The sequence below is a fragment of the Suncus etruscus genome, chromosome 17 (assembly GCF_024139225.1).
Source record: "Suncus etruscus isolate mSunEtr1 chromosome 17, mSunEtr1.pri.cur, whole genome shotgun sequence".
In the NCBI taxonomy this organism is placed as follows: domain Eukaryota; kingdom Metazoa; phylum Chordata; class Mammalia; order Eulipotyphla; family Soricidae; genus Suncus; species Suncus etruscus.
The window spans coordinates 60,651,410-60,721,320 of NC_064864.1; the positions used below are offsets into that span (position 1 = coordinate 60,651,410).

Below are 69,911 nucleotides of genomic sequence, written 5' to 3' on the forward strand. Positions count from 1 at the left end.
CTCCCCGCGCTCCGCCTCCCGGGGCAGCAGCACAGGTGCCCCACGTGGCTCCTGGCGCCCCTCGGGCGGGCCTGCAGCGCCCCCTGGCCCGACCCAAGGCGCGCGACCCGCACTGCTGCCCGGCTGCGGGCCCCTGCGGACGCAGAGCCTCGGAGCTCGTCCCGGGAGTCCGGGCTCCGCGCGGGGTCCGCGTTCCGCACACCGCCCGGCCCGGGGCCCCAGCGGCTCTTCGTCTGCGCCGCCCGCGGACCCTCCGCGTGGCCCCGAGTGCGGCGAGCGTGCGGCCCCGCCGGCTTTGTTCGGCATTGTCCGCGCTTCACCTGGGAACGCGCCTCTCCGGAGAGTCGGGGTACCTACCCGTGGTGGAGCGCCCCCGGCGTGCGCCTCCCTCCCTGGGGCGCCCTCTCCGCTGGCGACGGGGTGAGCGCAGCCCTCACGGGTGCGGCCCATCTCGGGTGGCGGGAGCGCCTTGCTCTGGGGCGCCGAGCGCAGGTAAAGGGACACCCCGGGCGCGGGGGAGGGAACGCGGCTTGGCACCGTCGCGGTGGGCGCAGAAGGAAACTTGAGCCTCTGTGGATCAAGGTTTAACGGGGGACCTGGCCCAAACCCCCTGAGCCGGGTTAAAAACTTACGCAGGTATTCATTCAGGTTACTCGCCTGCAGTTGGCTCCAACGGGTAAGTTCTGGGGTGACTTGCCTTTGGGCTATGGAAGGTCCTGGGATTTGTCCTCCTTGGTGATTTTACATGTTGGGAGCCCCTCTGCCACCCCACCCTACTCTAGCAGGTCTCTGGTCCCTACCCTACGTGTGTGGTGAACTGAAGAGTCCTGCGCTTTGAGCCTTCCCAGGGGGCAACAGTTTAAAAGCACCGCTGGCAGCCAGGACTCCTTGCTACCCTTTTATTTTAAGGAGGGGTGCTACTCCAACCTGGAAGGGCTTTTGCTGGGGCACCGTGTCAGTGTCTTTAAATAGAATCACTAGAACCCCTTACACTCTTCAAATCACTCAAGTGTTTTCTATTGAAACCATCAAAGCCCCTCGAGCCCCAAGATGCCTTTATAAATGTAGGTCCAAAACTTCCAGGTCTGTTTGACTCCCAGTGTATGAAAATATGTTGAAAAAGTTTGAAAAAAAAGAAGGAAGCACAAGGAAGGAAAGAAAGGCCAGCAGGACCTCCTGCTGCAAAGCCTGCAACCCCCCCCCCCCCACACACACACAAAGCCTGCACCCTCAACCTTACTCAGGTCATGAATGCAAAGTGATCATGAATGCAAAGTGGCTGCTTCCAACATGCTACCAATAGCTTCTCTCCACCCAGCCAGCTTCCCAAGGAGTCTGCCCTGCCTCTGTTAGAACAGCTACAGCTGCAAGGTGTGGTGGGCAGACTCACTGGTTCATTGCAGTTGGGACAGGACAGAGTGCAGCAGCTGTGATGGTTAGACAGAGGTGGAGCACTGTCTCTGGATTGGGGTTCATTCTGTGTGCTTTCTCATCAGTCAGTGCTTCCCAGAGTCCCCAGACCATGAAGCTGGGTCTTTTCCAATATCAAAAGTCAGAATTTTTGTTGGAGAACAGGGAGATAGTCCAAGGTCTGGTATGCATAAGGCTGTGGTTTAATCCCCTGCACCACTGAGGCAGCCCTGATGGCTCCTCTCCCTGTCTAAAAGTTGTGTGTGTGCATTTGTGCAAGTGTATGCGTGAAAACACGCACACAATTTCCTTTGGAGAAAAAAATGTTTATTACCTACCCTCAGCCCCACTAGGAGTGATCTGGAGCTTGGAGGCAATGCGGTTTAAGCCTCTCTGCTCTGTTTTTGTCCTAACCTCGCAGGAAGCGAAGGTCACATTGTCCTATCCTGGATGCTGGCCTTTGGTTGTCATATGAAGGGCTGCATGACTTTCTGCAAGCCTTTCTTTTCATCTTAAACAAGCATAACATCCACTTCCCCAAACTCTATTTGAGTGAGGGTCCTGCCAGGTGCTCTGGGAAATGCTTATAGCAGTGGAAGGTGTCTGTCAGGGCCACAGCTCGTGGCTGTCACTCACCGCTGGGGCTCCCGAAGACGATTGCATCTCCTTCCTTATGCAAGACATGCTCTGCTCACCTGTAAGCCCAGGAAAGAACTTCAAGTTTCATTCCCAGCAGGGTGAGGGGACTGCTGAGGGCTTGGCTCACCAGGGAGGTGCAAGTTGTTTTATCCAGTAGTGAGACTTGGAGGAGCTGCTTTGTGCCAAGGCACTTATCTCCTCTCTCATCAGAAAAGATTGGAGGTAAAGTGTTTGCCTTGCATGCAGAAGGACAGTGGTTCGAATCCCAGCATCCCTTATGGTCCCCCGAGCCTGCCAGGAGCGATTTCTGAGCGTGGAGCCAGGAGTAACCCCTGAGCATTGCCGGGTGTGACCCAAAAACAAAAAAAAAAAAGAAAAGAAAAGATTGGGAAGAAAGTGGAAGGGTAGACAGAGGAGCTGAAGTGGCCCTGTGCCCTGCAAACCCGGCTCTTCAGCCAGCCCCCTCTGCTTCAGATAAGCTGCCTTGCTTTGCTCTTGGTATCCGCAAGGGAGATTTTGACTACAGGCCCACTTCTCTTTTGTGGCTGTCCTGCATAAAACCTTCTCAGCCCTTTTCCCAAATGCTGCCACTGGGTGCTGGGTATAGAACCTGGATTTGAAGACAACTGATGGGGCCAGGGGGCATCTGGAGAATCCAGAAGTGATATGCAGGATCAGCATGAATCATGGAACGAAAGGTGCATGCAGGTGGGGATGAGTGAGGTGTTCTGTAATGGAAAGCCAGGCAAACAGTGCAGCTGGAAGAACAGGGGCTGACCACTCCCAGCTACTTTGTACAAGAATGCAGAAGGTTCTGGAAACCTCGGAGTGCATGTGGGTGTTGCTGGCTTGTATGAGCTGGTGGGAAAACTGCCCCAAGGTAGGATTGTGGCCTGGCAGACTTTAGAGATGCTTGTTTTTCTCTTCTTCTCTTTTTGGGGCCTCCACTATCAGGGTGGCTGATTGAACAGAGCACCTGGAGGCTGGCCAGGGTGGAGTGTGCTGTTAGCTGTGAGGCCTGGGGCAAACACCTCATGTTCCCACGCCTCCATTTTCTCCTGTGTAGACTGAGGGTGGTGCTCCCCCTGACTGCTCAGGAACAAACACAAAGAACACGGCCTCCCAGTGAGTACCCAGCTTGCAGTACTCCCAGCAACACTCAAAACAGTACTCCCTCAGTGTCAGGGCAGCCTCTAGCTTCCTGCTGGACGTTGACTCCCCATTTCCACTTGGAGGAGTCATGGAGTATAAACAGGGATCCCTCCCCCACAGCTATTGAGTATGTTGCAGAAGTGGGAGAAGGGACTGCTGGTTCTGAGGAGTCAACTGAACTCCCAATAAGGTCATGGGCTTTACATGAGAGGGGCTCCAGATATCAGGGACTGAAAAGAAGGGGCCCTGAATATTAGGGATTTGATATGAAGGTGCCTGGATCCCCTGATATCAGGATGAGATGCAGCCTAGATATCAGGTATTAATTAGATGAGAAGGGGGCCTGAATATCAGGCAATGGCTAAGATGTGGCCCAGAGAACAGGCATTGGATGAGATGGGGCCTGGTTATGAGGCACTGGGTGAGGGCTCTCTACCACCATGGGACAGGAGTGCTTCTGATGGCCACACTCCTACCCTAAGTCAGTCCTCCCAGTTTCCAAGGAGTTCTCCCTTCACCCCCACCCCACAGCTGATCTCCACTCTGGAAGCAGCATGAGGAAAATGCACAGAGGATTATCCATAGGAATTCTGAAGCCTGAGACCTGGGACCACTCAGCACCATCCCGTTCTGGGCTTCATTTTTCTTCGTCCTTCATTATTGAACTATCACATATTATGGACATTGGTTCCTCAGTTCCTTCTCCAAGGGCAGGAATACACAGGCCCCAAGTTCATTAACTTTTTTGTGTTTTCATGTAAGGTCTGATGATAGTACCTGTTTTTTATTTTGATTCTGGTTTTCTTTTGGGTGGACACATACCCAGTGGTTCCCAAGTGTGGGGTGCTATTCCCAACTCTGTGCTTGGGATCTCTGTGCTCAGAATCAAACCTGGACCTCCCACATGTCAAATGGGTGCATTGGAACATTAAGACTCTAGTCATACATTGATGAGTTGAGTCATTGAGAAATTTTCTGCCACAGGCTTTGCTAGTTTTTATAGCTGCTGTGCTGAAATGTAGTGGGTCCTTTCTCTTCTTGCTCCTGGCAGTGTGTTCGCTTGTTGGCAGAAGAGAAAAATTCTTTTTAGTACAGGTTCAGCGAAAGGAGCACGGTGAGTGGCAAAAGGGGGGCAGGAAGCTCCTGCTCTGGTTTGGAGGACAGGACATTACTTGGGGAGTATAGATATGGCACCTTGTTCTCCAGGTCTGCCCTGCTTCAGGGTGTTATGGGGATGTGTTGAGGTTGAATTTGCTCCATGTGCTGCACCCTGAGATGACTTTGAGTTACTTCCCTCCTATTCTCTGTCCAGGGTCCAGAATCTGGGGTTCAGAAGGATATAGAAGGGGTCTCCCTTCTGTATCTTCTCAGGAATTTGTTTCTCTCGGGGATTCACTCCTGACTGATATCAGGGAGATTTGGTCAGCAGAAGACAATGTTAATGAGATGAGGTGGTAGCTTTGTCCTGCTTGTCCACTTCATGGTTTGCTTGGCTTTGTCATTTGGTTTGCAGTGCTCATGAAGCTTGGGCATGCTCCTAGTGGTATTTAGGGGACCAGGGTTGAACCCAGGTTCCCTGTATGTACTCAGTCTACTGAGTATTCTCTCCAGTACCAATCCTTTGTCTTATCAATGGGGTAGTTGACTGCTGAAATCTGGAATGCTGGGATTCCAAAGGGCAGGGGAAGATTTTCCTGAACTTATGTGGGGAGGTTTTTGAGCTCGTTTTCTGTTAACCTGCCCCAGTTGTTAGGGGTGGGGAAGTGAAGGAGAGTTTAAATTTCATTCCCTGTGACCCGACTGAGTTCCACAGTTCTATTCCTGCATGTACACATGTGACCAACTCTAGACTGTCTGAAATATGGTCTTAGCTTTGTGACTGAGGTGACCAGCTTGCATTAGGGTGGTCTCGGAGACTAGAAACAAATCTCATATGATGCCCTAAGCCTCAGCCTCTAGATTTTTTGTTTTGTTTTGGGACCACGTCTAATGATGCTCAGGGCTCACTGCCTACTCTGTATTCAAGGCTGACTTTTGGTGGGGTCCTGGAGATTAAGCATGGGTTGGTCACATGCAAGGCAAAACCCTACCTCAGGGGTCTCAAACTCAATTTACCTGGGGGCCGCAGGAGGCAAAGTCAAGGTGATCCTTGAGTGCAAAGTCAGTAGTAAGCCTTGAACATTGGGGGGTGTGACCCAAACAACTAAAACAAAACAAAACAAAAAAAGATTCCTCTAGGGCAGGGCCACAAATGTTGTACGAAGGGCCACAAATGGCCTGTGGGCCGCGAGTTTGAGACCCCTGCGTAATATCTCACCACTTCCTAGTCTCTAGATTTTTGCTAAAGAAACATTATGATCCAAGAAATAGCACAGTGGGTAGGGTGTTTGCCTTGCATGCGACTACCCGAGGTTTGATTCCAGGCATCCCATATGGTCTTCCATCACTGCCAGGAGTAATTCCTGAGTGCAGAACTAAGAGTAACCCCAGATCATCATTGGGTCTCTCCCCCTCCCCCCCCCCACCCCCGAGCATCACTAGGTCTCTCTCTCCCTTTCCCTCCCCCCTCTCTCACACACACATACCTACACACAAAGAAGAAAAAGAAACACATATGGTGGAGAAAATCAGTTAACTCCCAAAGTATAAGCATTAACAGTATTGTTTGAGCTTGGTGAATTTGCTAGAAAGGTTCTAGAAAGAGAAGACACTGGCAATCAGATCTGCATCCTGAGAGAAGGACCACAGCCAAGGGCACACACTGGTTAAGATTAGGCCCACGAGTGCTCCACGCCCCCCCCCCATCTCATCTCATTCACAAAGCAGCTCTCTGGGGCAGTCAGTGCCCCCAACTCTTAGCAAGATATTGGTTCACTCTGGTTACTGGGATGAAGCAGACTTTCTGCCCCATTCCAGAAAAGACTGGTGTAGTCTGGTTTGGGGCACAGCGAGGCAAAGCTTCTCACTGATGTGCTTCTGTCCTATAGGGCCGCCAGCATGGCCTGGCTCCATGTGCTGGGAGCTGCGTGCCTGTTCCTGCTGTGCCGAGGTGAGTGATTAGGGGCTGGCTCAGTCCTGCTGATTGTGGGGTCTGGGATTCTCACCCTTCCACTCGCCTCTTTCCACTGCTTCTGCCTTATTGGGATGTCTCCTCAGCATGACCACTTTAAAAACTGGCCTCCTGGGTGCCCTACCTGGATGTACCTGCCCCTTCCACCAGGCAGCCATGTCAAACTCCCTCCACTCTCACTTTCTGCCTGAAACTGTTTGTGTGTGCGTTTGTTGTTTTTTTTTTTGGGGGGGGGGGTCACATCCAGCGGCACTCAGGGGTTACTCCTGGTTCTGCACTCAGAAATCGCTCCTGACAGGCTCGGGAGATCATATGGGATGCCGGATTCGAACCACCTTCCATCTTGGGTCTGCTGCCTGCAAAGCAAATACCCTACCACCGTGCTATCTCTCTGGCCCCATTTGCTTGTTTTTATAGTGCTGGGAACAAACCCAAGGCCTCAAGCATGCTCTACCACTGAGCTATTTGTTTTCTCCCACCCCACAGCCTGAAACTCCAGTGCTGCTCTAGTACTTTTGGGCCACATCCAGTGATGCTTAGGAGTTACTCTTGGCTCTGCACTCAGGAATCACTCCTGGCAGGCTCAGGGAGCCATATGGGATGGCTGGGATCAAACCCTACCCACTGTGCTATTGCTTGAGCCCCTGCCCCACCCCTCTGTGCTCCTCTTAATTGGTACAGCTGACCTGGCTAACATTTCCAAGCTCCCTTTGACCTCACCCTCTCTCCAATTTACTTCATGGTCCTCCTAGGCCTGCCCAGCACATTTGTTCTTCCTCATAGACCCTTCAACCTAGAACACCCCCTCTCATGCTGGTAACCTTCTGTTCTTCCTGCAACTCCAGCACAAATCTCTCCTTGTCCCCTCCCTGGTCACAGATAATCTCGTACTAAAGTCCTTACTTAGCACAGGGAGAACTTGGGGTCAGCCCTCTGTGTGATTGTGGGCTCCATGAGAAGGTGTTACCCATGACTTTTTCACCCACAACTGGGGTGCCCCAGCCTCATAGATCCTCTGCTGTCCATGCTGGCTGGCTATGGATTCTGCCAACCTGGTTTTTTTCTTTTCCATACTGGGCCACATCAGGTGATGCTCAGGGACAATTCCTAGCTTAGTGCCCAGGGCTGTTCCCAATTTAGTGCTTATGGACTGTTCCTGGTCCAGTGCTTGGGGGTCTCTTGTAGTGCATTTTGATCTGGGATGGAAGTTTGGGCTCCCTGATTTCCTGCCCAATTAAGCCTCTTCCCCAACCTCTCCCTGTTACTGATATGGTTCTGAGCAACACTTCTGCTGGGAAGCAGTTAACTGTGTTTGGCCCCTGCCAAAGCTCATCACTTAGAATATCACAGATACTCAGAGTTTACTTTTAATTATTTACTTCAAAGTGCCCAGTTGCTGGAGTAATAGTCCGCTGCTGGGTAGGGCACTTGCCTTGCATGTGGTCAAGCTGGCTTTGATTATCAGCATCCCATATGTTCCTCAAGCACTGCTTGAGGGGCCCATTCCCAGCAGTTCTTGGCCAGCTGGGCTCACAGTTCACAGGTTACTGAACCCATCCTAGGGTGCTGGGGGGCCTCCAGGGTTGCACCTGATGCCACTCGGGGGCCATGTGGAATGGGATGGTCAACGTGGTTTCCAGTTGTATCCTGACCACTGCACTGTCTCGTCACTCCTCCACCTGGTCAAATTTAATGTCGTTATTGTTTGTCTTTGTCTCTGGCCTCATTCATTCCATTACTAAGGCAGGGGGGCCAAGACATCTTCCTGGGCCAAGCAATGAGCTTTTCGGTACTTCTGCTTCTAGTGCACCCCTCGTGGTCTCTTCAAGAACTGCATGTGAGCCGGGAGACCCTGGGGAAGATTGCAGCTGCCAGCAAAAGTGAGTTTCCTGCCACCTTTTCCAATGGGGGACACAGGGTAGGGTTCTAAGGATCCCCTCTCCTCTTCACACCGAGACACTGTGGAGTTATCCCCCTTATGGTCCAGTCGCTGTGTTGGATGAAAACCTGAAGAAGTCTCTTGTGCTGGAGTTCTTGTCTGTCCCCTGTGAGATGCTCCAGGTCTCTTCCCGCCTCCTCCCCACCCCTCCCAGGCACCTGGGGACATGGACAGCCCCTGGCCAGCTGCCTGGTGGGCATCATTTTTTCTTCTGCTGCTCCTGACTTGTACTCTCCTGCTTCTTTGGGGTGAGAGGAGGGTTGCTCTCGGGCCTGGATGTGAGTCCTGCCCCCACATATTGCCAGCTTAGAAATGCCACTGACCTGCCAATACAGTGGGCATAAAGCTCCTAAACCCTGCTGGTACTGAGGCTTTTGGGGGTGAAAGCTGAAGTGCAGGGTTGCTTTCCGTGGTGCTGGAAGGTGTGCCCGAGCTGACTGCTGTGAGGATAGGATGAGGAATGGGCCACAGCTCTGAGTAGATTACCATGGTCACAGTGTAGCAGTGCCTGCTACTTGAGTGAGTGCTTAATAAAGAAAGCTGTTAGACCACCACGGAAGTCTATGTCAGGGCCATTGTGAGAAGCAAATGAATTAGGAACACAAGGTATTGCAGGAAGCACTGGAGAGATGAATCATAAAATAATAGAAGTTGTTTCTGGAACTCTCCAGGAAGGTAACCCTAAGCCCTAGTGTCCCTGTCCTGTGTCCCCACTGACCTCTCATGAGGCTTCCTAGTGGTGTTGAATTAATCAGAACATTAAGCAAAGAACACCCCAGGTTGGGGAGCTGTGTACCAGGGATAGACATTTGCCCTTTCCTGGGGTTCCGGCCCCCGATGTGCTGAGCAGGACCCCAGTGCTGGACCAATACAAGGTCCTTTCTGTCTCCTGGAAGTGATGTGGTTCTCATAGCCCATCTTACTCGCATCCTGTCTCCTCCAGTGATGCGCTGCTCTGCTGCAGCAGACTTTCTCTTCCTGCTGGACGGCTCACACAGTGTCGGGAAGGGGAGCTTCGAGAGGTCCAAGCACTTTGCCATCACAGTGTGTGATGCGCTGGACATCAGCCTGAGGCGGGTAAGTGCAGGTCATTCATGGAGTGTGGGTTGCTTGGAGGCAGGAAGCCCATGGAAAGCTGCAGGGAGACATTCACTGGCTTGTGGAAACTGGGGTGATGAATGGGAGAGTCTTGGATCACTCATTCTGCGTGTTTGTTTTCCTTCCCAGGCAGCTTGCTTCACTCCATATCATCTCTGCAGCTGTAACTAGGGTTGCAGGTGAAAAGAAAGTTCCAGAATCCTGGGGAGGGCACTGGGTGGCCACTATAGCTCAAGTCTCTTGACCAATAAATTACAATGAACAGTCAAATAAATGAGTGGAAGGAAGTGATTGGCCAGAGCTGAGAGTCAGGGGCTCCTCACCAGATTAATGTGGAAATTACATTTGAGGAAAGGAAAGTTAGGAGTAAGGAAAAACAAACAAATAGAATTTCCAAGGGTAAATCTCCTGGGGGCAGGAGAGACCATTGTCTTCTTGTGAGGCTCATATCTGACTATCCTTTGCTGGATAATCATTGCAGATTTTGTGCCTTTTTTTTTTTTTTCCAAAAAAGTAGGACCATAGGTCAGAGCCATAGTACACCTTGGAGGCTGTTTGCTTTGCACATGGCCAACCCAATTTTGCTTCCCAGAACTCATATAGTCCCTGAACCTTACCAGGAGTGACAGCTGAGCAGAAAGCCAGAATTAAGTCCTGAGTACTGCTGGATATGACCCAAAAACCCAGGGGGGAAAAAAAGTTGGGTTGTTACTATTCTGATGTTTTTAAGAATATTACAGATTGGGGACAGAGAGAAAGTACAGTGCTTGCCTTGCATGAGAATGACCTGGACTTAATCCCCCGGACCCCATCTGAACCCTTGAGCTCCACCAGGGGTCAGTCCTGAGTACTGTTGCATGTGCAGCCCCCAAATAAAATAACAACAAAAAACGAAAAGGAAAGTAAAAAAAAATTGTCAAAAGTAAGGAGCAAATGGCAGATATACTGCTTTCTGTGAAAAATGATGGGAGGTGAATAGTTGTATATTTGTGTGTGTGTGTGTGTGTGTGTGTGTGCGCGCGCGCACGCGCGTGCATGTCAGAACTGCAGAGGGATTTTTAAAAAGTAAGAAGGGGGTTTCATGTTGGGGGGGGGCTTTTACAAGGCACAATTTTACACTTCTTAATTTTTCTGAACCTGAAACCAAAGGTTTCATAATACTGGGTCTGGAAAGCTGTACTTACTGACTAGTTGTGCACAGGTTGGAAGGAAGTGGTTTTCCACGCTGACATTCCTGGACTAATCCGAGGCAAAGGTAGCTTTTAAGGAGGGCAGGTTTTCTTCAGATGCCACATCATTCCTGAAGGGTGAGCACAGTGCCCTGCTCTTGAGGAAGGGAATTGTGATGCTTCTCTGAGGACATTGGAGCTACAAGCCACTCCGAAGCTCAGCCCATGATCTCAAACAATCACAATCACAGATCGAAAGAGGGCTCCCCCAAAGGACATGAGGCTTTGGGATGTCTCACTGGAGGTTCCTGGGGGAAGAGCTGACAAGGACAAGCACTGGAGGAGACCTTGGTGTTGATGGAGCCATTGTCCTAGATGCCCCCTAGTGGGTTGAAGTGGGAAAATCTAGGCTGCGTCTGCATTTGAGCTCTACTTTCCCTAACACTAGTTTTCAGGGAGAGCTCAGAGTGAAGGCTTTTGGGGGTTCTCTGGCTTCTGGTGATCCCCGGGTGTTTGAAGGTTTCACCCATTCCAGAGGGAAGCACTTCAGGTGAGGCTCGGGCATCCGTGATTACAGTGTGATGAGGAATCAGGGCGTGTTTGCTTCTCAGCAGACAGTCAACAGAAGATAAAAGGCAACTATTTTGTTCACCAAACCGCCAATTAGATTAAATGCCTTAACTGTTAAGTCAAGCTTCTTTCCTCTGGATTTGTTTGAAGCTGCATCCTTCCTGTTTGCCCCCTAAATAGGCCCAGCTGCTGGTCTCATGGGAGTTCTCTGCTTTGTTTTTTTAAAATAAGGAATTTGTTCACAAGGTTCAATACAACAGTAGTCAGGGGTAGGGAGACAGTTCAGTGGCGGCTAGGATGCATCCCATGTCCCATCCCCTGCACCACCAGGAGGCTCCCTTGAGCATTGAACATCACCCTGTGGCCCTGGAGGTTCCCTTGGGGTGGCCTGGGTGTCCCGAACACTGCAGGGACTGAGCAGCTCCACGTTCTCATGTGCTGAACTGGCCAACTAGGAATTGATGGCCAGGGTGTCCTGAGTACCACTTAGAATGCCCCCTAAAATTAATCAATCAATGCCATCTCAGATGAGAAGCCTCCCTCCTACTTACATTTTCTATTTTCCTAGTTCTTTTATAGACTTCCTTGAGTATTCTTTCAAAATTGTTTCAGGAAAAGATAAAGCAAAAAGGATACATGTATGTATATTTCTCCCTCCTTTCTCATAAGTGCCAGGAATGCTGTTCTATCACTCGCCTTTTCTTTTTCTTTATCTCCTCTTGGAGGTCATTTCTCATCTGTCACAGGTATATATTGTTATTCCCAGCTGATTACATTTCCACCTACATTTGGTTAACGCCCAGTTGATGGGCAATTGCTAGTACAAAGCTTGTGTGAGCCTGTCAATACATGGTCTCACATTTGTGATAGTATCGTTGAAATCCCTTGTGGCTAGAGGCATTTGTCAGTATTGGGAAATTGCACTCCAGTGATGCTGTAACTTTTGTTCTTACCGGCATGGTAGGGGACACTTTGTCCTCTGCAGCATCATCTTTTTATATTAGTGTAAAGCAATTATAGAACAAAATTGAATTTCCAATTCTTGTTCTCTACCATATTCTTTACTCCATTTTCTGGTAGATTGTTGGTCTCCTACAACTTGTTTCTAGACATGTATATTGGAGAAACTACTTTTTGGAGGGCTCTGTTGGCAGTTGAAGATAATGTTTTGTTTGTTTGTTTGGGCCATGTCTCGCAGTGTTCAGGATCTACTATTACTCCAGGTGTGGTGCTCAGGGAGAGTTTGGTAGACCATGTAGGGCCAGACATTGATGCTGGGCCTTCCAAAGGGATAGCTTCTGCTTGTCCAACTCTACCATCCAGTTTGTCCATTTATTTTATTTTATTTTATTTTATTATTTTATTTTATTTTATTTGCTTTTTGGGCCACACCGGTGATGCTCAGGGGTTATTCCTGGATATGTGTCCAGGAATCGCTCCTGGCTTGGGGGACCATATGGGACGCTGGGAGATCGAACTGCAGTCCGTCCGAGGTCAGAATGTGCAAGGCAAATGCCCTACCACTATACCACTGCTCTAGGCCGTTTGTCCATTTTTATTGCTTTATGGGACATTACTTCCAAGTTTTTTTTAGAACTTTTATGGTTACATTTTCTTCTTCTAAATCTTGAGTTGGTTTGTAGTATCATCTTTGTTCTTTGGCAGAGGGCTATTGGGTATCACTTATGCACTTTCCCCCTAAAGGTTATATGTCTTCTTTATCACAGCCTAAATTTGTACTTTTCCCCTAAAGGTTATATGCCTAAATTTAAAGGTAATTTAAAATAGTCAAGTTACCTCAAGTTGCCTCAGAGCCTTTCTAAGCTTCTGTGCTCCTGTCTTTAATACATGAATACACACATGTACACATACAAAGGCACACACACAACTAATCTTCCAATTTAAGATACCCATTAACTCCTCCAGCCAACTTCCAGTGGGAGGCAAGCCCAGTGGGAATGGGGACCATTTGTAGCAAAATCAGCACCCTGGTGAGAAGATGCTTCAGTCAACTCTCAGCACCAGTCTGTGTGGGGAATTTGGGTCACTAGCAAAATGGAGCAACTTGGAAGGGCCAGAGCAATAGCACAGCAGGCAGGGCACTTGCCTTGCATGCGATAGACCAGGCTCAACCCCTGGTATCCCATATGGTCCTCTGAGCCCACCAAGAGTGATTCCTGTGTGTTAGGAGTAAGTCCTAAGTGCCACTGGGTGTGACCCAAAACTAAAAAAAAGTATGACTCAACTTAGATGGGACCCCCCTGACTTTAGTAGGACCCTCCCCACTTTAGGACCCCCCACCTTAGTAGGACCCCCCCCCCACCTTAGTAGGACTCCCCTGGCATTAGAAGGACTTAGTAGGACTTAGTAGGACTCCTCTTATACAGGACTCAAGCCCTCTGGCCATTGTGACTAGCTTTGGGGCTCAGTCATGAGAATGATAAGTGGGGCTCCAGTGTTCTGACATTAGAATATCAGTGTGAGGTCCTGGGCCTGAGCTGGCCATATAGGGGCCTGGCTGTTAGCACCTCACCATGAGGCCCAAGTGAGTCTTTTTTTTTTTTTAATTTTTTTTCCAAGTGAGTCTTAGGCCTCCCTGAATCTCTGTTCTCAGTCCTGTCTCCACTGTGCCTGGCCACTGGATCTCCATGCAGGCCTCCAGCAGATCTTCTTGAATCTCCCTCCCTCCTCTCAGAGGGACTTTCTCAGGTTAGAGTGCCAATGGTTCCCCAATCTGGAGTGTTGGTCTTGTCCTCATTGGGGAACTGTGATCTGGAAGAGCTGTTCCCTACTCCTCAGCCCTGGATGAGCCTGTATGGCTGTTAACTTCTATGGCCCCTTGGCTGGTCAGGAAGTAGAGGCCCATGTTGGCTTCTCAGGGGGCTGAGGGGATACTTGAGAACCAACCCCCTATCCTCCCAGCCCTGGGCCCCTTCTCTGCCCTACATTTCCCTTTTCCTGTGGGTCTCTGGGGATTTGATCGAAGCCCAGAAAACCAGGCTCCACACAGCACAGCACCCAGAGGCATTCCCAAAGTGGGTGCGGGCCAGCCTGGATGGGCTGAGAGAGGGCTTTGGAGTTGAGGTAGGGTCATGAAGCTTGCCCTGAATGATGCTTGTAGAACAAAAGCAGACTTTTGTTGTTATTTGGGGGCCACACCCAGCAATGCTCAGGCTGACTTCTGGCTCTACACTCAGAAATCACTCCTGAGGAGTGATTGGGGGAACATATGGGGTACTGAGGATTGAACCTGGGTTGACTGTGTGCAAGGTAAGTGTCCTACCTGCTATACTATCACTCTGGTCATGAAGAGAAACAGATTTACCTCTCCCTTTCCACCTTGCTACCCTCCACCCTGCTCTTTCAGGGGGACAGGAGAACACTGGGCCTGATGTTCACTGGTGGCTGAGAGCAGACAGGTTGTGCAGTGGTTCTCTCCTCTTAGACACACCATGACCACTCTTAGGCCCTATATGTCTCCGCAGGTTCGAGTGGGAGCACTGCAGTATAGCACTGCACCACGCCTGGAATTCCCTTTGGACTCGTTCTCCAGCCGGCAGCAGGTGAAGGACAGGATCCAGAGGATGGTTTTCAAGTATGTTTGATCAGAAACCACATTGGCAAAAAAAAGATAGTTGAACTCATTCTGTGTGGGGTTCACTTTGCCAGGAAAGAGCCTTATCACTGTACTATGTCTCCCCGACCCCTCCAGTTTCTTCTTTTGCTGAGATGGGAGAATCCTGTGGTTGAGAAGTGGCAAGTGAGGTGTCTTGACCTCTCATCCCCCAGAGAATTGAGCCTCTTCTCTGCTTAGTTGCAAGTCAGAGTTCAGGACTTGAATGCAGTGCTGAGAATGTAGGAAATTCAGAAGCACACAAGGAATGGGCCAGATGAGCCCCTGAAAAGAGAAATAGCCTCTTCCTGTGCTCAAACAGTATCACCTCTGCCTTGGGACCATGTCTGTTTAGCATTAGGGCTCCTAGAACAGGGCTGTGGACCTAGGTCGGAAATGAGAACCAGAGCAGGGAACATCTCTTTCGGGCAGTGACAGGGCCGCTAAAGACCCAAAACCAGAGGGCGCTGTTAGAAATCAGAGTGGCAGGATGTCAGCCAGTAGGAGAGACAGCTTCACTTCCCAGGCTTGTAGAGTTGGAAGTGCTGGCCAGATAGGGACATACTCCTCTCCCCACACGTAGCATAGCTGCTTCTCCAGGCCACAATGATCATCTAATGGTTAAACATCCCTCTGAGAGGAGTTCTGTTGGCCACTGGACTACAAGAAGTTGAGAAATGGTTCAAGTCAGGCTTACCAGTATTAGACCCCTTGACGTTAATGAGAACAGGGTCAACAGGTGGACCCCAGAGACTATTCTGGGTGGTGGCCTGAGCCAGTCACTTATCTCACAGCTACACAGCTCTGCATTCTGTGTGTGGGCTTTATTTTTGTCATAAACTCCATCGACACCTTTTTAGACTTTATTGTCCTTAAAGTAGCTCTAGAAACATCCACATGGCCTCTTGCCCTTGCATACTACTTTTGGTAGCTTCCTCTGGCTGCTTTCAAATTACAGGCACCTTGAGATGTGGCTGTGAGAATAGGCAGCATCACAAAGCATTTGGGCTCTTTTTTCACTTACAGTGACAATTTGGTAGGGACTTTTGTGTGAAGCTATATTTTTATGTTGATCTTTTTATTTTATGGTTTTAGGGTAATTCAATGAATCTAACTATGTTACAAAGTAAGCCCTTGAAGGATCCATACAGGTTGAGAGGTTCAGTTCAGAATTTTTGTCTTTTGCTTTAAACATAAAGTAAATAGCTGAGCTCCGTCAATGGTGCCTGTTCCTGGGGGATAGGATTATCATGGGCATATGAGAGAGGATGGAGTGGGACTTGACCCCTGCTCTGATCTAGCAGCTCTGATTCTGGGAATGACCCTCCTTAGGTGCCCGCTACAGAGTCCTGTGCATATTCTCAAAGATTCTCAGCAACCTCAGTGACCTGGTCACCCCCCACTCCAGGAGATATTGAGCCATAACCAGGTGGGGAAATAGAGAGTGGGTTAGACAGAGTGTAGCCCTGAGCTGTGATCAGAGGAGAGCAAGCTTACAAGTCCACAAGGAACCCCATTCAATAAGGCCTTATTATCATCATCGTGGGGTAGAGGTTGGCTGGTGTCTTCAGAGCTCCAGGTCTGCTTACCCTTGGGGGTGCAGGATCACTGACTGTCTCATTTTCCTCTTTTTTCGGGAGCTCAGAGGTGGGCGCACGGAGACGGGACTGGCCCTGAAGTACCTTCTACACAAAGGCTTTCCCGGGGGCAGAAATGCATCTGTGCCTCAGATCTTGGTTATTGTCACGGATGGGCGTTCTCAAGGGCAGGTGACCCTGCCAGCCAAGCAGCTAAAGGAAAGGGGAGTCTCTGTGTTTGCCGTGGGGGTCCGCTTCCCAAGGTAAGCTTCTGAGTCACAGCCCCAGCACCCAGGGGATCTGGGTAGTGAGTTTGGAGACCAGTCTTTGGCTCACTTCTCTGTATTATTGCTGGAGTCCAGGGTATCCTACATCTTCTGTTTGAAGGTTTGCATTGTTGTTCTTCTATGTTCTTGGTTGCAAGTACCAGAAACTAGACTCAGGTTGAATGTGGGTTTTTTTTGACTATATACCAGGGAGGGGAAATGTATGGGCGGGGGTCCCTCAGAAGGCAGAAACTTCAAGGCTATTGACCATATTACTACCCTAATAAAAAAAAGGATGACCTACAACAAGAACTACAAGACTAAGACAGACAGAAGTTCACATATGTCTGAATTGGCTCAGCAGACAGAAAGGGCTCCACCAGCTTGCTGTGCACATTGGCTGCTGCTTCTGTTTGGCTTTTCAGGGGATAGGGGGAATGGCTTGGGGAGCACACACAGTGCTCAGGGCTTACTCCTGGCTCTGGTCTTAGGAATCACCCTAGCCAGTTCTCACAGGACTGTATGTGATGCAGGGTATCAAACCCAGGATGGCCACATGCAAGGCAAGTGCCTTAACTCCTGTCCTATCTCCAACCCTCTGTGCTGGCTGTCATCTGTGCTCTTGACTGGTTCAGGACTTGTGCTGGACTGGGGCAGGCATGGGAACTGGGCCATAGACTGCTCAGATTGGCAGGGCTGCAGAAGCAGGAATCCTTCACAAGGCTTTCCAGGCTTCTTAACCCCCTTATCTTGTGAAAGGTCAGGGCACTGTGACCAGTGGTTCTGAGTCTCCCCAGCTGCGTCTTTGGGGTGCTGGGTATCAATATCACCCAAATTCACATGAAATTTTGAACTTTGATTTCCTTTAGTGGGTCCCTCCATCATTCTGCTGCTTGCCAGTGTGCAGCTCAATGAAGCTAAGAGCCTTTGTGCTGGTTTTGTTATTTATTGAACCCCCTCTCTGGGGTTCTGAACCTTATCTGAGCCTCAAGGCCCCCAGGGAGCTGTTAAAAAAGGCTTGTAGGGTCAGAAGGGCTCTGAGCAGAGCCTGGAATGGAGTAAAGTCACTGTGTGCTGGACACTGTCCAAAAAAGGCTCCTTGTGAAAGCTTCAGAAGAGAATAGAGAGTTTTATGATAGTGAATCCTAAAAACAAATGGCGTTTTCACCCCATTGCCAAAGTGTGATGCATTTTGATGCATTTTTGGTGGACCATATTTTAAACACATTCCTAATTGGCCTGTCTTAAAATGAGGTTTCTTGGGCTGGAACCATAGCTCAATGGGTTGGAGTGCATGCTAGCAAACAGGAGGCCCAGTTCTGATCCCCCCAAACACTGCAGGCCCTAGACGAAAACAAAGAGGACTCCCAGCTTTATTTAAGTCTTTTTTTTTTATGCCCTAAGGTCAGTATCCCAGACATCTATATTTTGGCTTCTCTCTTAGTGCTGAAAACACCCTGCATGCCCACTAATATTTGGCCAGGCTGCACAGTTCAGTTCTGTGATACCCAGAGGTGCTGCAATGTGATACCCAGAGGTGCTGAGAGCAGGGATGTCGGGAAACATGGTGCCAGGGATCAAACTTGAGCCTTTATGCATGCAATTCAGTCCTTGAGCCACCTGACTTTTTTTTTAGTGGGGGACACACCTAGCAGCATTCAGGCTCTGCAGACATTACTTCTGGCAGGCTTGGAGGACACCTGGGTTGGTGTTCAATGCCCTACCCACTCTCAATGCCCTACCTATCTCTCCCATCACTGTTGACTCCTTTACTTTGTATCCTCTTGACTTGCTTTTGTCTCTGCTTTGGGGTAGTGACTGAACCAGATGGTGCTCTTAGGACCGTGGAGTGTGACAGCAGAGCCACGGGGTTCTAAGTTGAGGGTCTCCTAGGGGGAGTTTTTGGTGTGCATGGGATGGCACATCCTCTTCTCTGACCTGTTTCTCAGAACTGTCCTGCATACTTGGGACAGACAGAGACTGCTGCAGAGAGGCCTCAAGATTTGTGGGGTGGTGCTGAGTGGGCACGGACGGGCGCATGGGCAGACAAGTCCTGTCCTCTCTGTGGGCGGCCACAGGTGGGAGGAGCTGCTCATGCTGGCCAGCGAACCAAAAGAGCGACATGTGCTCATGGCAGAGCAGGCGGCAGATGCCACCAACGGGCTCTTCAGCACCCTCAACAGTGCCGCCGTCTGCACTGTCACCAGTCCAGGTATGTTCCAGTGGACTGGGGGAACAGTGTGGTGTGAGGGCTGGGCTCAGAGGCAAGAGCTCAGGATGCAAGGGTCTCTTTGGGGGTGGTAAGAGGAGTGGGTACCTCTGAACTGGCCCAGGAAGCAGATTGGATATCAGGTCTTTCCCCGCTGGGGGAGAATCAGGCCAGCTGGCCCAAATCAGTCCAGGTCTTCTCTGTTCCCATCCCCTGCCGCCCTGGCCGTATTCTTGGGGACATCACATGGTGTACCCATGCAACCCCATCTGCTCTGCCTCCCCCTGCAGACTGCATCACGCAGCCACACCCCTGTGAGCGCCGGACACTAGAGACAGTCCAGGAGCATACAGGCCATGCCCCATGCTGGCGAGGATCCCGGGGCCCTGGAGGTGGAGTGCTGGCCACACGCTGCCCTGTCTCCAGGTGTGTGCACAGAGGCCTGGGGAGCCTGGCTGGGAGGGTGAGGCTGGAAGGGTGGGTGCTAAGGACCCAAAGGCTTTGGGAATGGAGCCAGGGACAGAGCTTGTTTGGGCTGCTTGGAGTCTCTGATACTCTAAGCAGAACTCAGGATGCCGGAGAGTCTCAAGTTTGACTTTCCAGGAGTTGGAGAATTGCAGTGTCCAGTTTCTTGGAGCAGTTTCCAAGGTGGGGTCCATCGAGCTCTGGCACAGAAGATGGGGTTTGCATCCCACTTTGTTGGGCTCTAATGACCTGGTGCCTTTCGAGCCCAGCTACCCCCTGGAAGATAGAGATCACAGTTTCTCAAGGGAACAGAGTAGACACCAGGCTCATGGAGCCAGTGGGATTGGTCAGCATGTCAGCAAACAACTGGTCTTGGGGCTCATGGCCTAGCTGTTGTTCTGTTGCCCCACCTGTGGGCTCCCATTTACTCCTTTGTTGGTTATTTGTTATTTGTGTATCCTCAAAGGGCTCCCAGAATGAGAAATTGATTCCCGTCCTCTTGTCCCCTTTTGGGGGAGATCTTGGTAATATTTATCTGCAGCAAATAATCCACACAGACAGGAGGGTTAAGGGGTAAAGGTTGGGTGAAGAGAGTCCTTTGTCAGCCTGTTGCTAGCACACCTAGAGCCAGCCAGCCAACTCTGGCAAAAGACCCTGAAAACCTTACTCCCAAACTATTTATTTGGCTTTCAACAGCGTCCCCACCTGGAAGGTCAAGGTGGGACAACAGGCAAAGAATAATTTTATGGAAATGTTTTCATATACAACAGTGTTCAGGCCCATTTGAGCTGCAAAATGAGCTTCATGTGCACACAGGTGATCCAGATCACAGTGACTATATATTTGGAGTTCAGGGGTGAGGCTGGGACCCCTCAGGCTCCTTCCTTTCCTCCAAGGCTTCATCAGAACAGGAGAAAACTCGAGGAGTCGCTGTAGTAAAAAGGTGACCAAAAATGAGGAATAGTCACTTGCTGGGTCACAAAGCTAGTCCGGTGGGCACTGTCCAGGCTCCCTCCCCACTAAAGTGGGCTGGTCTAGAAAGGAAGCTGCATTCATGGTCATGTTTTGAACACATTTATGACTCTTGACCAGAGAGACCACATACCTTATTTCTTATTACTGTATGTTTATTGTCTCTGGGTGATGTGAAACTGTCCCTACAATATATGCAGGACAGATGGGGCCAAGTTCAAGAGGTCCAGTACTACATGACCCTCTGGGCATTGCCAGTGGAGCTCAGGGATTTCCTAAATATAAGGGGTGGCCTCCATTCTTTTAAAGTTAGGGGTAGGGGCTGAGAGATAGTACAGTGGTTAGAGCACATGCATATACCATGCACTCTGCTCTAGTTTAATCCCCAGTACCACATAGTTCCCTGAGAAACTTGATGCAATCCCCATGTACCTCGCATCCCTGGCATTACAGAATCTGAGCAATGTTACATTGAACTAATAGCCGGTGAATGAATATGGGTTCTTGGGTTCTCTAAGCATCAGTGGGGAGGCCTCCCAGAAAGCTAGGTTGGAATCCAAAAGAAAATGAGAATTTATTTCTGAGGGGTTGGGTTGCCCACAAGGCATCTGTGGGATTCGTTTCTGAGTTTGAGGGTTGCTCCTGGCAGCACTGTGATTCTTGGGAAAGAACCTGAAAGGTCTTAGACCATATCCACTGGTGTTCAGGGAGCTACTACAGGCTCTGTGCTTAGAGGACCATAGGTGGTGCCAGGGACCATGCCAGGGTGGGCCACATGCAAGGCAAGTGCCTCAATCCCTGTTGTATCCCATGAATGTGTTTCTGTTTGCTTCTGCACTGGCTCTAGATGTTCTGAATAACCTCCCTGTGTCCCTCTCCTGTTCAACCCTGCCCCTTGTCGCTTGTTTCTATGCTGTGCAGCTGGAAGAAAGTGTTCTTGGCCCACCCCGCCACCTGCTACAGGACCACTTGCCCAGGTACAGTCTGCCATGGGCCTTCTGCCAGTCTGGTCTCTTAGGGTGTTTGCACTTTGGGGGTAAGTGGGTGGACAACAGCTCTAGGGCAGGTAGGATGAGCTGCCAGCACCAGAGATGCATGCCTACCCCCCACATTTGTTCAGGCTTTTTTTGCAGTAAGGTGAGAGCAAAGGTTATGGATGGTGTTATTGGGTCATTGCTTTCTACCGACAGAGCAGGGGCCTTGAGCGGCACAGCTCTGTCCACAGAAAGCCTCCTGCTGGGTGTTGGTGACATCACCCATTCCCTGAATCTCTACTTCCTCCTCTCTGTTTGTCCTCATCCAGAGTTCCACAGGGCACAAACAGACAAATAATTCATTTATTGGGGAGATGCAGAGAGCAGGTGACCTTGTCTGCATTTTGCAGCAACCAAGGAGCTTGCTGAGCTGAGCCATCAAGCAGCAGGGGTCCTGAGCAAGATGCTTCTTTGCAGGCTGTTTGGGCTCATGTGGTGGTTTGCTGCATAAACTTCCTGTTTGAAGCAACCCCCGCCCAGACTTTGCGCCTCACTCCCAAAGTCAACCCTGAGTGTCCCAGTGAAGAACAATTGCTTTCTGCAGAGATTTTGTACAGATCCTTCCCAGGATCCTCAGAGTCAGGGATGATACCAGCCCTGCTCTCAGTTCCCTTTTTACATGGAGACATGAGAGAGGCTTGTGAAAGTGTCCCAGGAGACAGAGCCATAGGATAGGCAATGTTCTGGGCCATTCAAAGTGGGCAGAAGAAACAGTCTGAGCAGCATCCATGGGCTCTCTGAGGCTTTGGGTCTGGTGAAGGCAGTGAGTCCTTCATCCTTGTGATTCTGAGCAGTTGTGCTCTGGCCAAACTCTCCATCTGTTTCCCAGGACCCCAGAAAGCTGAAACCCAAGAATCATTGTTTCTCCCCAGGCTGGAAGCAATGAGTCTTGTAGAGTCTGTGGGAATGGGGTGAGGATGGGGGCTAGTTCTTATTAGGTCTCTGTCCAGCTGCAGGGGTATCTCCTACCTGCCCCCCATCCTAGGCTGGATACCCCTTCAGTTTCACCCTTGTCTCTTCCTCTTGTGACACTGTCTCACTGTGGTCATGTTGGGTGACAACCCAGTGATCCTTCATGTCCTCTCTGAAGATTTTACCTTTAATGGTAAGGAATGGGGGTGTAGGACTTAGACCTATGAATCAGGAGGGGGCCGAGTCAAGCCCATTGCTCAGGGGCCTAGTGCCAGCCTCTCTAACACACCCCATGGAGCCTGACTCTGGCCCAAGGCTTCTCCGACCCATAGCACCAGTCACTCCTATGCCCTGTCCTCTACCCTGACTCTCTGTACTGTGGGGCTGCACTGAGTTTCTCCTGGTTTCTTTGGATAGAGGAGCTGGGTCCCAGGAGGTGAGTGGCCTGCAGGATTCATGCCTCTGGCCCTTGGGGCTGCCATGCCAGGTAGGTGATGGGCACCTCTCTGCCAGGCCCATGCGATTCACAGCCCTGCCTGAATGGAGGCACGTGCGTTCCAGAAGGCCGTGACGGCTACCACTGTCTGTGCCCACCACACTTCGATGGCTCGGCTACCTGTGGTATGTACTGTTGGGGCACGGACACACCACCCCCTTTTTATCCCCATTCTTTGAACTATAAGGCAGAGGTTACAGGGAAGGGCGAGAATCTCTGGATCCCTGTAGAAAGAGGAACCAGGATTGTCAGGCCTGTGTGGCTGTATAGGTGAAAGGGTTTTAGGAGTGTAAGGGATCCAAGATGAAATTCTCAGCATAAAGTGACTTAATACCTTTTGGAGAAGGACCAAGGGGGGTTGGGTTCTGTGCTTGGGGGTCACTCTAGCAGTGCCTTTGGGACTATACGGTGTCGGCACAGAGTACAGGCTTGTTGAGCTCATTCTGGCCTGGGGTTGATAACTTTTATACAGTGTGTTGCAGGGTACATTGGAGATGTGTCTGGAAAAAAATTAATTTTCACCCCCTTCTTGTTCTACATTACTGTATTACCTCAACAGCAGTCCAGCATCAGCCATAAAAGGAGTCCACCCCTTTTAAGAATAAAACCACCCTTTCTTACACATGAACACGAAGCTCAGATCTCTCCTACAGCTCTGTGTCTTAGGATGGACAGTTAAGATTCTGGAATACAACTTTAGGTCTTCACAAACACAAAGGAGTCAGGGATTTCTTCAGACATAGAAAGTCCTGACTATAAAATGAGTAATGTACAAAAAAGACGGTAACTTTTTTGCTTGGAGCTGCCAATACCTGGTTGTGCTCAGGGCTTACTGTGCTCAGGAATCATATGGAGGCAGGAATCAAAATCAGATCAGAAATGAGACACGTACAAGGCAAATGCCCTGCCTATCAGAACTATTTTTCCTGACCCCTTCCCAATTTTATTTTTAATTTAAAAAATTTAAATTTTATTTTAAATTAAAAGTTCATTTGTTTTAATTTTTAACTTTAAAGTTTTATTTTATTTATATTTTAATATTTGTTTTTGGGCCGACACTTTGGCTTTGTGCTCAGAAATTACTCCTGGCAGGGGATAGAATCTGGCTGCGTGCAAGGCAAACAGCCTACCTGCTGTACTATTGCTCCTGCCAGTAAAGGTTTTTTTTTTTAACTCTTTGCAATTTTTATAAAAAGTTACCATGGTGGGGTTGGGCAGAAACTCAAGAGTGCTGGAGCAGTCCTGGCACCACAAAGCCCCCGTCTGATCCCCCACCAAAAAAAATAATAGGTTCTAGAGTGATAAAACAGGGGGTAGGACACTTGCTTTGCCCATAGCCAACCCTGGCTCAGTGAGCTATGCAAGCAAGAGTAAGTCCTGAGCACTGCTGAGTGTGGCCCCAAACCAGAAAGTCTTAGCGTAATCCTTAAGAGGCAGAGTTATATTTTATTAAAATTTTTTTAATTGTCTCACCATGAGATTCATAGTTACAAAGTCCTTCATGATTGAGTTTCAGTCTTACAATGTTCTAAAGCCTTCACCAGTGCACGAATGTCCCCAGCCCTCCTTCCCCCAGCCCCAGGCCTGCCTCCATGGCAGTCATTATTCTGTCTGTCTGTCTGTCTGTCTGTCTATCTGCCTGCCTGCCTGCCTGCCTGCCTGCCTGTCTGTCTGTCTGTCTGTCTGTCTGTCTCTGGGAGAGTTCTGAAGCCACCCTGCTCACTTAGCCCCCCTATGCCTCAGTTTCTCTGCCTCATCCTCCAGAGATCTGTGTCCCCCTGCCCCAGACGGTGCTAGGCACCCCATGCCCACACACCCGGTGATGGTCACTGTAATTCCCTAGCCCCGAAGCTGGGCCTGGACTGCAGAGCCGACATCCTCTTCCTGCTGGCCAGCTCGTCGGGTGCCACACTGGAGGGCTTCCTGCGGGCCAAGGCCTTTGTCAAGAGGTTCGTGCAGGCCACGCTGAGCGAGGAGGCGCAGGCACGCGTGGGTGTGGCCCAGTATAGCCAGGAGTTGGAGCTGGCCGTGCCAGTGGGCGAGTACCCCGACGTGGCCGACCTGCTTCGGAGCCTCGAGGGCATGCAGTTCCGCGGCGGTGCCACCCTGACAGGCAGAGCCCTGCGGGAGGCGACTGAACAAGGCTTCAGGAGCATAGGCCGGCCAGGCTGGGGCCGCCCACGCCGAGTGCTGGTCCTGCTCACTGAGGCACCCTCCCAGGATGAGGTGACCGGGCCCGCACGGCACGCCAGGAACCAGGACCTTCTCTTGCTGGCGCTGGGCAGTGAGACGGTGAGGACGGAGCTTGAGGAGATCACAGGCAGCCCCAAGCAGGTGATGGTCTACATGGGCCCACAAGACCTGTTCCACAAAATCCCGGAGCTGCAGACAAAACTCTGCAGTCGACTGCAGCCAGGTAAGGACTCCGGCCCAGCCTTGGCACCTATTTTGTTTGGAAACCACTTAACCAGAGCCTTGGAGCTCCATCCTTCTGCTGCATGCTAGTTCTGTGCTAAGTAACTAGGCATTATGCTGCTCTATAAAGTGGGTCTGGGGGCTAGAGCCATAACACAGTAGGTAGGGCATTTGCCACACACGTGTCTGACCAGAGTTTTATCTCTGGCATCCCATATGGTCCCCTGAGGGCCACCAGGCCATATGGTCCTCTGAGCACCGGGAATGACCACTGAGTGCAGACAGGAGCAACCCTTTAGAGCTGACAGTTGTGGCCCCAAATTAAAAAAAAAAAGGTTGGAAAAATACTAAAATGTTTGCAAGGTCAGAGAAAGGCGCACTACATGGTAAACTCAGAACAAGAGCTCAGTAAGTAGCATTGCTCCAGATTCTGTTCGCTGTTGTTGATTATATAGATAAGAATCTTTGACTACTGCACAGGCTCCAGAAGAGCATCTTCAGTTCCCACTGTATGTCCAGAAACTGTGTTCCCAGGACACAGGCCTTTGCACAGATTTGCATGCATGTATTTTCTAAACATGAAACCTGTTTCATGGGTTTTCTAAACCCGTCTCTTACCTGTGCTGTGTAAGAGACATTTTTATGTAGCATCATAACCTAGGAAGCTGGTTTCGTAGAGCACCACCAGAGGGCGCTCCAGAACTGTCCCCCATAGAATGGACATGGGGGTGTGGTCCTTAGGATGGTGCTGGGCGCAGGGGCTACTGTGGTGATCATAGAAACATCCTTGAGAGGTACCCCCCGACTCTACAACAAGGGGCCGGGGCCGGGAATAGCATCTGAAATTGCAGCTCAGATATTTGCAGATATGAGAACTGCCTTTCCACAGGGCTCAGCATTGGTCTAGTTTCCCCAGGACCAACGAAGTGGGGCTTTAGAACTGTTTAAGGGCTGGAGAAAGTGGGGTAGGGAGTGACAGAGAGTGCACAGGGCTTAAGATATTGGCCTTGTGTGTGGCCAACCTGATTGGATCCCTAGTACCGCAGTAGTTTATCTGCAAGCACCTCCGGCAGTGAATCCTGGGCACAAAATTGAGAGTGGCCCAGAAACACTGAATCAAAAATTCTTTAAGATTTTCAGAAAAGGGCTGAGAGATAGTATAGAGGTAGGGCGTTTGCCTTGCATGCAGAAGGACAGTGGTTCGAATCCCGGTATCCCAAATGGTCCCCCAAGCCTACCAGGAGCGATTTCTGAGCGTAGAGCCAGGAGTAACTCCTGAGCACTGCTGGGTATGACCAAAAAAATAAAAAGATTTTCAGAAAAGGGACTGGAACGATAGTAGAGTAGATAGGATATCTGCCTTGCAAGCAACCAATATGGGTTTGATCCCCTGCATCGTGCATGGCCCCCTCAAGCCTGTCAGGAGTGATTTCTGAGCGCCGCAAGGTGTGCCCCAAAACACAAAAATTTTCAGAAAAAATGTGACCCTAATAAAGCCCCCCACTTTCTGTGTTTCTTTTATAAAATGCAATTTGCAACTGTACAGTTGGGAGCTGACATTGGTACTTTACATGTCTTTGTTCAGGAGTCACACTAGGGGGCACTCAGGTGTTACTCCGAACAAGGTGTTCTGAGCTCAGTGGTGCTCAGGGGTGGCCTGCAGTGCTGGGGATTGAACCTGGGCCTGACCTCTCACAGAGGATTGCAGCCTGGGCCAGTAGGGAACTTCACCTCTGGGTCAGGTGGCAGGAAAGAAAAAGATGCACCTGGTTTATTAGTTTTTTCCTTCTCCCCTTTATAAATGTTTTGAGTCGCTGTGATTTCCAGCATTGTTAGTGCAGTTTCCCGTGTGCATAATTCCAGCAGCACACTCAGCATTGAACAAAAAGAACTTGGAAGGTGGCCGCCCCACCTAGTTGGTCATGTAGCTGCCCCTCCCAGCCCTGTCTCCTGGGAAGTGGTCCAGCCAGGCGTGCTTTGCAGTGTCTGGTCTGGGAGACTGATCACTCTGCAAACTGCCACCTGCTGTTTGCTCTTCTAGGCTGCCGGGCACAGGCCCTGGACCTGGTCTTCCTGCTGGACGCCTCGGCCGCGGTGGGGCCCGAGCACTTTGCACGGGTGCTGAGCTTCGTGCGGGGTTGCGTGCTCCAGTTTGACGTCAACCCCGACGTGACGCAGGTGGGCCTGGCGGTGTACGGCGGGCACGTACTCACGGCCTTCGGGCTGCCCACCCACGCCACCCGCGCCTCCGTGCTGCGCGCGGTCAGCCAGGCCCCCTACGTGGGGGGCGCGGGCTCGGCGGGCGCCGCCCTGCTGCACGTCCACGACAGGGTGATGACCGTCCAGAGGGGCGCCCGGCCCGGGGTCCCCAAGGCAGTGGTGCTGATCACGGGTGGACGCGCAGCCGAGGACGCCACGGTCCCTGCCCGGAGGTTGCGCAACAACGGCGTCTCTGTGCTGGTGGTGGGCGTGGGGCCCGTGCTGGGGGACGCGCTGCGGAGGCTGGCGGGACCCCGGGATGCCCTGATCCACGCAGCGACCTACTCGGACCTGCGGCAGCACCAGGACGCGCTGGTGGAGTGGCTGTGTGCAGGTGAGTGGGGATCCCCGCTGGCCTGGCCTCAGGTCCATCATTGAAGGATATACCCTCGGTTGAATCCCCCAGGCAGAGCTCTGGTTAGTAACTCAAGGGGCTCCCCTGAAATATTTTGCCATCTCATGTGCAGAAATGGACAGACCATAGATACTGCTTCCCAGATGGCAAGGTTGAATTTTATTTAACCACTCATTTTCATTTGGGTGGGTTTGGCGGTGCTCATGGTAAGATTCTGAGGTTGAAAATGGAACCCCTGTAGGCAGAGCACATGCTCCAGCTTCCCATAGATCTGATATTGCATCTATTTACAGGACACCCTCAGATGCTTAAGGGACTAAGGACCCCAGGATCACATAGGCCTAGAGGTAGTAAAGGGCAGAGCTAGTAGTTTATACAGCCAGGTCAGCCTGGCCCATTTGTCCTCCCCCAGGACACTCTTTCTGTCTCCTAGAAAGTACTCGGGTCACCAGAGAGATAGCACAGTGGATAGAGCATTTGCCTTGCACGCAGTCAATTCTGGACAGCCTGTAAGGTCCTCTACCAGGAGTAAACTCCTAAACACCACTGGGTGTGGCCTCAAAACAAAATTATTGGGGCCAAAGGGCCTGCTAATGACAGGAATGACCACACACACAAAAAAAATGAAGTGAATCAAAGCCCATGGACTTTTGACTCAGGACAGGATCAATAAGAAGTGCTTCCCCCATAGCATGTAAGGACTCCCAATGCACAGAGGTGAGATGGGTGCAGGTGGGGTACTCAGGAAGCACCAACCACTGGCTGCCCAGGTTCAGAGTTCACAGATCCCCTAAAGGATGGCCGTTCCCATAGAGCCCTCACACCCATGCTGTGTGTCCTCGGTGTTGGCTCTTTGGGACTCCCTGGAACATTCTCGCTCTAGAAGCCAAGCGGCCCGTGAGCCTGTGCAGACCCAGCCCCTGCCTGAACGAGGGCTCCTGCGTGCTGCGGCTTGGGAGCTACCGGTGTGAATGCCGCCCAGGCTGGGATGGGCCCCACTGCGAGAACCGTGAGTGAGGCCATGGGGTGCCTGTGATGGGGTGTGTGTGAGCAAGTGTGACGGTGTGTGGCGTGTCCCCCATGGAAGGAATCTCGGGGTAGTGGGCCCTTTCATGCAGGAGATGCATTACGGGTGTGGGACTTACTCTGGGAATCTAACTGAACAATCCTTACTCTGGGGATCAAGCTGTGCCCCAACCCTACATGGGCAAAGGGGGCTTCTCAAAGCTGGGGAGTGCAGGCAGATGGGAGTCAGGAAACCCCTTCAGTGTCCTACTGTGTGGCTGTTTGAGCAAGCGCCTGTCATTGGAGGGGCCTGTGGGCAATTGGTGGGGATGGGACAGTCCTCAAGTTTTCCAATTACACTTCTTTCACAGGGGCCTTGAGAGGTGATGCTCCCCAGGCACTGGGCTCTCTCCCAGACCCAGCAGAAGGGCCACAGCCGGACCCATCAGAGCATCGACCCTGACAGCCTGGGTGTGTGGGTGCTGACAGGACAGCTGCCCTCCTGGGGCCCATCCCCTCTCGCTAATCTTCTGGGGCCACATGAAGGGCAAGCGGAGCTTCTGCTGAGAGGGTTCTGGCAGTCCTGGAACACATGCCAGCTGCTTTCCATGCCTACTGGTTCCCTCTTCACCTCTAGGCCCCTGCCCCTGGGCAAAAGCAAAGGAAGGAGCCGGGAGACTCAGTCTACATCTCCCACTGCTCAGATGGTGTTATCAGGCCCAGGTCACCTCAGTCGCCACCGACTCAGCTTTCTGGACAGCAGCATTCCCAGGTGAAAAATGCAGCCCTTCTTCCAGCTCTCCCCCTGAGATGTGCAAGAGATACTCGCTCTCACCTCATAAGGAGCCCTGAATGGCATTTGTAGATGGGACTTGGAGTTTGGTGGAGTCTGGGAAAGGGCCCCGGATTGGGGTGACACCAGGTTTGCGGCCTGTTGGGACACTGTGGGAGGGCTGAGAGTGCAAATACCTCACCCCCTGCGAGTGGCACAGCGAATGCAGGACCTCCTCTCTGGGCTCCGAGAGGGGAAGAATCCTCAGTCTCCACCCAAATAAAGCGAGTGGGGTTGGCTTTGCTGAATAGGGCCTCTGGCGTCTGGTTCTGTTTCGGATTTCCGCCATATTTCAAAGGGGCCTATGATCTCACAGGAGAGTTTTGTGTCTGTTGGGCAAAGTGAAGTCTGCGACATCTTTTCTGGCAAATGTAGTACTTCCCTGCAGAGTTTAGAAATCCACTCTCCCCTCTGCTATGCTGTGTTTTTTCTTTTTGGGGGGCAGAGGTAGAGGTTCCCTGGGGGAGCTCAGGGAGGGGGACCAAGGGGGACCAAGGACCAAAGGTGTTCTACCCACTCTGGACTGACCATGTTGGCATGTTGGCAGTGAGGGTCCCCAGAGTGAGGACCCTCCCTCGGGTTGTACTGGGGATCAAATCCAGGTTTACACATATATATATATATATATATATATATATGTGGATCTTCACCCCAGTACTAGCTCCTGGCACCAAGTTTTTTTCTTTTCCACACTTTGTAGAACTTTGATCTAACCCAGACACTTTACCAAAGCTTTTAATTAACTGTTTTGTCACCCAATATCCACTTCCTTTGCTTTGAACACCACTTTGCTTTAAGCACTGAAGGGTGTTAATGTATTTAAGGGAATTCGTCAAGGTGTCTTTAAAGGGTGATGAAGGCCCCTGGACTGGGATATGTACCCCCTGTAACGGACAGTTGCCTAAGTATAAAAACATAAAAGCCTGGCAGTTAATACCAGAGCAGAATCTGCTAGCAGCAGAGGACCCAGAGGCCCATGCTCACCCTCACCCCCAGCCAGGCCAGATTTGAAAAATAGCTTCAGCAAGACACTCTCTCTCTCTCTCTCTCTCTCTCTCTCTCTCTCTCTCTCACCCCCAGCCAGGCCAGATTTGAAAAATAGCTTCAGCAAGACTCTCTCTCTCTCTCTCTCTCTCTCTCTCTCTCTCTCTCTCTCTCTCTCTCTCTCTCTCTCTCTCTCTCTCCCCCTCTGTCTCTCTCTCTCCCCACTACACTCCCCACCATTAGGCTAAATTGCAGATTGCTACATTTGGCGGCCCTACGTGGGCTCTGGCATTAGGGGAGTCCCTGAGGGGCTCTCGCCAAGGCCAACAACCCGTTCTCCAAATTAGAAGCCATTTGGTAGGATTGGCAGCTAGAGGGTGGAGAGAAATTCTCATTTCAGCCCTTCATGGTGCTAATGGTCCCAGTCCTCCAGAAACTAGCCCACAGGAGAACTGCTTCCAGATGGGGTGGTGGTGGTACTGCACTGGACACTGGCAGTGAAGGCCCAAGGATCCATGCAGGGTAAACGGACAGTTCTGCATGCTGAGAGGGTCTGTTAGATATCATTGGCAGAGGCAACTCAGAACAGGACCCATGCAGGGGAGAATGTGGCTTGAATCAGTCCCTAAATTAACAGCAATCTCATTGTTTCTATGCCCTAAATGCTTGATCTCCTTCGGAGCTGATACCTGGATGTCCATGTGAATTGTTTGGACAATTGTTTAGGATATGGAGATGGCTTGAAGACATGCCTTCCATGTATACGACCCCAAGTATGATCCCCACCACTTCCTGGTAATGGAGACCTGATATCTCCCAGCACCAAAACATCTGGTCTGGTATGGCAGTATGGCAGGAGTGACCCCAGAATCTGTTGAGCCTCTTAAGAGGTTACCCCCCAAAACAAAACATTACACTCACAAAATTGTAGGCCCTAGGCTTATATATGTGTTTGGGGTTTCCAATTCTGGAAACATAAAACCTTCTGGAGTAAAGCTGTCACTATTTAGTTAGTAGCATCAGAAAGCGTTCCCTTGGGACTACCAACGTTTTTTAGGGAAACTGGCTTTTGCTCATAGAAGTACAAGTAAGTTATTTCTGTCTAAGTGAAAATGGGCAGGAGTTGTTAAATCTTTTCTTGGAATGACCCTGATTTCAGACAGCCCAGGTTCTAATCTAGTTCTAATTCACTGAATGGGATGGAGCTATGTTCTGGCCTTTCTAGAAAGGTCTTACATGTGATGAGGCTTCAGCTCTTCTTTGCTCTCAAACCTCCCAGAGTGTGGTTTTCAATGGGAGTGGTCCACAATGACAGGTAGGTTCTGACCAGAAGCCACTGGCTTCTCCATAGCTCCCATTCCTTCCTTGGAGTCACTCTGTCACACTCGAAGGGCTTTCCCTTCCATTTCTAGATAACAAATGTTTGTCAGTATTGATATTTGGGATACTGCTTGCCTGTGCCCTTTAAAGATGTCCAGTCACACTCATTATGTCCACTTGATGAATGAGCCAGTAGCACTTTTCCAATTTCTACCTTTGATATTTTGAAGACTATTTAGCCATAAGACCCAATTCTTTGAACTCCCTGACTTGCTTTAGCAAATATCAATGCTTTCTATGTACACCCCCAAATGAAGTGTTTTTTTTTTCTTTCAAGCTGCTCAAATTTATAGCATTTTTGTAAATTTTCCTTAAAATATATTTTCAAATTCCAGAGTGGTGTGTGGCTTTCACTTCCTTGATTCTACACTGACCAGCTATCCACTGTTTGTTCTTATATTCAGAACTATAGCGCTTTCAATCCAGCAGTTAAGGCCAAGACAGACAGGATTTGAACAACTAATATGCCTACAATTAACCAAAATGTTGCCCCCTTGAGGTAGTAGATTGCCAGGCCTTGCCCCTATGCTTTTCCATGAACCATAAAGACAACCCAAAACACAATGAATATTTTTATTAAAAAAAATTAACTCACCATTTGGTAAGGAGGCACCCACTATTTGTGACAACAGAAATAAATGTCCTGGGATTAGAAAGACAAGAACATATAGACCTTTAGTTCTCAAGGACCAGTGTCAGAGGGCTCTGAGAACCCTCAGTAATGAGGCAGAGATGAGAGATGAAATGTTTCAACCTGTGTTAAAAATAATAACAATAATAATAACAATAAAGCCGGCAGGAAAGCAGCATGGTTCCAGGAGGGGGCTACTGGGCTGAATTTGCCGCTTGGAGGGCCTTGGACAGGAAACAACTTTAGAAACAGATTCGGAGTGTGGCATGAAATAATTTCTCTAACATGGTCTGGCCACAGGACTGAATCTGTAAACACAGGCAGAGTCCATCCACCCCTACCCCTGGTGATATAAAAAAAAAGTCAAATTTCCAAAAGATTCTTCTTGCCTGTATAATACAGCATCATTGAACATTTGTGTTTTAGATGTCTAGGCCAGTCTATCTGTGTTAAGCTAAAAAGAGTCCGTCTATATTGGGGGCCTGGCCTCAGTTTGATGCTTGCCCTTAGGATGTTTCTCAAAAAGCTCAATGACTACACACAGGAGAGCTCCTGAGGCTGCTGAGAAGCCCAAAAGGCGAAGTGTGACCTGCTTCCTTGTTGGTGAGGAGAAACTTGAAGGCAGGGGCTGTCTGGCCTCCCAGGGGCTGAGTTCCAGAACAGGGGTGAAGGCCAGGGAACTCACAGCATCTCTGACCAGGGTGAAGGGCCATGCTTTCTTGCTCCAAAGTCTCCATGTCAGAAGCTTTTCATACTTAGAAGGGGTTGGTAAAACAATGGGCAACAACGTCCCAGGCAGAACCGAACCCCTGGAATACAGCGCAATTGGGCATAGAGAAGCCCTCTGAACTGTCTGCGCTGGGTAAGAGGTTCATTTCCTTTGGCTCCGAGGTCGAGTCCCCTCTTGGTCGAAGCTTCCCATGCAGAGCGTCCCGGTCCTGGCTCTTTCTTCTTGAAGAACGGACAGATGTGCCTGTCAGAGGTGCTGTGTGGACGAAGACGTGGATGAAGCAAGATTGTCGCTTAGACCCATCTCGACAGCAGTGGCTTTCGGGGAAGTTTCTTTCCTAACTGGCACCTTTCTTCTCCCATTCCTGGGGTAGCATCCAAACATTCCCGCAGCCCCAGAGAGAGAAGAAAGTTAGTTAATCACCCTCTGTCGCATCCTCCCTCTACACAGACAAAAGTCAGCAAACGATGGTCTTAAAGCAAGATGTGCAGAGGAGGGGTGACAGGCTCGTTCCAATGCCCTGGAGAGCCCTGAACTGTGGGGCTGCAGAGAAGGGGCCCAGCAGGAGCAGGTCGGGAGCATGTGGGGTCTAGGAATGTGGGGCCCTGAGTTTGCTCCCCTGAACCTCCAGCACAAAAGTCCAGGAGAAACCTGGACCATCTTTCCAGCATGGATGGGGGGTAGATTCAAGGAGCAGAGTGTGCCAGAAATAAGACACACCTACCATACTTTGTTGGATTTTGGTCTGATTCATGCCTGGTAATGTTCAGGGGGACTATGTGGAGTCCGAAACTCAGTCTGGGCCCCTGTATGCAGAGTCTGTGCCCAACCCTAGTAGTCTCTCTCTGGCCCTGGGCCAAGCTCTAAGGGGCCCAGGACCCCTTTCTTCTAGCCCTCTGAAAGAAACCCAGGCCCAGCACCCCCACTCCTGGCTATTCCTATAACAACCGACCTGGGGTCCCCTTGGCTGCCTGTTGTGTGGGCGCTGCCTGCTTCTTTAATCCTTCAGCACCACCGGGGTCTGGATAAGACACAATCACACATGGCTGATCTCTGCCTGGGGAGCCCATGGGTCCCCATGGAGAATGCAGGGCCCCAACCGCACAAACTAATTTCTCGGGGTTTGTGAGCCAGAGGCACCGAGCGGGAGTGACTGAGCATCAGAGGGGCCATTGGGCACAGGGTGGGGACCGGGCAGTTGCCATGGTGACCACCTACCTTGGCTTTCTGCAGGACAGTGCCTTTTCCTGTGACCATGACAGAGAGGGGTCTGTTCTTGAGTGCTGTGGCTGAGTTGACTGGGGTACTGTCTAGGGCAGGGGTGCAGGGGGTGGCAGGTTTGGGCTGCGGGGACATGAAAGAGGGAAAAAGTCTGAACTCTGGGCAGAAGAAGGACCCTATTTTCCCCCACAGGTCTCCCAGGACGCAGGCACGTAATCAGGAACTTGTGTATGCATACACTCACTCATGCACACAGCAACACATGATAAGAACATGTGTGTGTACACACACATAGAGACTCACCATGCACACAGGGAGGCACGCCACACACAATCATGCATGCACACACAACCACTCATGCACATATACACATGCCACCATGGACACACATACATGCATGGATAGATACCATCACAGGCACACACTACCACACATGCATATATGTACATATACCATCATACATAGATCACTACACATGTAGACACCATCATATGCAGACACATGCCATCACACATGCACACATGGACACGGACTCACTCTGGGGCTGGTGCTCTCCAGGTGGATGGTGTCCACGGTGGTGCCCAGTGTCACAGGCCCCGCCTCAGCCTTCTTAAGGTTGTCCTTCACGTCCACGATGCTGAGCTCCAGGTCCACTCGCCTGCGCTCCTCCTCGCGGCACTCCTCGTCCACCTCGCGCAGCTTCTGCTCCAGGCTGGCCAGGACGCCCTTGTCTGCCAAGAGGGGGAGTGGTTGTGGCTGTAGGGAACAGAGTGGGCAAGGTCCCACCGACAACGGCTCCATCGTACAGAGGCCCCTGGGCATGAAGGTGAAGGCAGTGGCCTCTGGAGCGGCTCCTGCTGAATAGCAGTTGTCCTGATGCCCACTGCGGTGGCATTGAATGGCCTGGCACTGTCCATCATCCCCAATGGCACCCTTTGGCATCAGTGCTTCCTTTGGGGGTTCAGGGTCCCAGGGTCTCAGCTTGCCAGGTGTCCAGTGGGGGATCCCCACTAGAAGGAAGACCCCAGGTCCCACAGTGCTCCCTACAGCATCCAAGGCTGAACAGCTCCGGTGGAGGCTCTGACTCAGCCCACAGTTAAGGAACATTTGCGAGAAAAAGGAGAAAGCCACGGTAGTGAGGCATGGGGCCCAGAGCTCAACGGTCATCCATATTTAGCTGCCATGAGCAATGCTTTGGGGATGGTTTTCCTACCATCCTGTCAGCCCGGGTTCTGCCGTGCTCACTGGCCCTGGGACAATATGGCTGTGTGGGATGTCCAGGCATGGATGTCCCTCATCCTGGGCTAGTCCTGGGCCTCCTTGCCCTTCGCCCCATACCTGCACAGCTGGAGAGACTCTCCTTCAGCTCCCGCTTCTCCCTCCGCAGCTGCGCCAGGTGCGCGCGAATTTCCTCCTTCTTCCTCTCCAGCCGCTCCTTCTCCTCCGTGTAGCGCTTCACCTCAGCTTCTGTCCTGTTCTTGCCAAGTCTGATCTCTGCATACCCAGAGCAGGACACCCAGGTGAGCCCCAGTGCGGTGGAAGGGCCGCCCCCAGGCTTCTGCGCAGTGGATGGTAGAACAAACACCAGGCACCCCAGGCAGAGAAGGGGCCCGGCCCCAGGCCCCTGGCCATGCAGGGAGATCAGGAAGGCGTGAGCTCCTGGCCTCTAGCACCCGACCCTGTTCCTGCCTCTAAAACTGGGAGGAACCAACAAGGCCCGACCTGCCCAGCCCTGCTGCTTGCTGCACAGGTACCTGTGGAGGCCACCTTCAGTCTGTCCCTCACCGCCGGGCTGGTTCCGCCAGGGGCAACAGCGGCCACGTCGGGGCAGCTCAGCGGAAAGGAGATGTTCTGTGGCTCCAGCTGAATCTTCACGGTGGCACTTCTCAGGGGCGGATCTCCGGGCTCGGAGTCCCCAAACTGCACCTTTCATGGAAGGAACACGGCAGGCATGAGCGGGACCAGTCTTGAACTTTTGGTTCAAGTGGGATGGGGGGGGGGGCTGGCCCCTACCTGTGTGTCTCTGCAGGTGGTCTCTAGTGGGGGTCCAGTGGGCTCATCCGAGGTGGGGTCCTGGTCTGCGGGGACAGCCTCAGTGGGGAGTTCTGGGCCTGGTGGCGGTGGCAGGGAGCTGGCCTGGGCCTGAGCACCCCCTGTGCTATGCAGGAAGGACTTTACGGGTGTGAGGTCCAGGTACACACGGTCTGGCTCGCTCTCCACGCAGGCATTTGTGACAGGGGCAGCCGCCTCGGGTGGCTCCACCTGTTGGGGGTGGTCGTGGCTTTCAGCTGCCATCACCTTCACCCTCTGCCACTATGAGGTGCTGGCCTGCTTAGCGCTCCCATCCCTGCCTGTAGCAACCCCCACTCTGCTGGAAGGTTCAAATCTTTGGTTTGTCCCCCTAAATATGAGTGACCAGAGGTTCCATCTGCTGCTTTCCAGTCTGTAAGGAACTCCTAGATATGGCTGAGAGGAATGGGGGGACAGCCCAAACCCCAGCACCTGTAAGAGACCCTCCCAGCCCCACACCCAGCATTGACCAGGGCTGATAACCAGTTATGGGGGAGGGCTCAGTACATGGTCAGGATGGTTCACTGCTTTGACAATCCAAGGACACAGAACTGGAGTACTACAGCCCCTCTGGGGTGGGGGCAGGAAGTCACCCTGGGAGGGTTGCTCAGAGGACCCTCAGATGCTGAGATTTAAACTTCTGTTGTTGTACCCAGGCCCCCAAGATCTCTCATCTAAATAGGCCCCTATGTCACCTCAGCATGGTGACTCAGGAGGGCCTGCTGTCTGCATGGTAACCCTGGAGAAATCCCTCACTCTTGAGGAAAGCCCAGGAGCCCCAGTGCATCTGTCCTCACCACAGTTGACAGCTCTGACACCTCCACGTCATCATACAGCAGCTCGGGGCGGGCCCTGCTGGGCAGACCATCGATGTAGGCATTGGGCTCTGAGAACTTCCGCTGCATCAGCCTGGAAGACCCACAGGTCAGGCTGAGAGACGGGGTGGGTGGGGGCGCCTCCTGGTGAGTGTTGGGGGTTCCGAACACCCAGGGGGACCCTGGAAGTCTCAGGCTGGGCCTCATGAGATGACATGAGACTTCCTCGTTTCAAATGCTCCCATCTGGTTTTTGGTGGGGTAGGCAAGGGGGCCCTCTCCTCTCTCACCAGAATGCTCAGCTCCAAGTTTCTCTTCTAGAATGAACCATAATCCTACTTTGCCCCCAATCTTGCCCCCTTGCCTCCCTTGTCCCCAATCTTAGCCAAAGTTGGGCCTGCTCTCTCCCTTTCATGATCCCTAACAACAAACTGCAGCGACAAAGGCCAGAATAGTAAAGCCACCTTATGCCTCAAGCATAAGGCATAGTCCCCACCAATGCAGATGGGCCTCACTGGGCTCCTTTGGCCCTAGGTAGGAAGTAAAAGTACTCCAGCACCTCCTGCACCAATTCCAGGTGCCTGAGACCCGTGGGAAATGGGGTGTTGAGGAAGGCAGATAGGCACAGAACAAGAGCTAGAGACAGAGCCCAGGGGCTGGGATGCTGCAGGTGTGAGTTCACTGGGACCATGGGGATTCAGCTGCCATCCTGTCCTGACCGCACAGTCTGAGAAGCAAGGGTGGGTGTATGTATGTGTGTGGGTGCAGGGCAGTGGCTACATACTCACAGCAGCGAGGTTTTGGCTGCGCTCACGATACAAGAGACTCGGTCTGCGTCCACATAGTCATAGGTGAACTCTTCGGGGTCGGTCCTGGAGCCTGACTCAGATAGCAAGAGGCCCAGCCAGTGGCCCATCTCCTCAGAGGACTTGGCCTGTGGGGGAAGGAGCTGGGCTGCAGGGTGCACACCTCCCCAATGTTCAGCCAGCAAAACCTCTGAGAGCATCTGCATTGCAGCACCCCAAATAATACATCCCAGCCCCCCACATCTGGCTGTCTGGTTCTTAGCCAAAGCTGAGCATGTACTGGAATTAGTTCCTGTCCTACGGAAGCTCCTGGGAATCCCCAGGTCTGATCTTCTGTCCTGGGTACCTTAGCTCTGCCTCTCCCTTCTTGGGTACCCCAGCTTGTCCTGGGATGATTTTATACACATGAGGTTTCAATGCATTCCCTAATCAGCAGCTGAAGGAAGCATCTCCAAATCTAGTGCCCAAGTTGCTGCCCTCTTTAGTGACTGCTCAGGTTGTAAAGGTGCCTGCGCTCCTTATCATTCCAGCTTCATGCATCCCTTATCTTTCCAGCCTCATCCACCCCTGTCCTCCGGTCTCATGTACCCCTGCCCTCCTGGCCTCATGCACCTCTGTCTTCCCAGCTATCTATCTCTGCTTTCGTTGTCTCACACTCCCCCTGCCCTGCATCCTCATACCCTCTGCCTTCCCAGTCTCTCACACTCTCTCCCTTGTGCCCACCCTCCAGCCCAAGCTCTGCTGCCTCCCAGCAGCTCTAGCCCAGTGTTCAACTAGAATGTGTATCGCCCAAGGATAGGCCACATCATCCCAATATTGAATGGTTTTCCATTATTGGACAGGACACTGGCCTGTCCCTGAGGAGCAACTGGGTTAGACTTTCAGCCACCAGGGGCAAAACTGAGCAGCGTGATGAATTGTCAGCCACCAAGGGAGATATTGAGCAGCATGTTGTGCTTTCAGCCTCCAGGGGACGATACTGAGCAGTGTGTTGAGCTTTCAGCCTTTGGGGGCGGAGGGTGATACTGAGCAGCATGTGGATGAAGACTCATGAGAGGGACTGGACTGGCACCAGGGACCCTGCTGTCCATTTCTGCAAAGCAGCCAGTTTGGGGCCGCCAGTCCACATTCCATCCCCCCTTTCATAATGTAGCATCAATGAGACCCAGGGTGAGGAGCAGTGGGAGAAATGCCTCTCTCACAGAATCAAATTCCTCCCCAGGCTGAAACCCGCCTGCTCACTTTGATGAATGGACTCATCTGGTGAGCCACAGCTAAACCAACTCCACAGTCCATGGAAGGCTCTTCCTGCAGCTGAGCTATAAATGTTCCCTCCCGCCCTGCCGGAAGCTGCTGGTTGTCTGGTCCTATAACTCAACCACCCTGAGGTCAGGAAGGAGATGGAAATTTTTTTGAATGCCAACAATCTTGGGCAAAGGAAGTAAAAATAACACAGAAGCAGCCAGACTGGGCCCAGTGGGATCATGGGGAGCCAAGGGCTGTGACCTTCACCCTACTGTGTCTCCACACCCAGCTTTGTCTCCACATCCCCACTGTATCCCACATCCTGCTGTGTTCCCTTATACCACACTATGTCCCCACACCCCGCTCTCCCCCCACACCCCTATACCTCCAGCTTGGCCATCTCTTCGCCCTTGTGGAGAATTCGAAAGGAATAGAGGTGGTCGGGACTGGGGTCAGGGACCACCTCACAGCCCCCCAGGCTGAGGGGTTGCTGGGCCGCCTTGCTCCGGTTCCGGTCCTGGTAGAAGTGCAGGTGACTATCCCTCACAGAGCACCAGCGCGACCTCCACTGACCATTCACCAGCACGTTCAGGTAACCTGGAAGGAGACTTGCTTCAGGGGCTGGCTGCTGGCCCCAAGTCCCCCCAGTCTCTGTGCCCATGTTACACACAGGGAAAGTGGGTGGTGTCCTCTGAGTCTAGGGAACGTGGTCCATAAGATCCCGCCTGTGTCTTGGACCTCCTAGCATTTAGACCTGTAGCAGCCTCCTGCCTCAGTGGGCCCTATAGGACTATATCTTTGATTTCCTCACTGCACAGGGAACCCTTTATCCCCCAGCTAGTGTCCTCAGCCCCCAGCATCCCTTCCTTCCTGTCACAGGCTGCCCCATTAATTCCATTTACTTTTGGGGTTGGGCATCACCCGGCAGTACCCAAAGCTGACTCTAGGCTCTGAGCTCAGGAGTCACTCCTGGTGGGCTTAGGGGACCCTCTGTAGAGCCAGTGATCAAACCCAGATTGGCTGTGTGCCCGATCCCTGTGCACTCTCCTGACCGCTGCCCCTGGGCGACAGACCTCAGCAGACCCTTTGGGGAGAGCAACAGGACCTGGGACTGTGTGCCTTGGATGGCCTTGTCCCCAGGACCAGAGGAGAGTTGACACCAAGATTTGGGAGTCCAGTGCTCAGGGCAGTTGCCCTGACCAAAGGCCCATGCATGCCAACAATGTGGACACTTCGGTCCGAGGGCCACAGCACGCTGCCAAATGTCCCCAGTCCCATGCTGGACACAGTGCAGATCGGGGGTATTCAGACTCACACATAGTGGGACTTCCACCCCTGTGGAAGGCTGGGAGGATGGGGGCCCAGGCCTCAGAATTGGTATTCACCTAAGATGGACCTGCTTTGACACACCTAAGGTGAGAGTGGGAAGCTGAGTCCCAGGAATGCAGTTGCAAGGGAGGGGGTCAGTGCCAGAGCTGCAGGAACCTCTGGCTCTCAGGTAATGGGTAAGAGGGATCCAGCCCCAAACTGAGCAGGGGGTTGAGGTGCCCCCAAGGCACCCTAAGGCTAAGCTGTACTGTTCTCTGGTGCCCTGACCAAAGAATCTGGAGACCCACTCCGCATTCCCGCTCTGACCCCCTGCCTAGTTCTCTGCCAGGAGGTGCCAGCCCTGAAGCCTTCAGTCTCACAACACAGAGCCCAGTAGGGACTCCGGAGTGGACCCAGGACCCAGACAGGCATTCAGAGACTGGAAGGGAAGCAGGTCCACTCAGTGCTGACCTGTCCTCAGGTTTCGGGAAGGAGTCAGTTTAGACTGTTGAGTGCAAATGTTCATTGTGTTCCTGAGTCTGGTGAGGATGGAGCACTAAAGGGCAGGAAAGTCTGCACAGGCCTGAAGCCATTGGCCCACCCTGGGCTAGGGCACTGGCCTGGCACACCAAGACCAGGTTTAATCCCAGCACCATCACACCAGGTGACCCCTGGGTGCTGACCAGAAACGGCCCTTTAACACTGCAGGTGTAGAGTCACAGTCCTTCGTCCAACATCAGGCCAAAGGACCCCAACTTCCCTTAGCCTGTGAGTATCAAAAAGACCCAACCCAGGTTCTCTCAAGACCACAGGGACCATAATCAATGCCCCTCGGCCTCCCGGGACAGGCCAGCCCGTGTCCTTACTGGCCGTCTCCAGTGAGCGATCCTGCGGTTCCAGAGAAGTGGACTTCTTCCGGCCCAGGTTCATGAGGTTGCTCAGTTTGAGACCAGAAGAACTTTTCTTCTTGACTGTACAGAGAAGGAAAAGGCGTCGTGTCTGTTGGCCCCAGGGAATGAGAAATGCCTTCCATTCTACACATGCAGACACACATGTATACATACAACATATCAGCAGGCAGATACACAGGCATGCCTTTATACAGACACATGGGCACACATTGTGCACACATGCAAAAGACCCAGATGTAACACACAGATGCACACATGCACCATGCAAGCAGGCAAATGCATGTGCACACATGCAGACATGCACGTTATCTATGTGTGCATATAGATACACATGAATTCATGCATTTCCTCACAGAGACACACATATGTGGACATGGACATAGGCACACACATGCAGGCACAGACACATGCACAGCCACGTACACATAGGAGGCACACACAGATGTGTGCATACGTACACAGGGTATGCATGCAAGGCAGTGCACATGTGAATACACATATGCATTTGACACATGCATATGGGCAGGCATGTGCACTGGGGAGTAGCATCCTCTTTAGGAAAGATGCCAGCAGAACATCCCTAGAGTGAGGTCCCAGAGACGGGGCTGAGTGCCAATGGGCAAATCTGAGTCACCCCACCATCCCTGAGCCTTCCTGAGGCCATGGCTCCTTCTGCCCTGAGCAATTCCTCCCCAGAAGTATGTTGGCATCAGCTGGTAAAACCACTTAGGCTCATGCCACAGCATGGTCCTCCCTTCACCCCCCTTCTCCATGCTGAGACTCAGGGTGCTTTTACCATCTTTGGTCTCTGGGACATCAAAGTGGCCGTCAGCGGTGCCTCCGTACTCAGGGCTGGACAGGTACTTCTCTGTGATGTCAGGCTGTGGGCAAGGGCACCGGGTCAGTTTGTCTGGGACAGGTGGTGCCCAGAGCACTTATTGCAAGTAGCAGCCACTTCTGGGAGTGTAGACCAGGGGAGTGGAGCTTGGCTCGGGTTCAGGTCCCAGGAAGGAGAAGGACTTCCCGAAGACTCTGGAGGACCTGCCTTAGTTCATGTTTCTGAAGTTCCTTCCCATGTTCCAGAATATTCCCCCATTTTCTGCCCCCCATTCATGAATGCTCCGAAGTTCCCTGATGGACAAGCATTGGGGTCCGTGGGAAGTCAGGAAGTCAGCTCCTGGGGTCTTGGATGGCATTAAGAACACAGGGACCTATGCGCAGTGGCAGTGAGGATGGCTCTGGAGATCTGGCAGGGAGTTCCCAGCCCATCCATCAGGCAGGGGCCAGACTCTACTAACCTCATAGGAAGCACCTCTGGCCAAGTGAGGTGCAGTAGCAGATCACCCTAGACTTCCGGGCACTGAACCAAGTCTCTGGATCTAGCTAAACTCCTCCTAGCTAAACTCATCCTAGGAAAGCCCAGCTCCAGATCTCCAGGAATCGTGGGGGAGGGTCCCCTGACTTTGAGGGGTCTCCCTGTAGCTAGAAGCCCTTATGTTCTGTCCCCATCCACAATACAGAATGTCAGGGTTGGAGGACAGTACTCTGTCTCCACTCTAGAGAGGCTGATCTGTGCCTGCCCCCACAATAGAGACTCTATTCTGCATAGACATCCCCCTGCCTGAGTCTGGAACCCTGCCATGAGACACTGTTCTGTGGACACACAGGCTGCCAGGTTCTGCCCTGCATGTACTAGGAGTCTCATGACACACCAGAACCAAGAGTTTTACAGTCCCCTGCAGATAAGGCCCTTGTCTGACACCAACAGCCCCAAAACTCCTGGAGAGGAGGCGAGGAAGAGCTTAGAATAAGAAATAGCCTGATGGGGCCAGAGAGAGAGCACACTGGGTAAGGCATTTGTCTTGCATCTGCTTGACCCAGGTTTGATCCCAGGTACTCCATATGGTCCCCCAAGTCTGCTAGGAGTGATTCCTGAGTGCAGAGCTTGAAGTCATCCCTGTGCATAGCTAGCGTGGCTAAAACAAATAAAAAAAATCTAGAAAAACTAATCAAGAAAATCACTTGCCAGAAATGAAAGCAAAATCCCTGTGTCCCAGAAAGTGCCACTCCATGCAGCAAGGACATTCCCCAAGCTGGACCCATTCCACCCGTTGTCCTGCCAAAGTCACACCAATGTCCTCTCCAAGGCTGGCCACTGCTACTGTGGCAGAGCTCCGGGCAGTGGCAGCTGAGTGGAAAGGCAGCTGCTTCCGGGCCGAGAGACCCACCTTCTGGCAATTGAGGCGCGGGGCATCTGGAGTATACTGGTTCCCTTCAGACATGCCCTCAAAGGGCAGGCCGCTAGCCTCCTGAATGACCTGGGGAGAAAAAGGGGCAGTTCAGACGGGCCCTGGAGAGCCTGGAACCACTGAGAGATGAGGCCCCTCCTGCCCTTTATGTGGGGCTCCAGGGCCAGCTGGGCAGACGTGGTGGAGACAGGGCTACAGCTTCTGCCCCCACTTTCCTGCACCCATGCACAGTACATTTAGGATGGGAAGGGAGAGTTAAGAGGTTATAACCAAGCCCAAGATCAGCTAACTCTGAGCATGCCAGGCCCCTTGGGTCTCATCCAGCACCAGGGGTGTCTCTGCTGTTGACATTTCTGGGGTCCTGGGGTGCTGTCAAGTGCCTTGGCCCATCACCCATTACCTACCCTTGGCCCACCTAACCTCTCATCACTGTCCACCTTGGGGAAGGAACTTTTAACCAGCCCCCAAGGGGCTGGCCTGGGGACACACCAGCAAGTGGTACCTCCCACTTCTCTAATCAGCACCAGCTTCTGAGCTGGGGCTACCTGCAGGATTCCCAAGGATGACGCCCAGCACAGCTCACAGTGCTGTCCCCGAAAGGCCAAGCAGAGACTCTGCAACTCCAAGTCTCCTGCAGGCTCCACCTAGGTGGGCAACCTCCCCTGGCAGAAGAGCAGAGCCAGGAGGGAGCTACAGGTACAGTGGACCAGGCCTGCAGACAGCAGAGGGTGTGGTGGGCCTCAAGGAGTGGGTGGAGAGGACGAGCATTTCTAGGGGCACCCAGACAGCAGCGCCTGGGCCCAGGACGCCCACTGGTTGGTGTGGACCAATGACACACTGGGTACTCCCCTTGGTGAGACTCGCTTGGGCCTTTCTCCCTTGGACTCAGGCCCCATATCAGTGTCCTGGGAGTCCCCACTGTCACTCTTGCCCATTCAACCTGTAGGTGCAGGTGTGGCTGGCCTCATGATCCGGAGCCCAGGCCTTCCAGAAACTTCCATGCTTTGCAAGCAGCTACAAGACTGTAGGGGTGCAGGGTCTCAGGAAGAAGATGGGAGAGTTGGGATGAGGCAGGGGGTGGGGCCAGGGGCTTGAGAGAGAATCAGTGGCTAGAGAAGAGAAGAAAGACCAGACTCGGGGGAGTGGTAGGGCAGAGATTGCGTGTGTGCATGTCCATGTGCTTGCAAGTCCCTGATGTGGACACGAAACTATGTCCACACAAGGCCGTGATCGTGAGCACAGGAGGAGAAGAGGGAGGGGGTGTGGCTGTAGCCCTCCGGTCTCACCCTGAGCCACTGTTCTGCCTGGTCCCGGCTCTGTAGACCCAGCACAATGACATCGGCGTTCATGGGTGTGATCTTGAGCTTATGTTCCTTCTTCCGCACCTGCTTCTCCTTGTGCACCACGCTGCTGCCTAGCAGGCTCACATCCAACTGCGGGCTGTGGTCCTTGGATGACTTGTAGCACTGCAGGCAGGAGTAGCAGGTGCTGAGAGCCAGCAGGGGTGGGGACAGGCATCCAGGAAAGCTTGTCCTTTCCTTCCCGCCCTTCACAGCCTGGTAGCGAGTCCCAGGGCATCTGAGCAATTCTGGGCAGCCACTGGCACTGAGGGAGAGCTGCCTCCCATCTTTCTGCTCCCCCGCAGGGCCCAGGAGATGAGAGACAGGAAGGGTGAAGGCAGACCCCGAATTTGCTGTTAATAAAGTGGGGGAATCCCAATGGACTTGGACGGGGCTAACACTGGGCTCCACAGTGGACAAAAAGAATCTCAAGCCACCACTGACTTTAAAGCAAGTCAGAACACCAAACATGGACCAAACAAGAAATAGTGCCAGAGAAAATGCTCCTGAGGCCCTTATGGACCCTGCAAAATGGGGTAGATTCTAGGTTCTAGAATCTAAGAGGTACCCGAGGTCGGCCTGTGGCATTACCAGAACCAGGACCCAGAGGAGATGCCCTGGTAGGCTGGCAGGCACCATACAGCATCGACATGGCCGGACCAGAGGAAGCATCACCCTCTTCCTACACCACCATGCAAAGGTCCCTGGAAACCTCCTCCAGGGGGCAGGCTCGGCTCAGCTATCACGGGTTTCCCAGTTTCAAAAACCGCTCACTTCCGGGCCTGAGACTGTCCTCAGTGGAGGGCTCGTGCCATGGTGAGGCCCCAGCACCACCAGAAAACTGACCATAAGCCTAGAGTCCTTGATGACACACAGCTGCTTGGCCCACTGGCCCAACCACTTCTTTCGCCACAGGAAGGCACAGATTCGGACGTCTCGCATGAGCTCGATGCTGGCCTCGGGCGAGGGCCACTGGTGCGGGGTCAACTTGCCCTTGCTGCTCTCCTCCTCATCGTACGACTCATAGGAGCTGCTCACGGCCTCCCCATCCTCTGCAAGAAAGACACGTTCAGTCCTGGGCCTGGCACCACTGAAGAAGCCCAGTTGGTCCCAGTCTCTGTTCTGGATGGCTCAGGAAGGAGCAGGCAGCAGGGGAAAACAGTGGGTGACTCTGGGAGTCAGCTCTCCTCACTCAGCTGGGTCTGAAACCAGGTCCAGCCACCTGAAGCCACAACTTCATTGGAGCCCGGCCTGGGATTGACCCAGCCCTGGGACTGACCCTGCAATACCACCAGCACGGGCCAAGAGTGGCCTGAATAGCCAATGAGCTAAGCAGCAGCAGGAGTATGCCCAGCCTCTGATCACTGTATGGGAGGCTCCCCACCTATCAACTGGGTAAGAGGTTCTGTCTCAACCCATAGCAGAATCCCCGCTTGCTAGCACACAGGTCCATGCTGCTGGGCCCGATCCAGCCCTGGGGGACAAAGGGCTCTGTGGATGGGGCCACCACCCCTTCCTCCTAGGCCCCCTTCCTTCTTTCCTCCTAGCCCCCCTTCCTTCTTTCCCCACTGCCATGCCCAGCATCCGCTTATCTTCTGCCACTGAGGCCAGCACAGAAGAGAAAGCCCCCGACCTCAGGCACCAGCCACCTGTCTAGTTATGTTCTACTCCAAAGAATCTTTTTTTTTTTTTTGGTTTTTGGGCCACACCCTGTGAGGCTCAGGGGTTACTCCTGGCTATGCGCTCAGAAGTTGCTCCTGGCTTCTTGGGGGACCATATGGGATGCCGGGGGATCGAACCGCGGTCCGTCCTAGGCTAGCGCAGGCAAGGCAGGCACCTTACCTCCAGCGCCACCGCCCGGCCCCTACTCCAAAGAATCTTAACAACACATATGCACCACTTATACACAAATGCACATACGTACATGCATACATGTATATAAACATACCCACACATGCACTCACACTACTGCCGCCCCAACAGCCCCCTGAACACTGCAATTCTGACTATTTCTGCACCAGTCGAGGGAACAGAAACAAAGTGAAGAAGAAATGGGACACCATCCCCAAAAGCTGGATGCAGATAAGAACCTTGAGTGACCCACTTCACTTCGTATAGGGGTCCCGTCCACTGTAACTTTAATGCTGTTCCAGCATCTGGTTGATTTCCCTTGTGGATGGGGGAACTCACTACCTTAAACTTGTCAGATACTGACTTCTATGAGGCAGCTCCAAATAGTTAGAAAATGGTTCTATATCTTTTTTTTTTTTTTTTAATCTTTTAAAGGAAGGTAGATTTCCACGTGCAGCATCTCATTTGGATGTGTCTGGAGTCTTGGAAGATCTCCCTCAAATGGACCTTGAGAGCTTGTTTGGAGCTACTTGTATACCCTCCACCGAAGAATGGTCTGTCTCTATAGGGGAAGGCTGCCCTCTTGGACCAAGCATGCAGCTTTGGGAGGGATGAACATGGAGTGATGAGGGAGGAAGGGGACACACGCCTAACCAGCCAGATCAGCCAGATCAACCCTGGCAATCAATGGGGTGACAGATGTCGCAGTCAGATGGCCTCACATCCAAAAAATGGTCCTATATCTTCTACTGATGGGTGCTGCCCCGAGTGAAATGTTACTCCTTTCCTCATGATTCCGTCATAAAAGAGTCAACCTATGGAGGCCTGGCCTTCTCTATTCAGAAGCCCTTTGTGATGAACAGAGCCTCAGTAGGGTGGAAGGGAGGACAGTGCTAAGGACCCTGCTGAAAGCCCAGCTATAGTCCAAGGAATGGGGTTTTGCTTTCTTTCTAAGAATCACACTTCAGGTGCTGTACAATCACTTTTCTGTTCATTTGTTTTTGGGCCACATCTGACCATGCCCGGGGGTTACTCTTGTCTCTGTGCTCAGTAATCATTCCTGGTAGATTAGGGGAACCATATGGGTTTCTGGGAATCAAACCTGGGTCGGCCACATGGAAGGCAAGCACCCTACCCACTGTACTATCTTTCTGGCCCCTTAAAGAGGCCACTTTCCTTTAAAAGAAACATGCGTTTTCTGCATCTGTGCAGATTTAAGGAGGAAAGTCATATGGGCTGTACTTGCACCTCAATGAGGGGGGTACCCAAGCTCCCACATCCTGGGGAGGGTTGATGTCGCTCAGTCCAGTAAACAACTCAGAAAATTCCCTGAAGCCTGCAGTTTGAAGAGCCTTGGAAGCACCACAGGCTCTCAAACCAGTAATCCCAGGCCTGGGAAATGTACTGAGTGAGGCAGGGTGGTCTCAGCAGGAAGTGAATCCTTCAAAGTCGCAGCCTCAGAAAAAGAGAGGCTCAGGGGCTTCCATGCATCTGCTCAGGAGGGCACCAAGTTCCTCATCAGGAGAAACCAGACCCATCTGCAGCCTGATGAACAGATGCCTCATGCCGAGGCCAGCCAGAGAGTACAGCATGCTGGGTGCAAATATCAGTCAGGTCTGCTGGCAGGGCTGTCAATGAGGCCTGGTCAGAAGTCAGAGTGGGCTTCTCCCATGGGCCTCTCCACATCCTTTATTTCCTTCCTCCCTCCTTTCCTTCCCTCTCTTCCTTCCTTTTTTCTTTCCTCCTTCCCTCCCTCCCATCCTCCTTCCCTCCCTCCCTCCCTCCCTCCTTTCCTTCCTTCCTTCCTTCCTTCCTTTTGGGGGGTCACACCCTATAGTGCTCAGGCCTTACTCCTGGCTCAGAGATCACTCCTGGAAGGCTCAACAGATCACATGGGATGCCAGGGTTTGAACCCCCAGCTCACACAGCCAATGCCCCTCCCTGCTGTACTATCTCTGCAGCCCACAGCTGGAGCTTTTACGTACACACAAGGGATGCTTTGCTCTCTGGAACACTGTGTGGCCCCCAAGAACCCCAAGATCAGGTACAAGGAAGGCTCCCTAAATCATTATGGTCCCCATAATGAACAGACCCCCAGTGAGGTCAGCAGGGCTGACTCCATCATGCAGATGGAGACAGATTTGAAGCTCAGAGCTGAGACAAACTGAGTATCTGGGTCCTCATGTCTCTGTCAACAGCTCTAGGAGTGCCCGGGAGACAGGTCCTGGCTGGTATTGCCACACCTGGCACAGGAGAGGAGCCTGGGGGTGAGTCACCAGACAGCAGTGCCGCACCTGCCTGGCAGCCACCCCAAACTGGTGATGCCACCACACAAGCTTCTTGTTGTCTGGCTGGGTGACGCGGACACCCACCACACTGGGCTCGGGGGACAGTGGCCCCTGTGCAAATAGACACAGCCCCGCATGGTCTTGGGACTGGAGTGTAGGGTAGGGCGCTGGGAAATAGTGGCTCCCACATGCTCCTGGATCTGTTATGGGGTCGGAGCCCCCCACAGAGACAGATGCTATGGGCAGGAGGTGGGTCAGCATCCAGGTGGGGTGTCATGCCATTTCATTCGAGGCCTTTCCAAGTTCTAGAACCCAGGACTTGAGGCCTGTTCTGAATTGTCCCTGCAGCTGAGAATTCCTTGGCTGAGAATGGCCAGTGTCTGGCTGAGCCTGAGATTGTGCAGATATGTGGGGTCAGGGATAAAGGGTCGTGACCTCAGACTTGCCTTAAGTTACTGAGCCAACCTCACTGAGGGTCTTTTCTCACAGCAGGGCTTGCTGGCACCTGAGTGAGGTCAGCAGAGGACCCTCAGACTGTCTCTGTCCCTCACCTTCCATGCGTGACCTTCTAGCTGTTCCTTCAACCGGCCTAGAGTGCCCCTGCCCCAGGGCCTTTGTACACACACTGAGCTTGCTGCAGGTCTCTGCCCCCACCTCCCAATCCACACAGGAATCCACTCCAGGTTATGCAAATAGACAAGTAAGCTCCTCACTTCCTTCAGACACCCCTTAAGTTTACATGCTGTTTGTTTTGGCGCCTGGAAGCAAGCACAGCCCATCTTGCAGAGACTGAGGCTATGCAGGGAGTGAGCTCTGTGTCAGCAGCACTGTGGCCACTCTCCTGGTCCGGTCAGTTCGTCCCATACACTGTGGTGCCAACTCGGGCAATGCCAGACAGCTCCCAGGGCTGCCACACTTCCCATGCAGGCCCTGCCATCAATGGCCAGCAGGGCCCGGCTCAGGGGCCAGTACGCAGCACATGCCCACTTCATACACACATACATACATACAACATGGTGGTTCAAGGGAGCCCTGCCAGAGGTACCATTCAGGGACGTGTCATAGGGCTCAGCTTCTTCATAGTAGCCCTCTGGAGCATCAATCTTCAGAACAGAGAGACGTTTGCGTTCCGGGACCTGTGGCAGAAGCAGATCAGTCAGCAACGTCAGGTCCGATGCTCATTACAAGGAGTGGGAGATAGCAAAAGGGAGCTGCAAAGGGGAGCACAGGGCTGGGCGAGACCTACAGGAAGGGCATGGGGGAACCACAGTAGGCAGCATGGGACACACACACAAACAAACAGCACAGGCACACAGACAAAGAGCCATGCAAATACTTGCAAATACACACAAACAGACACACACATATAAACACATAAAACATATACAAGCATAAATATAGACACACAAAAACATACATGCAGAAACACAGATATATACATGCAAACAGACACATAACATATATAAACATACATACAAGCATACATAGACACACAAAATACATATAAACACATACCACCACACAAACACAGACACACAAGCTCATATAAACACATAGTGACACATATACAGACATACACAAATATAGATACACAAGTTCATATAAACACACAGAGACACACGTACAAGCAAACAGAAACAGGACAACTTCAACAACACACACACGGCCAACACACAGCACACATCCCTCAACAGTACACACAGCTCATATTCCTATACCCCTATGTGACTGAACCACCAGTGGCACTGCACTGTCTCTGCAGAGGACCTGCACATCATGTGCAGAGTAGGACTGTGTGTGATGCAAGGCACTCTGAGGAGCAGGAGGCTGCCAGGCCTTGTTGGCATCAGAAACACACACTTTCTAAAAGCTAAAGGTGTAGGCCAGAAAGATGGGGCAGCCCTAAGGTGGCTTCCCAAGAACCCCTGTTGGAGGGCAGCTGTCCTATCTGGGGAGAAGGTGCCCAGAAGAGAGTCAGGCTCAGCCATAAATACATCAATGGGCAGCAATGCTGGAAGGCAGAAAGGGACCGTAGCTGAGGGCTGAGGCTTGGATCCGGACACCAAAGACAGTAGTGGGACTCAGGTTACCTATGTGACAGGTTAGGGCTAAGTCCCAGCTGTAGCTGTCCCTGGAGACCATGTAAGTACTGACTGTGCAACATTACTAAATCTGCAAAAATATGAGAGTTTACTTCCCTGAAAAACACCAACTAGGGGCTAGGAGATTGCATAAGAGTAAAGGCGCTTGCCTTGCACACAGGGTCAATGCCAGCATCACATTATGGTCTCCCTGTCGGGTCAGTGGTGCAAAGTATAACGCATCTGACTACGGATCAGAAGATTCCAGAAGTGACCCCTGAGCACAGAGCCTGGAGTAAATCCTAAGCATAACTGAGTGGAGTCCCCACTCAAAACAAACAAAATATCAGTCAGGGGCTTGAGAGATGGTACAGGGATTAGGGCTCCGCCCAGCTAAGACACTGGGCCACCTGCTCTGCCTGCAGGGCCCAGTTACAGGACAAAACAAATGATGGCTCAGCAGGAAGCCACCAAGTACTAGGGCACATGGCCAGGCTGAAAGGTCCCCAGGGCTTAGAATAAATCAAGGGCTGCAGCCTCAGGCCTTGTCATCTCCGGGAAAGTGAGGTACGGAGCCACATCAGGGTCAAAGGGCAGATGCCTCCACTGAGAGATGCAGCTACATGTCCCTAAACTTAAAAGACAGAAGCAGGCACCACAGCAGCTCCTAATGGTGATGCTCAATCCATTTGACTTCCCTTAGACCACACCAAGGGGCAGGACAAAGACCCGAGGCAGCAGCCACTGTATTCTGTGCAGAGAAGCCAGCCCAGGTGCAGACTCAAGTGGTTCGACTCACAGGCCCCACAACTACCTGGACAGACCTCCAAGGCCACGTCCTCCTTCTCAGCCAGCACTCGTACCCAAGTGTGTCTGGCCCCAGGGGAGCAGCGTGAAGGTGACCCAAGGGCCAGGAGCCCACCAGGCCCAATGAACTCAGCTCTGTATCAGTTCCAGCAGCACCAGCAGCCCACGAGGTCACAGCTGCTGGTCATGGCCACACACATTACTGCACAGAGGGATGGGGTCATAGAGGATGCAGAATCCAGGCTCTCACAGACCGTCCCAGCCTGGGGACCCAGCAGACCACCAGCCAGGAGAGGCAGAGCACGGGAGGGGATGTGGCATTCAGGTTGGAAACCAGGAACCAGTGTGTGCCTGGAACTTGGAGCTTGGGGGCTTGAGAGGAAGGAGTGTGGCCTGGGGACCTGACAGGCTCTACTCACTTCCCACACCCCTACTCCCTCCCTCACCTAGCTCAGAGCCAGAAGACATGAAGTCCCAAAAGGCAGCAGTTCCAAATCAAACCCCACCCTGACACTCTGCCACGGTGGCCAGAGAATAAGACAAACTCATAACAGAGACACTCACATTCCTTCCATAAAAATACCAGGAATCAAGGGTCCTAAGATCTCAAATAACTTGTTCACAGCTAGAAGGCAGCTTCTGTGATTTCTCCATTTCCTCCATCCACCCATCATTCTTCCTATCTAGCTTCATCATCCATCCTTCTAGCCTTCCACAAATCAAGCCATCCTTGAATTCATCAATCCATCCATACATCTTTCCTTCCATCTCTCCCATCCAGCCTTCCATTCATTTTTATACATCTTTCTTTCTTCCGTTCATCCATCCTTTCTTCTATCCACCCTCCAATTCATCAACCTATCCTTCTATCCATGCCTCCATCCATCTCCCATCTGTCCTTCCATCCATCCATCCATCCATCCATCCATCCATCCATCCATCCATCCATCCATCCATCTCTCCCATCCAGCCTTCCATCCATTGTTCTATCCATCTTCTTTTCCTTCTTTTGTCATCCATCCATTCTTCTATCTACCCTACAATCCATCCATCCACACTTCCTTCCTTGAGCACATATGCAAAACCTGCCTTTTGTGGGAAGGTAGAGACATAGGAGAACACAGTTCCTGCCTTGGTCTGGGACCCTGTCTCTGGTCTGGAGACAAACAATACCCAAGACCGTTTCATGCCAGCATGATGGTGGGGGTAACTTAGTGGTAATACAGACACACTGGCAAGATCCTTCTGTAGGCTGCCTAGTGAAGGCCTCAGAGTATCAAAGACATGAACAGTGAATGTTAGTGCAGAGCCCCCTAGTGCACCCTTAAAAGGAAACTGGTGAAATAGGAGAAGCAGTCAGGAGGATCATCAGTCCACGGTTACAGGAAAAATGGCTGACGGTTTTCTTGTGTGTGTGTGTGTGTGTGTGTGTGTGTGTGTGTGTGTGTGTGTGTGTTTCTTGCCAAGTTCAATAAAAGCCATGGGGATGGGGGAGGGAGAGCCCAAGCAGGAAGCCCTCTGTGCTGATTTATATTATAAAAGGTCATTGAGGTCCACCACTGACCACAGGTGCGCTTGCCCAGCCCCCATGCTCAGGGTGTGGGGCAAAGAGGCTCTGTCACAGGGACATGTGAGAGAGGCCCCTTGTAGCCCACCCTCTCTCCCTTCAGTCTTGCATTCTGCAGCTCAGAGCTGAGGTCATCCGCAAACAGCACCCCTGCCCCCTCTAGGGTCTTGCACACAGAAACACAAAGGTCAGACATGTGATAAACAGACCCAGTGAAAAACACCTGGAAATCCCAGGTGCCCAGGTCAGGGCAGTCAGGGTTCTGGGCCCAACACTTACGATCTTAGGTGGTGGGAGGTCTGGAAGGCTCTTCTGAGGTGCCGAGGAGTGCTGGGCGGGTTCCCCATTGGAGAGTGGGCTTGGGTCCTGAGGGGCTGAGGGTAATAAACAGGAGAAGGCTCTGAGGGGCAGCCTGGCTCAGGCCCTTATTATCCAGGAATGTCTGGTCAGCAGCCCTGGAATTCTATTTGAGCAGGTGCTAATTAACACAGGTAGGCGGCTGGGCCAATGTGGTTTTCCTCCCGGAATAGTGTGTGCTACAGCCTGTCTCCTGGCAGCTTCCTCAAGGGACCCTGGTGGGGATTTCTGGCAGGCACTGCCCCTTCTCCTCCACCTGCCCCTGAGTCCACAAGAATGGTCCCATCACAGGGTTTCAGTTCTGCAGAGAGGCTGGCAGACACTATATTGAGCCGCCCTTGACACGGACCCTGTGATTACAGTCCTTCCAATCCCATTTAGTTTGAAGACCTTGGGTCCATGAACAGCTTTTTCAGGATATTCTGCTGAGTTCTGGGCTACTAACTCTTTCTGCTTTCCTGGAAAAAGTCTTCAGGGGCAGGTAGGCTCAGGAGATGTGACCTGGAACTCCTGAGCTGAGAGTCTGCAGTGAGGTCTTGAAAGTGGCTTGATGCAAAGACTCATTGCCATAGGGTGCTGTGTTTTCCCTTTTCTCTGTGCTTTTGCAGCACAGGACGATGCACAAAGATGGGATCTAGGCTCCCTCTGCCCTGTAACTTCTGGGTTACTCCCTGCCAGGTACCCCCTTCCACCCATATTTTTTCAAGAAAAACAGAAGGGGAGGCAACAATCCATCCCTATAGTGACAGCCCCTATGTCAGTCAGGGGGTACGTCTGTGAACCAAACTTCTGCGTGTTTTGGTAGCTGCTGACTCATCCTTTCCTCTCCTCCTCAAGCCACCACAGCCCCCTAAAACCAGATCCCACCAAATAGTATCAATCTGTCCCCATGGGACCAAAGCTGTACACAGCGCCGTCTCAGCCCCTTTGAGTTACGACTTCCCATTCCTGAGGGTGGTGGGAAAGCCGAACCTCTGGGGACGGATTCCTCATCCAGGACGGGGACACACGAGACCTTTAAGAGCCTAGGAGGTGGCTGGAGGAAATGGCCCCAAAATACATCAACCCAAAATACCATCGACCAAAATGTGACTTCCAAAAATAACTCCGTGAGGCCCATCTGTGGGGCTGGCGGGGACGAAGGGGGATGGGGAAGGCCCCACACTGACACTTCTTGCTCCTGGGAGGCGGTCCCAGTTCCATATACCTCTGTCTGGGGCCTCCACATTCTGTTGCTTGGTGACCGGCGTCACTTTGTTCATGTAAATGTATTCCTCATCAGCACCTGAGGATGGAGAAGGGAAGACTAGATTGTGTGTGTGTTTAGAAAGGAAAACAATGCAGAAATCCAGAGAGACAAGCAGGCTCCCAGAGGCCTTGTCATCTGTCTGGCTCCTGTCAGAGCGCACATTTCAACAGAGCTGCAAGAGCCCATTAGAGAGAGTGTCGACATATTTCCTGTTCCCACCCCCAATATGCCTTGGTGCTCTTAGTGTTTTTTTTTTTTTTTTTTTTTTTTTTGGTTTTTGGTTTTTGGGTCACACCCGGCAGTGCTCAGGGGTTACTCCTGGCTGTTTGCTCAGAAATAGCTCCTGGCAGGCACGGGGGACCATATGGGACACCGGGATTCGAACCAACCACCTTTGGTCCTGGATTGGCTGCTTGCAAGGCAAACACCGCTGTGCTATCTCTCCGGGCCCGCTCTTAGTGTTTTGATGGAAGAAACTGGAGCTTGGAAGGGAGCATTGAGGAAGGGGGATGGGTGAGAGAGATGGTTGGGATTTTCAGGAATGAAAGTCTTTGTTTGTTTGTTTGTTTTGGGTCACACCCAGTAATGCTCAGGGTTGACTCCTGGTTTAGGCTCAGGAATTACTCCTTTCAGTGCTTGGAGGGTCCCTATAGGTGCCAAGGATCGAATCCAGGTCAACTGTGTGCAAGGCAAGGAAGAGTTCTGCTGCAGTATTATGACTCCTGCCCCAGGAATGAAAGTCTTAAATGGAAAAACTCAAGAGCCACCTCCTTCCCCACAAAGGGGAACAAGAGCTGCCTTCTGCCCCACAAAGGGAACTTTCTCCGGCTCCAAGCAGCTTCTTTTTACCTTGGCTGTCACTCTCTTCCTAGCCTGAATTAGCTGGAGTTGTTCAGTAAAGCAAAGCTAAAAAACAGGCCCTCTAGGTAGGGTCCCTGTGTGTCCCCCTCAGTGTGGCCCGCAGCTGCACGGCCCTTCTGCTACTGGAAAGCCATTTCTGCAGAAGCCACTTCGCCACTTCACCTCTGCAGGGCTGGCTCCACCAGAGGCTCCCAAGAGGCTTGATTTCTCCGAGTTTATCCTCCTAAAAACCTTCATTCATTTCTTCGAAATTCCTGAATCTGGCCAGAGAGATAGCACAGCGGTAGGGCATTTGCCTTGCACACAGCTGACCCAGGACAGACAGTGGTTCATTTCTCGGCATCCCATATGGTCCCCCGTGCCTGCCAGGAGTGATTTCTGAGTGCAGAGCCAGTAGTAACCTCTGAGCGCCATTGGGTGTGACAGCCCCTCCCCCCAAAAAAGAAAAGAAATTCCTAAATCTGCATTTCCTCGAAACTTTTGGCTGATAAATTCCAGTGTTCAAAGAGCATATTACTGAGCCAAGGAAGCTGGTTCCAATGCCCTGGGAAAGAGGTGACTTGGAATAAATTTCACCACAGACCGCTCACACTCCAGTGCAAAGGAACCCTGAGAATGAGAATCTAGGGGAGAAGAGAGCATCTCAAGGGACATGTATTCTATCACCTGCCCTGGGCTTGTTACCGGGTGCTTCAACCCTGGCTGGGACAATCTGGAACTGACCACAATGCTCAGGGCCACGGCAGAGTGACAGGGAGTCATAGTGTAAACAGAGTTAGCTACAAATTGAAGACGTTCAAATGGTGGACAGTCCAGGGCCATGCCTGCCCTGAAGGGGACCTGGGGAATTATGTGCTGTCACAGATGGCATAAAAAGGGGGACTTTGGGCTATACATCGCCATGGACAGTGTGACACTGGACAAGACACTATCCTGGCTGCCTCAGCTCTCATCTGCACAGTAAAGAAGACATGGGTGACAAAACAGTGCTTTACCAAAGAGATGCCAAACTGTGAAGTCTAAAGAATATAAAACCCTGGGGGCCAGAGAGATAGCATGGAGGCAAGGTGTTTGCCTTGCATGCAGAAGGACGGTGGTTTGAATCCCAGCATCCCATATGGTCCCCCGAGCCTGCTGGGGGCGATTTCTGAGCGTAGAGCCAGGAGTAACCCCTGAGTGCTGCCAGGTGTGACCCCTCCTAAACAAAACAAAACCCCCCAAAAAGAATATAAAAGTCAGATATTTAGGGTATTTGAAATAGGCAGATAAACACTCAACAGCAATGGAAGTAAATGAGTCTAAGACACAGAGCATCCCCTGAAGGGAAACAGTGACATGAGACACAACAAAGCATGGCACATGGCTCTGATAACAGAAGGGCTGGCAGAGACTGGCCAGCATGATCACCCCAGAGGCAAGGTGATCTAAGCGTTCCCAGTATTTCTATTCAAACTAGGAGTTATTTTATCCCTTATTTGTTCCAGGCCCTACATTTCTGTTTTTTCAATCCTTTCTGGGATTTTTTTTTTAAAGAAGTGGGGAATAAGCAGTGCTCAGGAGGCCTGAGAGTCCCACCAGCTCCTACTAACAATTCTTGGCAAAATGGGCTGGTGATTCAATGCAAAGGTCTGAAGACGGGTACTGCTTGGGTCCTGTGGTGTGGGGGATGCTTGGGTTATTCCCTTGATGCTAGAGGTCTCCAGGGCTACACCTGGTGATGCTCAGGAGACCAGGTGGTGCCAGGAAATGAACCTGGGTGCACACATGCTAGGACTATGCCCTAAGCGCTGTACTATCTCCTCTAGGCCCTTTGTGGCTACTGTTTCTCCTTTGCAGGCTCCTCTTCATTCCATTTCATGGGGGGTGGCAGGAAGGCTCCCAGAGACCCAATCTGAATGGGATCTTGACCACTGTTGCACTGCTTTGGGGCTTTGTCACTTATATGTGCTCAATGAAGCAGAGAACCTACCTCTGGACCCTATGTCCAGTATGACTCTCTGTGGTGAAGCCAGTGCAGTGATCACCTGGGACTTCCTGTGGCTGCCAACCAGAGTCCACACCCCCGGTCTGTCTTGAGCAGCCCTGCCAGCCCCACTTCTATAAGTAGGGAGAGACACATGCTATTGCTTCTAGAGTGTGATGTTGGTTAGACGCCTTCTGGTTTTTCAGAGAAGCAAGTCCAGGATGGCCTGGGAAGTCTCAGTATCTAAGAGTGAACACCAAGATCTGAACTTCCTGATCCGTGTGACGTTATAGGGCTGAGTGAGCAGCAACCCTGAGGCCCCTTATGGAAAGGGACACAGAGAGGTCACTAAGATTTCTTGGGATTTCTTGTGCCTAGTCTGAGCATTTCCACTGCCTAATGCCTAATTGGCAGTGATAGTCCAGCACCGGGCAGGACATTTGCCTTGCATACAGCTGACCAGAGTTCAATCTCTTGTGGTTCCCTGAGTCCTGCCAAGAGTGAAAAGCCAGAAGTCAGCCTTAAGCACTGCCAGGTGTACCCCCATACCCCTGAAATTTATCCTGGAGATGAACTCCAACAGGTAAACACATTTTGAAAGCCTTCATTAAAACATGAATTTTAATACACAAGTTGCTTTGTTTTTTAAATTAAAGAGCAAAAAAGATAAATAAATGCCCACTTACAGGGACTAACTGGATATCAGTGCCCATCCATCAATGGACAGCACCTCATGAACATGGTGAATCTGGCTGCTGTTTACAGAGAGAGCCAAGACTTACCACCAAGGAACCAAGTTTCATCACAGCAAAAGGAAAAAAAAAAGTAAAAGAGGAGAGAGACTAAGACACTTGCCTTGCAGGTTTGGTCCTTGGCAATACAAGACCCCCCAACACTGCCAGAATAAGGTCCTGAGCTCATCCAACACCTCCTGCCCTCCATCCCACACCATACACAAACAAGTATGTAGACTGTCAACACAGGGAAATGTGCACATTCGGCAATTTCAGGGGTTAAGTAACATAAAGCAGAAAACAGAGGCAAACCACATCCATACAAAAATACCCAGTAATGCAGAAAATGATCTAAATTGGAATAGCAAGGAGGTGCATAAACACTGTTTAATGTTTATTTTAGTGTGTTTTTTTCCTATTGTTGACTAAGCCAAGACACCCCTACAAAAATATGAAAGGCAAACTAGTTTTAGGGCTTTAACTGGGACATTGGGAGCAGCTGTTTCTTGTCCAAAGCAGGCAATTTATAAATTACACAGACAAGCAGATTGCCCACCTACTGAAAGACCATGGAGCCAGACAGATGTGCTGTACCTTCTGGAAGATTCTAGAGCTCAGCATGGAAGGTCATGCATTTTCTGTAGGATTTCCCTACTACTATTACAAAAAAAAAATGATTTCCCTGTCACAGAACAGGAGACTGGGAGAAAAAGTTGAAGCCTCACACTGGCTCCATATGGCGCTGATCATTCCAGAAGGTAGGGAGCTGAAAGGGAAATAACAGCTCCTCCATGGCACTTCTCAGTCTGAATCTTGGCTCTGACCCTTCTGACCAGGGTCTCAGAGAGATGACTCAACAAGTTGTACATTCCAGTAGGACAAAGCGGGGACCTCAGCCTTTCCCCAAGATGAGCAATGGACATAGATGATGTCAAACCCACCATGCAGAGAAGGGCCAAGTACCTGACAGACAGGACCACCACCATGGGCTCCCTGATCAGCCCAAAGCAGAATGTTCCCATATGGTGTTGGTGAATTTCTCCTGAGTAATTCCTGACCTTTCCCCTAGCCTAACAATAGCCTCCCCAATGGGAAGCTCATCCTTCCAGGCAGCGGGCTGTGGGGCTCAGCCTTTGACATGGCAGCAAAGAGGGGCTGGAGGGACGTCTTGAGCAGTTCATAAGTTCTTGGTTGTTCATAGGGGCTTCGACTTCAGAAGGCAAGAGGGGGCCATAGGCCTCTGGGGGAGGCCAGATACCTTCAAGTAAGTGAAGGTGCCCCACGAGTGGGGAGCCCCCTGAGCCATCCTCCAGCAGTCCTGCCTACCACAGAGACCACAGTGGGGGGGGGGGAGGTTTCTTTATCAGAAAGAAAGGTACAAAGACCAACCCACCATAAGCCGCACAGCACGTGAACCCCCAAAAGGGGCTCTGATAAAGGACCAGAAGAATCAAGGTAAGACCCCATCACAGAGGGATTCTTCAGTTTCCCAATGAGGGTGTGTGCTTTAACATCCCACAATCTATCCTCACTGGTCTGGGGGTGAGCCATCACGAACATCCCCCAGGGATGACTCACCCCAAAGCCACCTGCCTCATAATGCGGATTTCCCACAGGGCTGTCTTTGATGTGCCTTGACCAGAGCCCAGACCAGGGACTAGCCACGCTCACTACAAAGCCAGGAGGGGCCTGGGAACCACAAGGCAAGGAAGGCTGGAAGGCTGCAGTGGAGGGGCTCCCGGAAACCAGCCCTGATGAAAGGCAGGGCAGCTCGAGGGTCGGGTCATTCCACCAGAAGCATGTTTCAGCTTAAGGACCTCCACGCCCACTGTCCCAAGAACAGAGGCAAAGCAAGGACGAGGCCTTTGAAAGGCAGTCGGGGCATGTCCTGGCTTGGAGGGCGGCGCCAGGTGCCCTGCCTTCCCCGTTGCTGGCAAACATCTGCTCCACTGGGCAGAGGCCTTCAGAAGGTTCCTGCCCCCAAACACCACTTCGAAGTCTCAAACATCCGGTGTAAAAATAAACTCAATGATGCTGCTGGCACTTCAAGAGAAATTTTTCTGGTTGAAAAAAAAAAGTCAGCACGTGCCAGAAATGAAACCATCTGCCCCAAAGAAGGCTTGTTCAGGGCAACCTGGTTATGTGACCCACCAATCTCGCATCTGTGAATAGTTCGCAGCTCCTGGATGGAGACTGGGGGTTTCCTCAGTGCCTCAGTAACACACCAAGGTCTGGCTCCATAGGAACCAACCACACACAGCCCACCATGTGTGCACACAAGCATACACACAGTATGGTGCCACTCACTGGAAGTTAATGAGGGTGCAGGAAATCCAGAGTATGGCTGCCTCAAGGGTGGGACAGGGAGGGCCAAGAAAGAACTTTCTGGAATGACAGCAATGCTGTCTTGTTTGGGAAAAGTGTCCAGGTGCATACAATTAAGGGTCAGCCCTCATTAAATTCACTGAATACTCAAGGCCTGGATACTGGATGATTTTTTTAAAAAATTGACTTTAATTAAGACAGAAAATCAGCAAAGTCAGGTTTGTGTGATGTACAGAATTGGGCCACGACATTTTCCAGATCTGGCTCGAGGCCACAGGGCAAGTCACTCAAACTCTCTGGCCCCATGTATTCTCATGTGCTTCACCCCTGTGACTCTGCAGAGGGCCTATAAGCTGAAACCAGTGAGGGACCTTCAAGCAAGAAATGCCTTGCTCTCATAAAAGCTGACTGTAAGACCAGGGGTGGCTCAGAGCAAGAATGACAGACAGCCTCAGTGTGTGTGAGGTCCAGGTTCCGTCCTCTGAGAGAACACTATCAGGGGAAAATCCTGAGCACAAATATTCGAGCCACACCACTAGGTGTGGCTCAAAAATATAGCTAGAGTTTATTAAGGCCTGGGAGGTGCCTCAAAGGGATCATGCATAAGTGGAAGTCTGGGGTTCAGCCGCAACACAGCAAAGCCCCCGATGAAGGGTCTGGAGTGTCCCCTGAGCAAAACAGAGTGTTTATTAGCCCTTGCCCACCTCTGATAAGTAGGAAGAGATTTAAAGATACTTGGATGAAACCCTCATTGATGGGCTGCCTTGTTGTTGTTGAGTGCTGACACAGTTCTCGTGTCTCTATTCAAGTATGTCACTCTCGCCTACTATAGATCAGCTCAGTATATGCTGAACTGGGTTTCCTTAAAATTCTTAGGCTATGTCCTAACTCCTGAAACATTTCTATAACTATTTGAAGAGTGTTCAAGAAGAAAATTGGCATTAAGTGAAGATGTTTGGACCCACAGACACTGCCCAGAGGGCAGCCAAGACAGGGAAGATGGAAGACAATCAGCCCTAGAATATGTGGCTTTGCCCTGGTAGTCCCTGAATACAGGTCTGTCTGTCTCTTTCCCTGGGGACCTGCCTATACTCACTGCTGTATTTTATCTTCTTTGTTTGTTTGGGTTGGGTTTTTTTTTTTTTTTGGTCACACCCAGGGGTGCTCAGGGATTCCTCCTGGCTCTGTGCTCAGAAATATCATTCCTGGCAGTGCTCAGGGAAGTGGATGGGATGCCAAGGATCGAACCTGGGTTGGCTTCCTGCCAAGGCAAGCACCCTCCCCACTGTGCTGGGGCTCTGGTCTTGACACTCACTACTGGTTTTGATGTAGAGCCGGAGGAGTTCGGCCAGGTTGCTCTTCTTCACCAGGGCAGTGCTGCTCAGCTTCTCCTGCTCGAGAATCTTCAGGAAGTCCTCCAGCTCTGTCAGCAGCTGCTCCAGGGCTGAGGGAGAAGCAGAGAATGGTGTGAGGACACTGCTTCTTCTCCCCCAAAGGCCCAGCACAGATGCATGGCCAAACCCCAACATGAACTCACTTGTCTAGGTGGAGGCTTAGCAGCATCAGGAGAGCCCTGCCCAGACAGGGGATCCCAGTGATAGGCTTTGATGAGGAACTCAGACAGTACCCTAGAGCACCATGTGCTGGAGGAACACTGACCACACTCATCAGCCACTGGAGTCTGGATACAGGCTTTCTTCCTCCCTAAAGGTCCATTTTTGTGACTTGGGGCCCAGAAGCAAAGGCACAGATCTGAGCCTCGGCTCCCAAAGTGTGTGACTCCTTCCCAGCTTGGGGACACAGTCGCTCCACAAAGGCCAGAGATCTCACTGTCACCAGAGGGCTATAGTGACCATCACAACTCACTGCTCAGCTAGGAAAAAGCCTTTCTTTGGGCACTATGTCCAGCTTCTCTGAAGCTGATCCAGGATCCCAATACCTCAGATCTAATGGACCAATTCAGGGCTCCTTACTCTAGTCCTGGGAGAGGTGAAGGAGCCCTCTGAGTCCCCCTTAGGCTGTTCATGCACCTCATTCTCTAGCCCATGAAAGCTGAGTGAATCATGGTCAAATGCCTCCATGTCAGATGCTGGCTCTGGCCCTAGCGACAGGCTGACCAGTGGTGGAGAGGGGCCCAGGAGATGGAGGAGAGAAGCACCTCAAAATTCTTCCACAGAAAAGTCCAGGAGAGACAGACCTTGGGCCACTCACATCCCAGACTGAGTGGGCCTGGCAAGAGTACCAATGAGGTCACACAGAGGACCCCCCCCCCCAGTATCTAAATCTAAATATCAAGTTCTTGCTGGACCTTCATCCTAATGTTTCTGGAAAATGTCTTTAACTTTGGGGTTTCCCAAATAGTGCTCGTGAAGGCCATGTCAGCCTCAGGGGCCTTCAGGAGTGAACCTGGCAATAGGGGGTATAGAGGGGGAGAGGGGTACCATGTGGTGCCGGGCACCCACCTGGGCTCTGTTCCATGCCAAGCAGGTGTCCCAGCTCTCTCGGGCACCTCCTGGATCATGTAAGGGAAAAACCAGGGCCGCAGGTTTGTCCAGCAAAGCTGGGGACCAGGATCTAGGAATCGGATGGAACTTGGGGACTCATGTAGGTGTGACACATGTTCCCCGCTAAGCCACTGCCCTTCCCTGTCCCCTACCCTCTGTAAACACAGTGTAAAATAGGATCAGCCCTGGAGAAACCGTTTATAGACTGGGCAGAATGAAGATCAGACTTTGCATGCAGGAGCCCGGAGTTGGATTCCAAGCCCTGGGAGTAAATCATTGAGTCAAGAGCAACTCCAGAGCACTGCTGGAGGTAACCCCAAATAAATAAACAATAAAGAAAAAAGCCCAGGAGGTATTTGTAAACCCACTACGCATCCAAGGAGTTGAGAGAGGTGTCTAAGAGGGCCCGGAAGGCTTCTGGGAAGAGGCGGCCACAGACCATGCCTTGGGTTGTTTTTGTTTAGTTTTGAACCATCATCAGCTTCCTGTTGGCTGCAAAAGCTCAACTGGATGTAAATCTGAGTAGTGGAAGGAGTTGGAGGAGAGGAAAACAAGGCAGCCGAAGGCCACGCCGAGTCCCTAACACCACAGTAAACAAGGGTAGGCCTTGTGGGGCAGTGAGGCCTGCAATGCCTCCCGACCCCTCCAGCTGGGCCGGCTGCTGCTTCTGAACTCACAAAGCCAAAGCCCAGCAAAAAGTACCAAAGAAAGCGCCTCTCTCCTTCCATGTCCTCAGCTCTTCCCCAAAGCCAGCCGATTCCTGGAAAACAGCCTAGGCTTGTTTTCATGCCGCAACCCTGGGGCTCAGCCTAAGGGCATATGTCTGGATCTGGGGAGACCCAGGTGACCCTCCTGTGCTCCCAACCCTCCCAGGGGCCTCAAGCCTGGAGGGAAGGGGTGAGAAGAGAATGAATTTAGGAATGTGCACTGGGCCCAGGAATGCATTGAGGAAACAGACAGACTCTGGGGTTATCAGAGAGTGGGGGCTTTATCAGCTGGTCACTGAAGAATGCATAGGAGTTCACTGGAAGCCGGTGGAGGAGGGCCAGAAAGAAAAGGCAACACAGAGGTCACAGGCCTGAGTGCAGGGGGAGGACCTGCTACACCCCCACAGCGCAGCTGGCAGTGGAAGGAGGTCAGGAGCTTTGCCTGCCTTGCTGAGGAAGGAGGAACCGCTGTGGCTCTAGGCCCTGGCAAGGATGGCGTGAGGCTGGACTAAGGCTGGATGGCCAGGCTAAGACAGAGCCGCTTTGCAGCAGGAGGGGAGAGGGGACGGGTGAGGGGCAGCTACCTGGGGGAGTTGGGGTTCAGGCAGATGACTGTGTAGGTAGAGGCATGGCCTCAACAGCAACTGGGTACTGCAACCCCACCTCCAGTTCCTCAACACCCCTCCATGTGCACAGAGTCTGGACAACAGCCCTCATCCAGGCCCACAGGGAGTAGGGATACTTAGACTTGCACCCAAGGGTGCCCTGATGCAGAGAACTTGGAGTCTGCTGGCCACAAACTGGAGCAGGTCTCAGGTGCCAGGGAGGCTTATCTGAGTCTCTGCTTCCCACCAAAGCCCATAACACAGAGGGATGGGTGGCAGAGCAGGGCTTGGGGCCACTCCCTGAGGGCAGGGAGGAGGTGCCTTAGAGGGCTTCGAGTAGACCACCCCTAGATCCTGGGCCAGAGGCCAACGCAGTCATCCTAGCAGCTCCCTGCAATCAGCAGCTGATGGACCAGGTGAATGGGGGTGCTGAGAAGGCAGCAGTACCCCCACCTTTTGCTCTCAAGATACTGTTGCTCTGGGATAAAGATTGGGCCACATGAGACCCAAAATGACAAGAATGCATCTCCTATTTCTTGACCTGGCCATCTTGTGCCACAGCATCCCTACTGCCAGCCTCTGTGCTGCCATCTGCCATCTAGAGCTAGGGCCCTTCTCACCTAGAGCAGCCTCTGAAGGGCAGGGTGAGAATAGGAGGCGCTCATTCACTCCTAAGCACACCCATTCCCACCAGCTCACAGCTGCTCACACCCACTCACACCCTCTCATACCTGTCCGTATTCACTCACACCTGCTCACAACCACTTACACCAGTTCATACCTGCTCAGACCCACTCACACACATTCACACCTTTTCACAGCCACTCAGTCCTGCTAACACCTGCTCACATTCACTCACAGCTGCTCATACCCACCCAAACCTGCTCACACACTCACACCAGTTCACTCCCTCTTATCTCACACCTAACTACACCACTCGTTCCTACTTTTTTTGGGGGGGGGCACACCTGCAGCGCTCAGGGGTTACTCCTGGCTATCTGCTCAGAAATCACTCCTGGCAGGCTTGGGGGACCATATGGGATGTCAGGATTTGAACCACCGTCCTTCTGCATGCAAGGCGAACGCTCTACCTCCATGCTATCTCTCCAGCCCCTCATTCCTACTCCTGACATCTCACACCACTCATTACCTGCTCATATCCATTCACTTCCATTCACTCCTGCTCTCCTGTTCACACCTCTTCACACCTGCTCACTCCCTCTTACACCTGTTCTTCAGCAACAGGCTCCAGGCAACCACATTCAAGAGAAACGGAATCACAAACACTCTGAGGGCTATTGTCAGTCCCTGGAGCTGAATGGGTGTGTGGGCGACCCTGGGCCTGTGTGTTCCTGGGACCCTGAAAGACTCACCCCTTCCCGCCCCCCACACACTTCTCCTTTGGGTCTCTTCCTCATCCTCTGGTGGAGGGAGGGAACATAGGCGTGTTGTTCACTCTGGAAACTGTAGGCCCTTGTGCAGACTCTGCATCCTGGCTCTGTTAAAGTTCAGAGCTGTCTGCGCGGGCCTGACGGACCATCAATAAGATTCTTGTTCCTGACTTCCAAGGCCCACGCAGAGTAGCATTCTACAGTCCAATTCATCCCCCAGGGCGGCCACGGCAAAGCCGCACCCCCCACCCCCCATCTTCCTCTTCAGGCAGCCTGGCTTCTGGTCTCTGGGTTCCCCCAGAAATGCCTTCCCGACATGCCCTGGACCTGCTCCCCCACGCCCCTGCTGTCTGATGCACATTTTTATTCATTCAGCCGCATTTGGGGAGGTCTGTGACAGAGCATATCTCTGCCCAATGAGAAATTAAGCAGACTCTTCTTTTTTTTTTTTTTTTTTGGTTTATTTTTTTTTTGGCTTTTGGGTCACACCCAGCCGCGCTCAGGGTTTATTCCTGGCTCTATGCTCAGAAATCACTCCTGGCAGGCTCGGGGGACCATATGGGATGCTGGGATTCGAACCACCAACCTTCTGCATGCAAGGCAAATGCTTTTACCTCCATGCTATGTCTCCAGCCCCAAGCAGACTCTTCTTTAAGAAAGAAAGTAGACTCATCCTCCCCAACTATTCCCAAGATCTAACCCCAGAACCCGTCTGCGGGTTTGGCGGGGGACCCACCAAAGTGATGAACTGGGGGTGTTTCTACAGAACTACAGCATTACACAATGTGTAATGGAGAGGGGGGGGGCTGGAAAACACCAGAAGATATTTCTAGATCTTAATGCTGAGGGAATGTCCAGACTGCAAGAGATGCATGAGAAATCACATGCATGTTCTGGCCCTGACCCATGATTGGACAGACATGTGTACTTCCTGTGGGCTCTCTGGTGCCTGTCTGCCTGTGCCATAGGGCCTGACAATCATATCACAAATATCCAAATGCCACTTGGCAGGAAATATGTTCTCTATCCCTGTATTAAAACCAAGTTCTCCAAGATGAGACTTCCAACTTTACTCCAGCACCCAGAGGAGACACAGGGTTCAACCCTCACTTTGGACTCTACAAGGAGCAAGACCCACAATATGGTCTACAAGGGCACAGAAAGTTAGTTTTTCTTTGCTGGTGGGAGCAGACAGGTAACATAAAATATGGGCTGATAAGAGTTCACAACATGCCCTGAAGATGGCCAATCCTTGGCATCTCAATGCCAGGAGTGATCCCTGAGAACAGAGCCAGGAGTAAGACCTAAGCTTTGCATGTGTGACAACTCACCCCTCTCCCCAAAAGACACAATAGCTGCAATGGTAGCACAGTTAAATGATAGTAATTTGCCTTGTGTATGGAAGTGTCTAGTCTGATCCCAGGCACCACTGGTCCCTCAAGCACAGCCAGGGATTACTCCTGAGTTCAAAATCAGGACTAGTCCATAAGAACTCCTGAGTGTGGTCCAGAAACCAAATTAAAAATGGTAAGATGTGTGACTCCTTAACTACATTCAGATCGACATTTCTGTGATATGTTTGTTCATAACGAACATTGTTGTTATTACAATCTAACTGATGAACTTTTCTTTGTTTGGGAATTACTCCTGGGTCTGCACTCAAGAATCATTCCTGGCAATTCTGGGAACATTGGTGGCAGGAAATATGCACTGGTGAAGGATGCTGGAAATTGCATGACTGAAACTCAATCATGAACAACTTTGTAACTATATCTTATGGTGACTCAAGTAAAATTTGTATTTAGAAAAATACAAACAAACCCAAAAACAAGGTCAGGGCTTACTACCAAGCTACATCTCTGGCCCATAAGCAGTGAAGTTTTCAGAGTCCTGAAAACTGAGACCAAGGTACATACAAGATTAAGAATCATTGGTAGAAGGGTTTGGAGAATGTGGTTCTGAGTGATCAAAGGGTTGTGCTACATGTGCAAATCCCTCGGCTTGATCTCCGGAGCCACAGGGGCCCCCTCGACAGCATGAAGTGTAGACGGCCACAAAAACAATTTTTTTAAGGACCAGAGAGATAGAACAGCAGGTATGGTGCTTGCCTGGCACACAGCAGACCCACGTTCAATCCCTGGTGTCCCATATGGTCATTTGAACACCTTCAGGAATAACCCTGAGCATTTCTGGGTTTTGGTGATACCAAAATAAAAAATTAAATTAAATTAAAAAATTACCAAAATAAAAAATTAAATTAAATTAAAAAATATCAAAATAAAAAAAAATTAATCAGGGCCGGTGAGGTGGCCTAGAGGTAAGGTGTCTGCCTTGCAAGCTAGCCAAGGAAGGACTTCGGTTCAATCCCCCAGCGTCCCATATGGTCCCCCCAAGCCAGGGGCAATTTCTGAGCCCTGAGTATCAAACAGTTGTGGCCGAATAAAACAAAAAAAAATTAATCATGAATAGAAATGACAATGGTTATGCTATTAAGTTAGGGTGAATTATTGCTTTTATAATTTTTAAACATCTATTTATTGAGCTTAATAGGCCAAAACACATGTTCTGCATGCAGGAGATTAGAATTTGGCCCCAAGCACCAAATGTGGGTCCCTGAACCCCACCAGGAACAACCCACAATACTGGGCTGAAAAAAAGCTCAGAACACTGCTAGTTGTAGCCCTAAACACCAAGAACACTGTCTTATAAAATTATCACTCCTTTAAAACCCAAACTTCTAGGACCAGAGAGAAAGTTGTATAGTGATAGGGCAATCATTTTATACTCAGCAAACCTGGGCTTGATCCCTGGCACCACATATGGTGCCTATAGGCCCTGCCAGGAGTGATCCCTGAGCATCAACTGTGGCTCCCAAACAAACTTCCATGTGATTCATAAAACAAACTTCCACACGATTCAATTTTGATTTGTATGCAGACTTTCCTAGTTTCATGCTTATTCAATAAAGTCAGATACACTTGAAAATACATCCTTCAGCCCTACCCCCCCCCCCCATAGACATTTCTCTTCTGCCAGCAGAAGGGAATCTGCCCTATGTGACAAGGACCAGATTATCTGAGATTATATGAGATGACACAGCATTAGGCCCTCTGGCCTGCTCCAGCACAGGGGAGCTCTTATCACTGCCAACTAGTAGCTGAAGACTCACAGGCGACCCTGGTCTCAACTACACAGCGTTGGTTTTCCCTGTTGGGCCCCAGAGCTGGCGCCAGGAAAGTAAATAACTCTCCAGGACAAATACGCCCGGACTTTCTCTTGATCTCATCTTCGAGATGAGCCGGCCAAGGAGGGTTCTGCTTCACTGCTGCGCACCGTGGGAGTGCAGAGCTGACCGTCCCAGGCAGCTGGTCATGTTTGCATCATCTGCCCCGAGCCTCATCACTAAAAAACACTTTCTCTGCATTCCCGAGTTCACTGTGCGGGCTATTTGTTGGCTTAGCGGGGGCCTGCCCTG

The 69,911-nt window shown here is 51.6% G+C and overlaps 2 protein-coding genes across 2 annotated transcripts in view; one reads left to right on the forward strand and one right to left on the reverse strand.

Moving 5' to 3' along the window:
- Positions 1–6,198: 6,198 nt before the first annotated feature.
- VWA2 (von Willebrand factor A domain containing 2) lies at positions 6,199–29,088 on the forward strand. Its single transcript, XM_049790436.1, has 13 exons — positions 6,199–6,250; positions 8,077–8,151; positions 9,154–9,287; positions 14,533–14,642; positions 16,306–16,500; positions 18,582–18,715; positions 19,003–19,138; positions 21,071–21,126; positions 22,609–22,716; positions 24,435–25,007; positions 27,048–27,599; positions 28,504–28,629; positions 28,997–29,088. The coding sequence occupies exons 1-13, from the start codon at positions 6,199–6,201 to the stop codon at positions 29,086–29,088; spliced, it is 2,343 nt and encodes a 780-aa protein (XP_049646393.1).
- Positions 29,089–33,347: 4,259 nt separating this feature from the next.
- Positions 33,348–69,911, reverse strand: part of AFAP1L2 (actin filament associated protein 1 like 2) — an 89,504-nt gene continuing 52,940 nt past the window's right edge. Inside the window, exons 2-19 of the mRNA XM_049764536.1 lie at positions 62,545–62,673; positions 55,305–55,382; positions 54,020–54,114; positions 50,331–50,421; positions 45,993–46,198; positions 45,093–45,272; positions 43,786–43,875; positions 42,354–42,438; positions 41,513–41,617; positions 39,724–39,935; positions 38,076–38,221; positions 37,271–37,382; positions 36,417–36,665; positions 36,158–36,329; positions 35,742–35,897; positions 34,941–35,134; positions 34,401–34,526; positions 33,348–33,546 (exon numbers count right to left, since the gene is read on the reverse strand). Coding sequence (XP_049620493.1) covers positions 33,520–33,546; positions 34,401–34,526; positions 34,941–35,134; positions 35,742–35,897; positions 36,158–36,329; positions 36,417–36,665; positions 37,271–37,382; positions 38,076–38,221; positions 39,724–39,935; positions 41,513–41,617; positions 42,354–42,438; positions 43,786–43,875; positions 45,093–45,272; positions 45,993–46,198; positions 50,331–50,421; positions 54,020–54,114; positions 55,305–55,382; positions 62,545–62,673 — 2,453 coding nt within the window. The 3' untranslated portion in view covers positions 33,348–33,519. The remainder of the gene's footprint in view (positions 33,547–34,400; positions 34,527–34,940; positions 35,135–35,741; positions 35,898–36,157; positions 36,330–36,416; positions 36,666–37,270; positions 37,383–38,075; positions 38,222–39,723; positions 39,936–41,512; positions 41,618–42,353; positions 42,439–43,785; positions 43,876–45,092; positions 45,273–45,992; positions 46,199–50,330; positions 50,422–54,019; positions 54,115–55,304; positions 55,383–62,544; positions 62,674–69,911) is intronic.

Coding starts and splice junctions, on each gene's coding strand:
- VWA2 (XM_049790436.1), top strand. CDS start 6,199: ATGGCCTGGCTCCATGTGCTGGGAGCTGCGTGCCTGTTCCTGCTGTGC. Junction 8,152..9,153: donor GATTGCAGCTGCCAGCAAAA/GTGAGTTTCCTG, acceptor TGTCTCCTCCAG/TGATGCGCTGCTCTGCTGCA. Junction 16,501..18,581: donor GTGGGGGTCCGCTTCCCAAG/GTAAGCTTCTGA, acceptor GGGCGGCCACAG/GTGGGAGGAGCTGCTCATGC.